The sequence below is a fragment of the Ricinus communis genome, chromosome 2, assembly GCF_019578655.1.
Source record: "Ricinus communis isolate WT05 ecotype wild-type chromosome 2, ASM1957865v1, whole genome shotgun sequence".
Classification (NCBI taxonomy): Eukaryota; Viridiplantae; Streptophyta; class Magnoliopsida; order Malpighiales; family Euphorbiaceae; genus Ricinus; species Ricinus communis.
The window spans coordinates 12,650,294-12,722,382 of record NC_063257.1 but is presented as its reverse complement, the minus strand read 5'-3'; the positions used below and the strand labels follow the sequence as shown (position 1 = coordinate 12,722,382).

The 72,089-nt window shown below is 33.3% G+C and overlaps 5 protein-coding genes across 6 annotated transcripts; 1 reads left to right on the top strand and 4 right to left on the bottom strand.

Annotated features, from left to right (window-relative positions):
• Window positions 1–8,415: 8,415 nt before the first annotated feature.
• Window positions 8,416–10,427, bottom strand: LOC112536870. The gene is made up of 2 exons (XM_025159757.2): window positions 10,126–10,427; window positions 8,416–9,378 (listed from the first exon to the last, which is right to left on the bottom strand). Exons 1-2 carry the CDS (start codon window positions 10,247–10,249, stop codon window positions 9,146–9,148), a joined length of 357 nt encoding a protein of 118 aa, XP_025015525.1. The 5' UTR covers window positions 10,250–10,427; the 3' UTR covers window positions 8,416–9,145.
• Window positions 10,428–16,352: 5,925 nt separating this feature from the next.
• LOC8281300 lies at window positions 16,353–22,641 on the bottom strand. The gene is made up of 10 exons (XM_015727664.2): window positions 22,437–22,641; window positions 20,787–21,022; window positions 19,769–19,811; window positions 19,600–19,678; window positions 19,436–19,481; window positions 19,233–19,331; window positions 18,964–19,032; window positions 18,609–18,882; window positions 17,904–18,037; window positions 16,353–17,636 (listed from the first exon to the last, which is right to left on the bottom strand). Exons 2-10 carry the CDS (start codon window positions 20,994–20,996, stop codon window positions 16,569–16,571), a joined length of 2,022 nt encoding a protein of 673 aa, XP_015583150.1. The 5' UTR covers window positions 20,997–21,022; window positions 22,437–22,641; the 3' UTR covers window positions 16,353–16,568.
• Window positions 22,642–23,205: 564 nt separating this feature from the next.
• LOC8281298 (ABC transporter B family member 25, mitochondrial) lies at window positions 23,206–46,694 on the bottom strand. 2 transcript variants are annotated; one of them, XM_025159756.2, is made up of 20 exons: window positions 46,164–46,694; window positions 45,673–46,081; window positions 45,528–45,589; window positions 45,389–45,432; window positions 45,157–45,259; window positions 44,847–44,954; window positions 44,212–44,295; window positions 43,944–44,004; window positions 35,923–36,068; window positions 35,712–35,828; window positions 35,349–35,434; window positions 34,178–34,233; window positions 32,870–32,974; window positions 30,485–30,540; window positions 30,181–30,261; window positions 29,984–30,049; window positions 29,805–29,897; window positions 29,553–29,617; window positions 26,269–26,404; window positions 23,206–23,879 (listed from the first exon to the last, which is right to left on the bottom strand). In XM_025159756.2, the coding sequence occupies exons 1-20, from the start codon at window positions 46,374–46,376 to the stop codon at window positions 23,736–23,738; spliced, it is 2,235 nt and encodes a 744-aa protein (XP_025015524.1). In that variant the 5' UTR covers window positions 46,377–46,694; the 3' UTR covers window positions 23,206–23,735. The 2 variants fall into 2 exon arrangements, with proteins under 2 accessions (XP_025015524.1, XP_002532928.1); XM_002532882.4 differs by lacking the exon at window positions 34,178–34,233 and having other exon boundaries at window positions 32,870–32,958; window positions 46,164–46,692.
• Window positions 46,695–48,728: 2,034 nt separating this feature from the next.
• On the top strand, window positions 48,729–52,247 carry LOC125369261. Its single transcript, XM_048371271.1, has 6 exons — window positions 48,729–48,937; window positions 49,407–49,471; window positions 50,328–50,607; window positions 50,714–50,906; window positions 50,966–51,181; window positions 51,474–52,247. Exons 1-6 carry the CDS (start codon window positions 48,729–48,731, stop codon window positions 52,245–52,247), a joined length of 1,737 nt encoding a protein of 578 aa, XP_048227228.1.
• A 12,455-nt stretch (window positions 52,248–64,702) lies between these two features.
• On the bottom strand, window positions 64,703–65,667 carry LOC8281299 (cyclin-dependent kinase F-4). Its single transcript, XM_025159758.2, is given in 2 exon segments — window positions 64,703–65,310; window positions 65,313–65,667. Coding segments are annotated over 2 exon segments (963 nt in total).
• Window positions 65,668–72,089: the final 6,422 nt, after the last annotated feature.

The window sequence follows — 72,089 nt, the reverse complement described above, 5'->3', positions numbered from 1 at the left end:
AAACTTTATTATAAAAATCAATTATCAAACAGACAAACTAAAAGTTAATCTAAACATTTTAAACCAATTTGAAAAAAATAAAACTTATAAAATAAATAAATTAAAAAATAAAATAAATATAAAATACGAATGCTTAAGATGTAGATCTATATGATATAATGTCGCCTAATATTTAGTGTTACTCTTGTTAAAATAATAAGAACCAATTAATAAATAAGAGATGATGTACCTTTTTCCTTTAATTACTCAAGCTAATAAAATACCTAAAGTTTTTTATATCAAAATAAATGAAGCAAAGATTATGTTTCTAATGCCACAAACTAAAAATTTTTAGAAGTATAACCATTGATTTGATATAATGGTCAAACAATAATTATAATTCAAACTAATAAAATATATTAAATAATAAATCATTCATTAAATAGAAAAGTAATAAAGCTCGTACAAAATAGAAAAGTTTAATTAAATACTAAAAGAAAACATATCCTAACATCTCTAATCCTATGATTATGATTATTAAATAGTTAAACATGACAACATAAAAAGAAAGTAAACCTCCTTCAAGATCGAGAATATAAAAATAATTAATCCTCATTTTTCAATTCCCGAAAGTTTTCTTAATCTTAAAGAAAGAACTGATAACAAGATTAACTAAAGTATTTGTAAAAAAGTATAGAGAATCGTAGAGAAAAGAATGGTGAATAAATACAAATGGAAGATATAACAAAGAGTATATTCCTTTCCACACCAGATATAGATCATGATAATTAAATAGTTGAACATAACAAAATAAAAAAGAAAGTAAAATCAACATAAAGAATAACTTAAAAGCAAGAAGATGATTGATATAATTTTTTCATCAATAATAAAAAAAAAGTATAAAAATTGAATATGTCGTTTAACCTTTCTATAAAAAAGTCTTTTTTAATGACACTTTATACATATATGTTGTTAGTAATTTTCTTTTTCTCTCTCAATTTTGATAGTCTATATCAACTTTTGGTTTGAATTATTATTTTTTATTTTAAAATATACCGATATAAGTATAGGTAACCGTAAAATAAACTAAAAAATTAAAATCATTTTTATTAGTAATCCCACTGTATATCACTTACTAAAGACATAGAGAGCTTGATTTTAGATAAGTCATATTTCATATGTTAGTTAAGCTATTGTAATTGTTAAGTCCAACTTTTATCATATGCATCAAATATTGTATTATTTATTAATAGTATGATTGATACGAACCAAACTAGCACAACGAATCCTACTTCAACAAGAAGTCTTGATGATACAAATTCTGCTAACTCAAGGAATCCTAATCCAATAAGGAGTCCTGATTCAACTAGAAATTCTAATCCAGCAAGAAGTCCTGATGATATTCGGAGTTCAAGCAATGAGGTTTAAGGAACTTAGTTTTCCTTAGGTTCTAATTCTTGATAATCTTTTTAAGAAATCTGTCTTCTAACTTTTTTTAGGGGTTGAACCGAATTAGTTCTTGAGATTTGGGATTCCGTAATTCAAAAAGGATTTTTAAACTTATTCGTGGTGGTTTCATATCAATGACTTAATTAAACAATTTCATATATGAAATAGACTGTAACGGTGTTACAAAATCTAAATATAAGTTTTTAACATTTTAATTTTTAAAATATTAAAATATTACAAAAAATTATAACATCTTTTATATTAAAAAGGTTAAACTATAAAGTTAAATTTTATATTTTTCTTAAAGTGAAGAGAATGAACAACGAAAAACATGCAATAAAGGAAATAAAATCACTTCAATATTCAAAGAATCAGAGTGATAGTAAAAAAATATTTACCCATTTGTCAACTTACCTTCTTTCAATAATATCCGGCAGTCATAACTTGTGATAATCCAATATTTTCTTTATATTTTTTCCTAGGAATAATATATGTATTAACTTTGTGGCTAATATAGATATATTAAAGAAGAAGAATTAACAAAGATATTTGTGTAATCCTCTTAAAGTAATATTTTTTTTTTACTTTATTCCCCAATATTAAGTGACATTATTGTTTAATTTTCAGTTCTATTTCAATATCTTATTGATATTTTTAAGCAAAAGGCTAATTGAAAATATTATAATTTATTAATAATGACATTTCATTTTTTATATGGAATAGTTGTTGATATGTTTAAAGTTAGCAAGTGAATGAACCGAAATATAATAAAGCGGTATTGAATATTTTAAGGTTGATTTTTCAAAAAACTTATAATAAATTTTATTATAAAAATCAATTATCAAACAGACAAACTAAAAATTTAATCTAACCATTTTAAACCAATTTAAAAAAAATAAAACTTATAAAATAAATAAACTAAACAATAAAAATAAATATAAAATACGAATGCTTAAGATGTAGATCTATATGATAAATACAATATTTAAATGTCGCCTACTATTTAGTGTTACTTTAGTTAAAACAACAAGAACAAATTAATACATAAGAGGTGATGTTTCTTTTTTCTTTAATTACTCAAGCTAATAAAATACCTAAAATATTTTGGATCAAAATAAATGAAGTAAAGATTATGTTTCTAATACCCCAAACTAAAGATTTTCATAGCTATAATCATTAAATAGATATAATGGTCAAACAATAATTATAATTCAAACTAATAAAATATATTAAATAATAAATCATTCATCTATTCAAATTAATAAAATATTTTAATTAAAATAAATCATTCATTAAATATAAAAGTAACAATGTTCATACAAAATAGAAAAGTCTAACTAAATACTAAAAGAAAACGTAGCCTGACATCTCTAATCCACGATTATGCTGATTAAATAGTTAAATATAATATAATAAAAGGAAAGTAAAATTTCCTCAAAATTCAAAATATGAAAATGATTGATCCTCACGTTTCAATCTCCAAAAGCTTTCTTGATCTTAAAGAAAGAACTGATAACAAGATTAACTAAAGTGTTTATAAAGAACTATAGAGAATTGTAGAGACAAAAATGGTGAATAAATACAGATCGAAGATGTAACAAAGAGCATATTCCTCTCGACACTAAATCTAAATCATGATAATTAAATAGTTGAACATAACAAAATAAAAAAGAAAGTAAAACTCCCTCAACATAGAGAATATCTTAAAAGCAAGAAGATGATTGATCCTCACTCTTTAATCTCCAAAAGCTTTCTTGATCTTAAATGAAGAACTAAAAATAAAATAAACTAAAGTGTATAAAGAATTATAGAGAATTATAAAGATAAGAATGGTGGGCAAATACATATGAGAGATGTAACAAAGAGCATATTCCCCTCCGCACCAGATTTAGATCATGATGATTAAATAGTTGAACATAGTAAAATAAAAAATAAAGTAAAACTTCTTAAAGATCCATAATATCTTTAAGTCAAGAAGATGATTGATCCTCACTCTTGATCTTAAAAAAAGAACTAAGAACAAAAATTAAATAAAGTGTTTATAAAAAACTATAGAGAAGAAACAAGAATGATGGACAAATACAGATGAGAGATGTAATAAAGAGTAGATTTCTCTCAGCATTAGATCTAGATCTGGAGAAATATATATATAGAAGAATTTTCCACCAAAATAAGTCTATAAAGGTAAGTATATCCAAAATAAGTATGTTTAAAGATAAATCTATATATGTCCTTATCTCCACCAAATATTTATCATATGATAATTCTTAATACAAATTCTAATAAAAATACAAATGAGTCGATGGTTATTCATAGCTATTACCTTGACACCAAAGAAGAGTTCGACCCAATGCTTTATTTCTGTCCTAGTTGATCCTGATTCGACATTAAAAGTATATTGATTTTTCCCCAACCAAAAACGAAAGGAATCTCAGGTCTTATCCTGTTCATGGAAGTTTAAGGCAAATAACGTACACTACACTACAGAGGCACGGGCCAAGAGATCATAACAGTCAAATCCTCCACTTTTTTTTTTCAATAAAATAATTCTCATCAGGTTCAAAAAATGTTGAGTCAAATCATCACAAAAGTAAAATAAAATTCGGCTAGCACAGTAAATAAATGCTTATTCATCCATACCATTTATAAGGGTGGAGGCTGGTTTTTAGTAGGCATAGGCTGGATCATAAAGGATAGAATTCCTGCTAGTTCATGTGTATCGGTCTCCGGTCTTGTCAGTAAAATGTCCAATTAAGCCATTAATTATGTATTTTGCGCCATAAATTATTTTCTTAGCTAATATGATATGCAATTGGATAATTAAGCTCAAGTGTGGTATTAAATATATATATTCATCAAATTATCATAGAAGATATATTAATAAAGCTTTAAAATATCATAAATAACTATGCATAATTTGGACCTATCAAAAACCCTCATACTTATATCTTTACTTGTCATCAAGTAAATACCAACTGAAAATTAATATTTGCGAAAATCATGAAGAACAATTATATTCATCTTTAAGATATTACTCAAAATAATTTCATTAATGCACTAATCATATGCCAATCCAAAAATAACCTGAGTCATAATTTTTTTTAAAAAGGTAAACTCAATCATTGTTAATCAAAAGATTCAAGCATCGAATCCCCTATACATTTTTTTTTATAATAAATAGCCTAACTCATCTTCAAATGATACAACTATAATATATAATCTAAATCATCATAACCCTATTCAAAAGATAAACCATCATTCAACAAAAGAAATCAATAGACATTATTCATAACACTTGCTTTCAAGCTCTTTTTATTATTTTTTAAATCTTTCTTAAGCCCCTTTAAATTAAACTTTATGCTTAGGGACTTTCTTTCTTGAGATGTTAAATGTCTTTTAATGAAAATACAAGCATGTGTAATGAATACTCCTGATTACTTAATATAATATAAAATCAAGATATTTTACATGGTCATCATCTCAATTATCTTTTTATGTGAAAATTGGTATTGGTTGTATAGATCCTTATTTACTAAGCAACTAAAATTAGCAGAGTAGACTTATTATATTTAGAGCTTATTGTGTACCTAAATCATACTTCATAAAACTTAGGTGTGCCAATTTAATAACAAGCAGATAACAATCTAAATCATACACTTCTGACTATACTTAATTCAAACTTGCCAAACTACTCATCATGTCCATATGCAAAGAATGTATACTTAATCAAATAAGGTACATCTAAATTGTTGTCCCTTAGAACTAAAAAGGGGGGATTGAATTGCTGACCTCAAATGGTAGAAGTTAATGATTTTTGGTAAAAATAAAAGAGATTAAAGATAATATAAAAAGAGTAATGGTTAGAGAAAATGACACAAGGGTTTATAGTAGTTTTGAGAACAGTCCTCTCTCTATATCCATTCTCAAGATTACATTTGAGTATTCCACTATAATCACTAAGATTACAATCTTTAGATTTTACAGGTTCATCTAACAACTTGGTATTTTCAAGGCTCACACTAAACCTCTTCCTTTAGTGAATCAATCTCTCACTAAGTCTCTTAACCTTTGAGTATTAATGGTTACTCAACAACTAATTATTTATGTTTTTAATACCTAGGCTCACACAACTACCCTTTAGAGTTTTAGTTGAATAAAGAGTTTCAACTTAATAACTTTACAAAGAAATAAATTGAGTGTAGAAAGTTGAAAAATAAATTTGTAGGAGTTCTAGTACATCTAATTCACACACTTAGTTATAGAGTCTTTAAGAGGAGCATTTATACACATACCAACCCCTTGGAGATGTTATAATAAGGCCAAGACTCTTTAATTGCAAGATTTGATGGCTTGGTAAGAATTTTCTGAAGTCATGAAAAGCACCCCCGCGCTTTCTGAAGAAAAGAGACGTTAGGGCTCTAACGGCTCCAGCCATGTGGCACTGATAGGGTGGCTGATATCTCAACGGTTACCGACATCACATTAATTGCAAAAACTTTTCCCTTGCCACAATAGCACCCCGCGCTTTCCTTGTCCGCGTCCAGAAGCACCCTCGCACTATCTTCGGCCAGTTTTTGTCTCAAGTCCTGATGTGAGGCGCCCTCGTGCTATCTTCTCGCCCTTGCACTTCTTGAAGCTTTGACACTTTGACTGCCAGGTTTCATGAGGCAATCAGCTTGTTGTCAAGTGGACCTTTCAATGTCTTGAAAGCTTTTATTCATGTGAAAAGTGCCCCCGCTCCTTGGAAGCACGCTTGCACTTTTAAGGTCTTTTTACAAGACTTGCTTCAAGGCTCAAGAATGTTTAGTCTAAGCTTGGCTCCTTTGATGCTCTATCACATAAACAATCAGTCATGATGTTAGTGATGTTCTATTTAGTTGTTAGGATCAAAATAGAGATCAATTGCAGCTTAGATCACCAATCTTCTCCTTTTTGATTTTGACAATCAAATTGATTAGAAATCCAAAATTGGTCAAGTATATATGCAATTGAATAGTTAGGAACTAACATTCAAGAGTCAAAGGAAAAATTTACTTAAGGATTTAACAATTTGTTACTCCCTCTCGATATTTGTATTTCCTTCCCCTTAGCTTTTGTAACTAAGTCATGTAAGCATATTTTTTATTTTGATTGTAAGCATATACTTATCAATTTAAGAACTTCTTCCCCTTTATCATGTACTTAGGTGTTTAAGAATTTCTCCCCCTTTTAGCCAAGTTAGGTCTCTCTCCCCCTTTGTCATTATCACGTATTAATTAATTTAGGTCTTTCTCCCTCTTTGTCAAAATTTTAGAAAAAGACAGGAAAGTAAAATGCAAGGAGAAAGAAAATAAAAAAAGATTTCATTCATAAAGAAAATGCTTTACATATGTGTGATCAATAAGAGAGATGCATGCATGAGAAAAGAAAAAAAGGAAAGAAAAATAGAAATGAAAATAAGAGCTTAATCTTCTACTTATTCATCCTCTTCTTTTTCTTCATCTTGAAAAACCATAAGCTCCTTTCCTTTCCCACTAGAGCTTGCTTGAGGAGGTGGAATTGGAGCTTCTTCTTTCTCTTCTTCCTTCCATATAAGACTTTAGAAAGTTTGAAAACATGATTGAGAGACTTATGATTTTCGAAACTGGGAGGTTGCTGAACATAGACTTCCTCCTCAATGAAACAATTTAAAAAAGTACTTTTCACATCCATTTGAATTAACTTAAAGTTCATGTGATATATATATGCTAAAAGCATCCTAATAGCTTCTAATCTAGCAACTGGAGCAAGGGTCTCATCATAATCAATGAATTCCTCTTGGTTATAACCTTTTGCAGCCAATCTAGTTTTGTTTCTAGTGATAGAGCCTTGCTCATCTAGCTTGTTTCTTGGTTATAACCTTTTGCAGCCAATCTAGTTTTGTTTCTAGTGATAGAGCCTTGCTCATCTAGCTTGTTTCTAAACATCCATTTACAATCTATAATTTGGTTATTCTTGGATCTAGAAACAAGTTCCCACACTTTATTTCTCTCAAATTAGTTGAGTTTATCTTGCATAGCAATCACCCAACTCTCATCATTTAGAGCCTAATCAATGCTTCTTGGCTCAATTTGAGAAACAAAAGCTAGATTATTTAAAGCTACTAGTTTAGAACGAGTACTTACACCTTTTGATAAGTCTCCAATGACTTGAGTAAGACGATAATCCTTTTGAAGTTCTAAGCCTTGGAAAGATTTTAGGAGGTTTCCATCTCTTAGAAGTCTTGAGTTGCATCTTGATTATGTTGATCTTTTTGAATTTCCTCTATAAATTCGTTCACTCCTTTTGAGGAGCCATCAACATTTACTTTGAGTTCCTCAATTGCACCTACAAGATCATTCACCCAAATACCTTTTTCAAGATCAAGCTTGTTTGATTCATCAAAAACTACATTCATAGATTCTTCAACTACTAAAGTACGTTTATTAAAGATTCTATAAGCTTTACTTGAGGTGGAATAACCTAGAAAAATTCCTATGTCGGTTTTGGAAAATTTTCCAAATTTATCCTTAGTATTTAAAATGTAGCATTTGCAACTAAGAACTCTAAAATATGAGACCTTAGGTTTTCTTTCTTTCCAAAGCTCATAATAAGTTTTGTTTAGTAAAGATCTTTTGAAAACTCTATTTGCAACATAATAACTAGTGTTAACGGCTAACATCGCATTTATTGAGAAAATTGCCCTTGCGCCACACTAGCACCCCTGTGCTTGCCTTGTCCTCTTCTAGAAACGCCCTCGTGATTCTCATTGCGCTATCTTTTGCCAGTTTCTATCTCAAGTCCTGATGTGAGGCACCCTCGCGTTTCTTGAAGCTTTGACACTTTGACAGCCACGTGTCATGAGGCAATTGGCTTACTGTCAGGTGGACTTTTCAACATCTTGAAAGCTTTTAGTCATGTGAAAAGCGCTCCCGCACCTTAGAAGCGCACTCATACTTTTAGGGTCTTTTTACAAGACTTGCTTCAAGGCTTAAGAATGTATAGTCAAAGCTTGGCTGCTCTGTCACGTAGGTACTCAATCTTGATGTTAGTGATGTTCTTTTGGTTATTAGGATTAAAATGGAGATCAATTACACCTTAGATCAACATAAATTCATGGGTTCCCATACATGTTAAAAACACTAATTCCAGAATTCAAAAAAATTGAGATAATAACATTCCTTCATTGATTTAAAAAAGCTAAGTAGAAAAATGAAAAATTTATAAAAATTAATCAAAGTTGCTAACTAAATGACATATTAATTAAATAAATTTTAAAAAGAAATTTTTCTAATTTCTCTCTCCATACTTAGTTTTGACATTATCCTCAATATCATAGGTATATATATGCAAAAAAAAAAAAAGAGAAAAAAGATAGAATGCTTTCTTAAAATTTTACAATGCTAATAGTTGCCTTGAAGTCCAATCTCCATCTATTCAACCTTATAAAGCTATTTAATACATATAATTGATTAAGAGAAATACATTAGATAACAAAAACTCAAATACTAAAATTAAAAATAATCATAAAGTATGATTACATCACAAATAATAATAAAATAAAATTTCTAAAGTAATGAGAAAAATAAAACTCCTAAGATAGCTAGGTAGCTAAGTCCTAAAAAACAAACATAATAAATGGGAAATCTTAAAGAAAAACTCCCAAAATCAATATATCTACCATGAGAAGGTGATGGAGGTGGTGATGGTGCCTCGAAGTTCACTGACTCAGTGTAGCAATCAAGCTTGTAGGCTTGCCGACATTGAATCCTTTCCACATTAGCCAAGCATGCATCAAAAGCATCAAGCCTACATCCAAGTTAGTGTTCATGGACTGAGACAAGACTGGTTGCCATCCTTGACTACCACCCTCTTCATTGTTTTCATGTGCCTCCCTTTCTTCCTCTATTGGCTCTTCATTAATCTCACTGCTACTTGCTCCACTACTAGAGCCTTTCTTTCCCATAAAGCAAATAGGGCCACCCAAAAAAATACTAAATTAGCTCTCATTATGGCATGAACATCAAAGCTTACCGTGAATGGTATTTGTTCAAATGGAGATTTATTTGGATCAAAGCCAACAAGATAACAAGCTAGACCCGTAATAATATGACCCAAACCAATATAATTTTTAGGCCTAGCAGGAGTTTTGAGTAAACTTTGCATTATAAAGTAAACCAAAGAAATCAATTTGTTGTTGTCCAAACACCACAAAAAATTCAACTCTTTTTTAGCAGCTTTACTTATTTCCTTTTTATGAAAAATGTCACCACACATAAATTTAGAAATAAGCATGTAGCAATTATTATTAAAGATGGCATTAGGCATATTATTTACATCATGCCTATCCTTTCCCGTAAAATTTTTCCAAGAACTTCCTATATGAAATTTATGGTGTTGCTCACAAATTTGCCCTTTATTTCAAACCAAAAATTTGCATAATTGTATCACATGTGATTTTTGTACAAAAATCCTAACTCTGAATTTTTTATCATTTGATGGGTTGTATTGCAAGGTTACGAAAAATTTCAAGTTTAACTCATTATAAGAAGAATAAACCTTGAAAGCAAAATCTGTCTATCCCAGCCTATCTAAGAGAGACATTGTTTTATCATAAATCCTTAACTTTATCAAGGAAGGAATATCTAAAAATTTTGCAAGCTACTTGCTCTCTACAAGCAAGGCTTAGAAATCTATTACCTTCTTCATGAGACTTGATTTCAAAAGGGGCTCCATACATGGTCAACATATTAACTTCATCTTCGTTAGAATTTAAAGTAACATTCTTACTTTTCTCCTTCCTTGCTCTTGTTTTTGGTGCCATTTGATGTTATAGAAAGAGTTTAAAAGAAGAATGGAAACTTAAATCTTTAAAAATATGAAGAAGATGACTATTTTTCAGAGAGAAAAAAGTGGTGATAGAGAGAGAAAGCTTGAGTTGCTAGAGATGGAGAGAAGTAAAGAGATATGGAGAGGAAGAGAAAGAGATATTTGTATAGGGAGGAGGCTTTAGAGTTTTTAAATGAGTGTTTAAGACTCGTTAGGAGTTAATTTTGGACCTAAACCTAATTACCCTTTATTTTTAACTTAATTAAATCATTTTTTTGTAAAAAAAAAAAAATCAGAAGAGGGCATGTGGATCACTAGGTCTGGGACCTAGTAGCATTGCCGCAAGCTAACGACTCGCATTGGTGGTATGAAGGTTTTCCTCCTTACGAAGGATGTGTGTGCTCGCAGATGCAGCTACTGTGTCTAGCCCGCAACCTTCTAGAACCAGCTACTACACTTGGCCGCAACCTCATGGATGGCTTGCTGCTCTCCTTGCTTTTCTCGCTTGCGGACGTTCTACGAGCCTGTTGCTAGCGATATGCGACGCACTTCGCGACCTCGCGGATGCTCTGCACCTAAGAGGCTCGCGCGATATGCTCTTGCATTGACGTTGTTGGCCTTTATGCTAGGCAGCTGCTGGGTGCTATGGGCCCGCGACTAAGAGGCAACCTTACTCGTTAGTGGATGCTATATAACTTTGTTAGCGAAAAACTTTTTCGTGTAAAATTGTTTTATACCTAGGTTAGAAATTCGTATAAACTAAGAGCAAATAATTAATGAAAATTATAAACTTTTGAAAGAAAATTAAAAGTTAAAAATTAAAAATACTCAAATAACCCAAATAAAAAATGACAATTTTAACTTAAAATCAAACTTTATTAATAATTTAAACAAAATAAAAATTAAACTAAAGAAAACTAAGACTAAATCAATAAAATCTAACTAATTCCTAACTAGTGACAAGCAAATCAAAAGATCATTAAATCCTAATTCTTGCCTGATTGTTCTTGTTCTACTTCCTTAGGCTTAGTTTCCCCCTCTTAGGCATTGCCATGGAAGGTGTAACATCCTTTCTAGGGTATCCACATCCTCTTTTAGGATTTATTGGCTTAGGAATAATATAGGACTAAACTTTGAGGGCATGGCCAAATAGGCCATTTTGATTTTCTTGGCCATTTTATCCAAAATTTACCATTTTTAGTTAAATTTAACCCTTTTTTAGGAGAGTGAATTACACTCTATATATTAAGAGAGTAAATTCAATAAAAATAGTAAAAATTAATTTTTAAAATTAAATTAAACAAATAAATTAGCTATTAATAATAACATTAAAAAAAATTATGAATCGTTAATAAATATTAACTATTTGTTATTTTACTTTAACTTATTTTTTCCTCAAAAGAAGAGTGGTTCACACTTTCTCATCTAGGGATGAATTGAGCTAAAAAATCAAAATGTTGATCCCCTTCTTCTTCTTCATCATTCTTATAGTCATTCTTCACTCATATTTTTCTTCGGGGTCTTCCTTAGGATCTGCTTTAAAATCCTTTTTAGAAGATAATATCTTAATAGGATGCTTTGCTAGAAAAGCTTTCTTCTCACGCTCCATTCTTACTGTAAGCATAGAAAGCTATGGCTTCTTTAGGCCTATAAACTCCTTTCATCCTAATTTTGTTTCTTAGATGACAACGTGTGTGTGTTGGTGCTAAAGATTGGTGCTAAAGATGGAAACACCATTCTTCTATATGAGAGTGTCCCCTAGAAGGTTGTCTAGGCAAGTTGGACTAAGAAATGAGGATTTTGGATGAAGAGGTGATGGAGGTGAGGAAGAGATGACTTCTTTCTTCGCTGTATTTTGCCTAGAATCCATAAAGACTAAAGATCTAAGAAAAATAAAAATTTGCGTAAGATGACTCTTTAGAGGGAGTGTAGGTGCCAATATATAAAGGATTTTTTTAAATCCTAATCTATATAAAAAAGGAAAAACTAAGTTAAAATTAATTAGAATTCCTAGTTTTTTCTTAATTGCTTGTTCTAATCCTACAAGAAAACAAATATCTTATATCTTAGTAATTCTCTATGATTATATGCCGCATAATTAATAATTATTTAATATATAATATAATAAATACATAATCATGATAACAAAAAATTAATTAATTACCAAAGCTCAATATTAATAATAAAATTTTATGTTACCACATGGAACACTTCTTATGCTTGAGAATCCACATAGATGATATGACACTAGAATTTCCTACACGAACCTACAAATAAAAATAAAGACATTAATTCATTAAAATTGAAAACTAAAATAAATAATAAAAAGTAATAAAAATCAAAGATACACATGCTAAATTTATTGTCTCTAGCTAGACATTGTTGAATGAGCTCAATTTGGTTGTGCATCAATGCACTCCATATCTTGGCCATAAGTCATTTCTTCCAAATATGGCTTCAACTGACGACTATTCACTTTAAATTACTCTTCTGTCTTGGTATTATGTAATTCCACCACACCTTGTGGAAATACTCTCACTACTCCGAAGCGTCCATTCCATCTTGACCTAAGTTTTTCCTAGAAAAAGCTTAAAGCACAAGCTAAATAATAGAAGTTTTATTCCATGGATAAAGGACTTATGAAGTAAATTTTTATCATGTTGTCTATTGGTCCTTTATTTATATAGTTTGGCATTCTCATATGCCTCACTGAGCATTTCCTTAAGCTCATTCAAGTCTAATATAAGTTCTTCATTTACTTTACTCAAATCCATATTTAGCTCTTTAATAGCCTAGTATGCTTTGTGTTCAGTGTTCTAGTCCATAAGCAGATGTCAAGCTTTGCCAAATGCTAGTCTATACGGACTCATACCAATTAATGTTTTGTATGATGTGCAATATATCCAAAGAGTATTATTTAGATGCATTGCCCAATCTTTTCTAGGTGGGCGAACTGATTTCTCAAGCATAAACTTGATTTGTCTATTACTCATTGTTAGCACCTATTTTCTCAAAATCGCCGCTCACACTCACTTGCACTTGTCTTGATGTTTGTGGGTGATAAAGAGTTGTCACTCCATGTGTTACTGCTTACTTTCTAAGCAAACCAACAAATGCTTTGTTGCTAAAATAGGTTCTTCCATCACTAATGATTGCTCAATGCATTTCAAACTGCTAACAATATTATCCTTCACAAATCCATAAACTACATTGGCATCATAAGTCCGGGTAGTAACTGCTTCTATCTATTTAGACACATAATCAACAACAACAAGAATATATCCATAACCATAAAAAAGTGGAAAGGATCTCAAAAATTCAATACCCCACACATTAAAAATTCAACTAAAAAATTAAAAGTTTGAGGCATTTCTTTTCTTTTACCAATATTTTCACTTCTTTGATATCATTACATTTTGCACAAATATATAAGCATCTTTAAATAAAGAAGGCCAAAAAGAAACCTAATTGGTGTTGTGTGTAATTTTACACATGTCTTTGAGTTGAGTTTTAGTGAATTTTGAATTATTAATTACAATTAAAGACGGTGAAAGTGACACATATTTGCTATCTTTAAGCGATTCCGAATATGAAGAGGTCAAAGTTAAAGATGTGGCAAAGATTGAGTTGGAGAAAAGCGAAGAAGCTTGCTAGATATCATTGAATCTATTAAAGATGTTGATTTTATTGGTATTGAAAATATTATTTATTCTAAAATTTTTCTAACCACTTTTGTAAAAGAATCATAGGTTAATAATGAGTTTTTAGTAATCCTAATTATATGTTTGCTTTTTTTACAATATTCTAACAAAATTTAAAGACTAATTTTTTAAAGAAATAAAAAAAATGATGCGGTCAAGAATCAAAGTCAAGTCATGAACCAACTTCAGATCTATAATGGGCCAAATTTTTCAAGAGAAGCAAGCCCATATATGAAGCGTTCTTATTGACTAGGGTTTTTCACTTATTTCTTTGGCGATTGACTAGTCAAATCCTTCTCTACACCAATAAAAACATGTGGGGCACGACTTCCTATTTAGTTACTTGGGAAATTTGTTCTATTCCTTATATGTTTAGGAAGTAACCTTTTTAGACTTTTATCCCTTATATGTTTAGGATGTAATCTTTTTTTAGACTTTCACTCCATTGTCTGTTTATGAAGTTATGGTCTGTTTCCAATTAGACTTTTATTCCTTAATTAGATTAGAAATTAGGGTTTTAGGAGACCTAAATGGTTTATCAATTAAAGTGAGAATGCATTATTCTCTTTCTTTCGTTCTGGTTAGAACTAGTGAAGGTAAAACTTGTGGCCTTTATGAATTAGTATTATAAAATCTAATTAGAATAGGGGTTTAGATTGTGGCGACACCCCTTTGATAACTCAGGTTCTTGTTTTGTTAAGCAGCAGGCCTAAGTTCTTTAAACACCTAATTTGATAGTCTTGGTTCCTGCCCTGTTAGGTAACGAGTCTAAATCTGTTTGAATGTTACAAAGGCAATTACATTGAATTGGTATACAAGTTTAATCTCCTTTTATTATTTCATATTTTAGATTAAAATAGTTATTTATTTAAATACTGATATTAATATTTATTTATTTAAATATATTTATGCATTATAATTTTATTATAATTAAGAATTATTAAATTTAGTATTTGATATCTGTTTCTTCTTGAATAAAGGTATTTGATAACTGTTAAAATTTATCATTATTATTATTATTATTATTATTATTATTATTATTATTCTAAAAAATAATTCTATTATAATATATAATATTTAATTTCTAAAATTTAAAAATTACTATCAATTATAAGCATTAAAATAATGAAACGATAAGTACTTAAAGTACTATGTAGTTTCACAATTTGATAATTTTTAATATGTGATATGTGATTACAAATTGTGATAAAAAATTTATCTCACCGTTAAGAAATTTCAATTGGTAAGGATTTAACTATCTTTACTCCAATCAGCTATAATTATTATATTTTTTGTGTTCCATAATATGGGTTTAGAATTTAACAACTCAAAATGTATTTAATTGTTAAGTCGATATTATCAAATCAATAACTTCTTAAATTGTGATTTAACAGTCAAATATTAGAATTAAGAATTGTTAAGCTTCAAAATTATGTTATCAAACATAGATAACATGATAATGATGTCTGATTGGCGTAAAACTAGTTAGATCCTTATAAATTGAGAATTTTTAATGATGAGATATTTTTTTTTATCGGGATTTGTAATTATATGCCTTTTTTTATCTGAAAAAAAAACATATTAAAAATTGTAAAATAATGAAAACACATGGTACTTTTATGTACTTGTCCCAATTTATTGGAAATATATACATATATATATATATATATATATATATATATAGACATTTAGCATATTTTCTAAGAAAAACCTCTAATGATTTATAATTAAAAATATTTTTTCCAAGGATTTATTAACTATTGAACATAATAATTTCCTCGAGAAATAAAATTAGTTCTTTAAATTTATTAATCAATAAAATTATTAATTTATTAAATATTAATTGTAAGTGAGCCGACCAAATTTTTTAATCTGAAATATACTTGGTGAGTTTCTAAGTTTTTTTCTTTACAAAATAAACATTACTTTATCCATTACTATCTTTATCTAGTTCTGATATAAACAAACTACAAATTACAAACTAAATGCAATAACAATGTGACCATTGAGAGCACCATTTTCACTTCTTAGAAGAACGAGAGGTTATGATATCAATTTGCACAAACAGCTACAGTCATGCTTTATATGAATTAAGATTGCATCAAAAGATTTATTTAAGGATTTTCTCAATAAGTATAGGATTATTTCATGCATGTAAAATGTTTCTTGTTAGAAACCATATCAATTTCCATATATATATATATATAGTGTTCTAACACATTTTTATAATATTCTTTCAATGCTATATTGTCAAAAATAAATCTAAATTTTAAAAGTAATTTTCAGAATAAAAATAAAATTTATATTACCGAAAAGAAAAAGAAAAAATCAGAGGCCAATGTTAGGTGATCAGTCATGCAATTTATCCCACTACGCCAACTTATTAATGCATGTAAATATTAATAATTTAATGTCTAGGACTTGAACTACTTAAAAGCTTAAACCAAACCATGATGTTTTGATTTTGAAACCTGCAGAAGGTAAACAGATCAACCTTCCTAGGTTACAGAATCCAGGATTCTATAATAATTCTTAGTAAAAATAAGCTAAGGAAGAAGTTTATAGTTCATACTTCATGTCTTATTCAGGGAAGTAACTGAGAGAGAAAGCAGCTCAAAGCTGAAGATCCAAATCAGGCTGCTTGTTACTCATCAAGGATGATTGATGAGTGTTCCAAAAGCATTGAGCATTAGATGACTCTGCTCGATGATAACCTTGCGGATTTGCTCCTCCAAGAAAGTTCATCGTATTGAACGAAGGTATATCCTGAGCCAATGGGACTTGTGGTGATTGTTGTTGCTGCATCAATGGTATCTGCTGATCATTAAAATTTGTTTGCAAGACTGGAAGATCACATATCGGTGGCAGACCCCATAATGCCGATTGCTTCCATTCCTCTGGTTGAACAGACTGGATAGTTTGAGCCATATAATTCTGGTTTAGTGCAGCTGGAGCAGCAGCACTTGTCCCTTCCCCACTCGGATATAAAGAGGTGGTGGCTCTACTATCACTTGAATAAGGCAAGCAGGATGACTCAGAAGGTTTATTTAGCAGCCATGGCTGAGCCATGTTGTTGATCTGAGATGAAGCAGGAGGCAAATCTGCATACCCGGTAAGAGGGTAATAAGTTCCTGATGGAGTATGGTTATTTCGGTTTTGAATAGCACCAATCTGATTAAGGGTTGCGATAAGAAGGTCCATGCTATCACCAGTTCCTGTTGCTTTCTCGGTTGGAAAAACACAACCTCCTGTATTTCTGCTTGTATTAGCACCCTCTTGCCCCAGCAAATTATAATCAGTAAGACCACCATTAGTAGTGTAAGGCCTTGTTCCCAAGCTATTGTAATTGGGGATCGATTCTCCTCCATAAGTACTAGTTCCTCCATTGGTGCAGACCATCTTCCCTTTATAAGAAGCAGAAGTATTAGGAATAAAATTATAAGGCATTTGACCTTCATTACCTCTCCCATTCAGATTTGCAGGACTTGGGAAGGCAGGTGGTTTAGGAAACAGACAATCAGCAGTCCTGCCAAAAGATGATGGATTCCAGGAAGCACTATTTGCAGCTGCTTCTATTGGATACATTCCTAGTTTCTTGTTCGCCACATTTTGTGCTGTTGGTCCTAAATCTTTAGCAAATCGCGTCAGACTATCCACATAAGGGATACCTGATTGTGTAACCTGAAGCATCCACTCATATAAATGAGGATAAAGTCAAATGCAAATGGAGAGAAACACAAGTAACTGAAAACGCCAGAAACGAAGGCAATTAACAAGCTCTGCACAATTTATTTTTCTTTTGGTGCTGATTTCTTTTGCATACAGTATGAAAATCTTTTGACAGATAATTTGATGCAGGTTATGCAAGTAAGCGGTATGCAAAGGCATGCTGGGGCTGTGGCCATGCAGGATGTTTGTTACATGCTTATCTTTGCATGATAAACTTACATTGGCAAGTGATTTTGGAGCATTATAAACTGCTGAAACTATCTTCTCATTCTCATTGCGGAACAGAGCCGGTGACGAATATGACATACGTCTTTCAGTTGTGGGCAAACTTGAAGTCCTACCATCTCTTGACACTGTTCACAGCAAGCAAGAATGAATTGCAGAAAATCATCCGGAAAAAGAAAAAAGAAAAGAAAAGAAGTTCAGTCTCCAAGAGAACAAGTTTAAAACATAAATGCATTTCTGTGCAATCCCTTCGATGACAATTCAATGTAGACTACAGGATTCTTCAGTTTCCTGTTGCTACTTAACTGACAGTATATTAGGACTTCGTTTCAAGAATTGGTTCTTCTGTCATTGATGCAATGCGCTAATGAACAAAAAATCCTACTCTGTTGAGAATCACTAATGGATACCCTATTATTCTTCACTATGAACTGTTGTAAGGAAAGAAAATAAATGTGTGCTTCGCTTAATAAATAGTTTATCTAAGAGAAATTCCTTTCATGTTTAGAGGGTAGTTAAGATTTTCCAAGTAGAAACCTGTGAAACTATTTTTCTCCATTTCCAAAATATTTAAATAATCACCTATAGTAGCTCCTAAAATATGTGAAACATTAGTATCCTCTATAGGAATATTTCTACACTGTTACTATTCAAGAATGTATACAAGAATTTAATTATAAGAAGTTGCCCATTTTTTACCAGAAAGCATTCCATTATGCAATTGGCCAGCAAAAGGTTTCGGATAGGGTGGACCAAGGAATGCTGGGGTAGGTCTCCTCAGAGTTGGATCATTTAAGGAGACACCATCGTTGGAACTACCAGGTTTAGCAGGCTTGGTGTGTGAACCTCCAGCTTCACTTTGTGCTTTCCTGCCAGGGCGTCTTCTCGTCCGGGAATACTCCAGTTGAAAGTTTTCAGGTTCAGTTCTCAATGAATGGAAAAGGCGTTGAGCCAATTCACTTATAGCTCGAGCCTGGAGAGAATGATGCTTCTATTATTGAACGTACAGTAATATCTTGTTCATCCCACACTGATATGAACTAAATAAGCATACCTCTGTGTAATACACTGTAGTTGAAGAATTGAACTTCATTGCATTGCTGGATATCAGAAACACATCGCGCTGCAGGGATTATTAAAAGAACTCAAAGATCATTTAGTAGAATATGTGATGCTCTTGACAGAATATTTAACTTGGTTGATATGAGTCTATAATCTGCATAATAATAAATTTATTATCTATGTGGCAAGCAACTTATATATTAAAGTAGCAGATAAACTAAATGATATAGTTATTCTTATTTTTCTGATTTTGGAGCAAACCTCAAATTGTTCCAAACTTGTATACAGTCCTTCCTGAAGTTTAGCCCTCATCGTGCCGAAATCCATTGGCTCTTTAATGATATTGTAATATCCAATCACCTTCCAAAGAAGCACAAAATATTTTTATTGTGTGGATAATAGAAGAGCGATTTATTTCAGAGTCTTGAGGCTGCACAATCAATGAAGGAAAATGAACTACCAACCTCTTCAGGGTCAACTGGCTGCGCGAATATCTCTTCTGTGTCTCTCCTATATTAGGAAGCATGGTTAAGATATGAAAACATTTCCTATTCATAGGATACTCAAGCAGTGGAAATAAATTTCTTCCTTTTCTAAGCAGAACAGTGAGAAAATAGAAAGTAATAACCTCTGCAGTATGTCAAGTACAAATTCAAGTGTCTGTTTCTTAGGCAGCCGTTGCGGAGATGATGATTTCTCCAATAGTTCTTCCACAAGAAAGTAAGAAATAATCAGAACTAGGAACTTGATAAACAGGAACATACATAATGTTTCAAACTGTCCTTTAGAGGGCTCACCAGCTTTTCCCGCATTGTCTTCATGTTTCGAGTCTTCTCCTTCCTGTTCACAACTAAATGTAAGGAACCAGAAGGCTGGAATATAACCTTAAACAAAAATTATTACAAAAGAAATAGAAATCCATTAAAAGAAACTAATATGTCAATCAGGTTCCCATACCACAATTGGAAGAACTACTTGTACAGGAAAAGTATAATAGACTATTCATCAATTTCCAAAACCAAATTGTGATCCAATCTTCTTCAGGAAACTCTAATATATATATGACAATGTCAAACTATCACCATCAATAAGAATATCCCATCTCTAGGATAAGAGGGTTGCTACTAATCTGATTATAAACTATGATAGTCAATCCTAAGATTTATTCAGGAGAGATCTCACAAAGGGAGAGTGAACTTTCTTTGGCATCAACCGTAAAAGATTTTTGATAAGTGAACTACCAATACATGATAGCACATAAACAAGAGACGTAAAAGGTCATTTTTCCAGCAAGCTTAACATAGGATCAGATGAATAGATTACCTGATATATTGCAAGTAAAACTTGATAAGCTGACGGTCATTACTAATGGAAAGTATATAATCGCCTTTAAATGCAAGTCGAATAGGCTTTGCATTTTCTAAAGTAATAGAAGTAAGCAGCAACTCAGAACCTCAGTAAATGAAGGACTGGTGTATCAAGTAATTACATTAAATGATCAAAATTACAAGATAAATCCATACAGAGTCTTATGGGAAACCAGCATTCTTTGGACTTAATTCTGTACATCTATTAGCAGCTAACATTTCCAAATAAATGAATACCATGCAGATGAAAAAGCATGCATAAATGGCACATGTAAAGTCATCGCATGACAGACAAAAAAAAGAAGAAGAATAAAGATAAAACAATTGCTGAAATTAAGTCAGCAAGTAAACAAAAACACTTGTGTGACAGGGAGCCCTGATGAGAAACAAACAGACAAACAAACAAACAAACAGATAAAGAAACAAAAAGCAGGGAAAGGAGAGAGACCTGATGAGGAGAGGTAGTAACAGAATTAACGACCACTGCTTGAAGACTTTTGCATTTGCGTCCCCTTTTTCTAGAACCTGGTGGCGGCGGTGATGAACTAATGCTGGCATTGCTCCTTGCGAGCTTCTCTAGAGCTAGAATACGTGCCTTTTCCTCCAATGCTGATATTCTAGCGCTCCTCCTGTGTCCTGTTGTTCTGTCCTTCCTCATCTTTACAACTTGTAAAGCCCCTATTCCTATCCAAATTCAAATGCATTGAGGCACCCATTATCATGCTTCTTAATTGGTTTTGGTTTTGGTTTTGGTTTAGTAAGTAGCAGATATTAATGGCTGAAGAATACTTCCAATGAAGAAGCATCAGAATCATAAATAGCCACAGAGTGTTTTATTTGATATTCAGGAGATGTGAACATAAAAGCCTACAAAAGAACGCAATTGTTGACATTCAAGCTCAAGCATATCGCTTGGAAAATTGGAAGGTCTTACTGCTACTGTTATTTCTTTAAAAGTACTATGCACCCGTTTGGGACTGCTTTTACAAAACCTGAAGCTTAAGTTCAGAAAACTGCTTCCAGGAAAAAGAAAGAAAAAGAAAAAGAAAAAGTAACACTGATTTTCTTTTTCGTAAGAAAAAAATGGGTTTTTTTTTTAAGAAAAAGAAAGTTTTTTTAAAAATAATTATAAAAAACAAAACCCATATTTTTAACATACAGCCACAATTTAAAAAATGTTCTGAAATTGTGAAGAATCACCATGTTTAAGAGGAACCAAGAAATAATGTAAAAAAAAAATAAAAAATAAAATAAAATCATTTCAAGACAGTGAGCCACACAACCATTGGGGTGGGGCCCAACTAATATTTTTTCGCCTTTGCTACCCAGGTGCTGCTGGAGTTCAGGGTGGGCCCCACTCCAAACTCAAATGATGGGGACCACCCAGAATCTGAAGTCGATATCTAAGAGGTGAAAATAAATAAATAAATCCTTTCTCTTTGACGCCAGTGGACCCCACACGATGGCGTCATGAGAATCTGTGAGGAAAACTGGCGGCTGTCTGTGACTGATACAATCTAATGCCAAATTCTGAAAAGATGAAACTCCTCAAATATATTAAAACACAAATCACAATTCTCACTGATTTCATTCTTTTTTTTTTTTTGCCTTTTTTCCAAAGAAAAAGAAGATTGTTTAATTGTTCTACTGCTTATTCAGATATCCTTTGATGTCTTTAAAAATCTTTTAATCCCCAGTTTTGTGTTTGTCTTTTCAGTTCAACCCAAGCTCAAAACTTTAAAAAAGAAAGGAAAAAAGAAGAAGAGATGGCAATCATTTCTGTACACAAACATAAGCATGATAGCTTCAGAAAGAGTAAAGGAAGACAGTGTTCAATCACCAAATCAAAACATAAATATTTACAACAGACAAGAAATACAGAGCATACAGAGGCCAAACTTTAATATAGTTGATAAAACATACAAAACAAGTAACCAGGGAAGATAATCCAGGCAAGTACAAGATCAGAGGAACAAAGCACCACCAAGATTTAAAAAAAAAAAAATCAAAACAAAAAATACTGTGCAATAAACTGACAATCCACAATATTATGATCAAAGAAATCACATGAGGCTAATTACCACTATGACTCTCTTACCAATAACAAGAAGAATGCAACTAACACTCTCAACACAATAGGATAGGATTATCTTCCAAAATTGACAAAATCTGCATTCCTTCTGCCTGTATTATATGCAGCCCTTTTACCTAAAATGAACCCCTAGAAAGATATTTAGACTGCATCAGGATACTCAAAAGAGTGATCTTCTACATTTATATTGAGATGCTGCGCACCCGTGTCGGTGATATGGTAAGTGTTATGTGGAATGATCAATTCGACAACTGTACGGTGATTCAAGTGCCAGTAACTTCCTATTTGGTTCGACGTGAAATTGTCGATACATTTGGCATAGTGCCAACGCATTAGGTGATGTCTTTATCGACAGGACAAAATTACCAAGTTAAGCCTGAAAGTTTTTCCAAAAACGGCTACGTTGAATCACTAATCCAGATAATGTTGTAACAAAGTGCAATATATAGATAACGCGGTGTAATAGTGCAATGTATGTGTATAGATAGTGTGGTATAAAAGTGCAATATGCAGACAATATGGTAGAGAAGTGCAATATGTAGACAATGTGGTATACAAGTGCAATATATATGTGTGCATATGTTTTCTAAATATTAAGCAGCAAATAGAAAGCACAGAGAATGCCAGCAATGCACATTGACCGCTAAACCTACAGCCTATCATTCTTGCATCCGCAAAAGAGCAAATATTATCCAACTATGGCAGCGCCTTTTCTTTCTCCCCGTCTGATGCATAGAAGATAAATATGGAATGTAAAACCAAACATTATTTGATATAAGGTTAAAGCATTTTGATCTTACTAACTGTCAATAAATAGAATCACACAAAAACGGCACCGTTTCATGAATTACACAAACTTCATAACGCCGGCCTAAATATCATGTGATGATATGAAATTGTATATTATTTGGTATATAGTTACTATACAACAATGATGAGAACAGTTCATCTCACTATATTCAAACTCATCGAATCTAAGATCTCAAAAAAGGCATGGAAGAAAATCAGTTTTACAGTTTTTTCCAAGGCTTTTGATGTATGCGATTGACCAAGTTGTGGAGGCTTATGGCATCCCATCATTATTTCAATGTCTTCGTATGGAGGGTGCCATTGCTTCTTTTCTTTTAAGATATGATGAACTTTGCATACTCATTCAGAGGATGCAACCTGCCTATGATGCACGGGTCCTAAAAAAGAAATTGCATTTCATGGGCTTGCTCAACAAAATAGAAAGCTGAGCCAACAATTCTCTTCATATGGTACCAGGAAGAAGGTGGAAGGACTGTTAGAGGAATTTATCAACAGTTACCCCTCTAGTTTAATAGCTGCATCAATGACATCCACAGTACTGTTTTGCTGTGCCCATAACTGTGCATATCTTCCTGCCTTAGTCAAGAGAACTTCATGGGGCCCCTGTTCAACCACCTTCCCATTCTCCAGAACTATTATCTGAAACCATATTTGACAGGATGGAAGAATGTATAACTATATAGTGTAGGTAATAGAACAAAAACAGTGCACAGATAGCAATAAAACCAATCTTGAATAGAGCATTTTGCATTGGACAATCAACTAAACAGTTGCAACTTGTAAGCAGGGGTGCTCATGGTTCGGTTAACCGAACCATCAGGCATTCTTTGGAACCCACCAATAAGCAGTTAATCATTTTTTCCCATTCTTTTGGTCAGGTTAGCTTTTAGTTTTTATTTTCAAAAAATCGGTAACTGGTAGCTTTTGGTTTCTAGTTTAAAAAACCAATGGTTAACCGAAAACAGATTAAACTTTTACCATTAATTTTTTATAATTCTTTTAATGTAAAGTGCAGATAAATATAATTTTTTTTATAATCTTTCAAACATATTCTATTAAATATAATATTTATACATATGTTAAAAAAAATTGTAATAAATTTTAAAGTTTTTAGCGGTCAACTAAAAAACCCATATTTTCCCTTCTCTTTCATTTTTTTTTTTTTTTTGTCGTTTTTCAGTAGCTGAAAAATGATGATCAAAAAGCCAGTTTTCAGTTAACCAGACCAATGATTACCAAATATCTGGTTCGGTTTTAGGTTCCAAGAAAAAACCAGAATTGAATGGTCAGTTTTTTTTAGCACAGTTCGGTTAACCAACTTGAGTAGTAATTGACTCGCTTCACTCAATTATATCTCTCGATTTAATTTTGAACTATTATAGAATTTCTTTTTGTGGGTAGCTTGTACAAAATAGATAAAACAATTAACCTCACCCTGATAATAGTATGGTTTTAGGACTCCTATCAAGAAAGGCATAGACTAGCATTAGAGTTGCATCACAGCTCAATAACATGATTCTAGGACCTTATTCATTCAATGAGACTTACATTGCATACAGGAACAGACAAATATAACCTAAAGAGAACTAAATACTCATGTTGTATCATGAATAGAAACTATTTAAAATCATTTACCTGATTCCCACATCAAATTGTTGCAGTCGAGGAAAAACAGAGCTAGGGATTAATTTGATCTTTAATTAAACTTCGTATTTTTCTTATAAGTTTTCTGCTTTTAAAGTTTAGGGTTTAGAACTATTCAGAAATTCCATTGTTGTCAGGAATATATAGTTATTCCTTCCCATCTTAATTAACATATTATTAATGAATTTATTCTTTTCCTAATAAGCACTAGTTTAAAATTTTTCTAGCTTAGGACAAGTAATGGTAGATTTAGCTTTTAGTCTATGAAACTTATATAGGAACTTGGTTAATTTAGAGCAAGAACGCTATAGATGACTATTAAGTTAAAGCAAATTATAGTTTTGTGCTTTTTCAGTTTGCTCAAGATTTCTTGATCTCCTACAAGATAGCATGGTAATTACATTCATGGTTTTCTTTTCTACAAACACAATTCGGCTCAAGCATTTAGCTGATGGTGCTTCCCCAAATACTAATTGAAGAAAAAAGCAAGCAACGTGTTTTAACTAATAAACTATTTAAAATCAAGGATAAACTTCCTTCTGACAATTTTAAATAAGATTATAGCAAGATTTAGAGAGCTTAAAGTTGTTTTAGTTGAAGAATATGCGATTCGATTAAAAAAATGCTAGCAAGGACTTCATCACAATGTTAAAGAATCAAAAGTTTTGAATGTTGAGACATCAAAAAATGTCTATAATTTAAGTCCAAGATGACAAGACCAAAGCAGGAAAAACATTTGAGCAATTTAATTCTAGAGAAGAAGACACAGAGACCATAAAGAAGAATAAAAGATTGCAAAACAGCTAATTTTCTCATACATAATGATACAAAACCACTTCAACATTGAAAACTACATATTATTTTATACGTGCTAAACAAACTTGATAATATGAAGGATAAGGCGATGTTCATTTTCATTTCTATTGCTGTCATTGAAGAAGAGAGGGATATATCTTCTTCAAGTGTTGATTCTTTAGCCTTCTAACATTCAAAAATAAGTTTTTTTCTAACTGGGAGAGAATGGTGCAGTCAAGAAAATGAAAACGAGTGATAATTTTGATTTAATTACTAATTATGAAATTCAGATTTTTCTTGCAAAATTTTAGTTTCGGCAGTTTAGGATTTAGTAATATTTAGGAATTTTATTTAATAATTAACAAGTTATTTTCTTCCTATCCAAGTATTGGTTTAGGATTTTCCTAATTGGGGTTGGTTTTAAATTTTCCAGTTTGGCATTTCTAATCCTAGTATTGGAAAATTAACTTTAGTCCACAAACACCTAAGTGAAATTTAATTTAGCTAGACAGTTAGGAAATTATTATTGGAATGATCATAAGCTGAAACTTCCGCACCTAAAGAAATTGACATGATTATGAATGCCTACCTCATCACACTGCATTGCAGTTGTAAGCCTATGAGCAACAAAAACCGAAGTTCGATCATTGGCTAATGACTTCAAGGCACTTAATATCTCTGCTTCTGTTGTACTGTCCAGTGCACTTGTGGCTTCATCACACAGCCTGAGGAAATCAAAACCAGCCAATTTATAAAACTATAAAGAAAGAAGAGAACTAATATTTATTTGCTTTCACTGTATACATCATGCATAATCCAGTTCATCAAGCTGAAAAGTTGGTCGGACAAAGTAGATAAAGGATGCATAGAACATACCTTTGTTTAAATTATTAAATCACATCGTCAATGGACCATAAGAAACAATGATGATCATTATTATTACTAAAATGTTAGAAGAGAGACTCAGGGGAAAGATTTCAAACACAAACTTCAAAGTAAAATAACTGCTATCAAGAAAAGAGATATTACAACTAAAAAAAATATATTCAGAGAGATTTCCTATATAACAACACCATACCTACTATGAAACAAAAATGAAATAATTGGTTGAAAGTGGGAAGCATAGAATGTGTTGACTATAGATTAAGTAAGGATGTCCATTTTGTAGAGTTACTACATGAAAATAGTTCAATCAAAACTAGGAAAACGGATAAAAATTATTAGCATCATTTTTGAAGAATCACAAAGACTACTCCTCTTAAAGATGCATCATTAAAGAGTATTTAAATTTATTGATTAGATTTAAGGCTCAAAAAGGATTAAATCGATTAACTGAATCAGAGAAAGGTGTTCTAATCTGATTAGCTTATCGATCAAAAAGAACCTGAACTTTAGGCGTTTTTCAAATTTAGTTAGTTTTCGTTTTCATTTCAGTTGCACATGTTACTATGAGGTTTCTGTCAATCTAGCCTCCAGTCAAAATCTGACCAACTGATCAGATTATTGTGTCGAGTGGCAATAGAGCTAATAAAAACATATGCTGATCCAATCATGACTTTACAATAAGAAAAAGAGATCTTTCTCGATCAATCCCTTTGTCCCTTCGTTCTTTGATAATCAGAAATATTTTTTTTTAAGTTTGAATTTGTTCATTTGGAATCTGGACTCTTCTTCATTTTTATTTATTTATCTGATTTTATTGTCCTATGGAGTCACTTGAAGATTCACAAGGAACTTATTTCTTTATCTTGTTATAAATTAGTATTTGAAACTAAAAATAATTCATACAATAAAACATGGGATTAATTTGAATTTTTTCTGACACTTCTTTGGAAACTACCAAATAGAAGTTCAAATTTTGGATTTGACCCCATTGAAGGCTGGACTATTTGTTGAAAATAAAATTACATCGAACCTATATGAAGTTTTACTGTGAGCAGATTGTATCCATTGGGAAAATAAGGGTTCAAGATTTGTTTCTCCAGAGTACCAAAAGCAAGCATGACAACATTATGAACAAAAAGTCCCAAAGTATGGAATCCCATAAAGAGGCTAGCCAACTTAAATCTTCTTTATGGTCTAACATTCTTTGTCAATACATTATTCTCATTCTGTTATGGATTGTAATCTCTAGTAAGAATTTAGCTTCATGAGAAAAAGCTCCTTTTCAGTTCAAAATTTTGCTGCCTCAGAGTAGTAGGCTAAAACAAGTTGTTTTGGACTATCCCTAACCCACCTGCAAATCCTGCAAAAGATCCATTTTTCCTTTCCACCCTCACTAGTCTGAGAATCCGGAAAAGTCCTGAGGAAACTCAATCCTTAACATTAAACGAGGTCCTTTAGGGTCCCCTAATTCTTGTTCCACACACTGTCTCCACAAGATATTCTCCTTTTCTTTCTTTGTGCACCATCCCGAGGAAATAACGAGGACCTCTTTGTTTCACCCAGTACTTCCCTTAAGAACCTATCACTCTTTTTTTCCACCTTTCAAATTTACTTTCCTAAGAAATTGCAGTTTTACTTTTAATACCCTTGCAGTTTTGCTTGGATTTCTAAGTTACTGTGTTTTTAATAAAAAAAGAGTTTTAGGTCTGGTCCATTAATTACCTTAGTTAAATTCAAGTTGTACTATACAAACCAAGGACATGTACAAAGCATAATTACATCAGCACCTAGATTGCTTAGAATAGGATATGGCTGTCAAATATATATTTGTAGAACTTTAAAACATAGGAATTCAAGCAAAAAAAAATTCTGAAGGCTGGTACAATAATACTAGGAACGTACTAAGTATAAACAAGAATTAAGATGAGCGAAGCAAGTTTTCATAGACCAAATAATTGTGAAGCAATTTACATAAAGTTCAAAGGGAACTTACTTATCCAAAACATGGGATCAAACCAAGAGAAGTTCCAAATGTTGAATGCATTACATGAATATATAATGTATTAGGATAAGTGGATCAATTTACCAAAACTCCAAAGGAGACTGTCTCAGCCAAAACATGGTACCCAACCAAAAAAACCTCTCATTTATTGAGTGTGATCTCATAATTACTCATTAATGTTGTCATAACTATTTGTACTTTACATATATGTTTTTATATCTGAAAAGGAAAATATCAGTTCACAAAGATAGCAGTTTTGCACTTATATTAAACAGACTTGAATTTAAGCCCATCAATAACATTAAAACTGCTAGAGAAATCCACAATATCTTGAAAGGGCTTATAAGCAGTGAAGGCCAGCCATCCAAATGGCTCTAGTTGAACCAGAGCCCCACAAATTCAGTTCATATAAAAGGCTCTATACTCACCCATTTCCTGAGTCATCTCCCTCTTTCAAACAAGTTGCAAGAACATGCTAATTCTAGATTTTCATAACCCTTTCATTTGAAAACAAATTTAAATGGTAAAATAATATGGTTTATCAGAAACACTGGATAGCCATATGGGAGATAAGAACCTACAAAATTGTTGCCCTAAAAACAAAGCCATGACCAAAAACTTGATACTACTAAATTTCCATTGACCTATCACTTACATTCTTGACAACAAAATAATTTGGTAAAAACAGTTAAGTTCTTGTTAGCAACTTCTTTTCATTTCCATCCAAAAGAATTAACATAATTTTGAGAAGTATAATATATATGCAGTTCTTGAAGGGACTGACTTTGGAGATACATACTAAGGAGGGAACTTAGGGAACTAAAAGAGACAAGATTGATCTTGATTAAACTGTCAATATCGTTAACTTCAATCTTTGTCATAAGAGACAAGAAGAAAACAAAAAAAAGAAAGAAAAAGGGGCAAAACAAAGAAAACAAAAACTCAACACAACATAGATACAAGCATAAATCTAATGCAACTCTTACAGAATAGGAGGTGCTTTCAGAAATGCACGTGCCAACGCCACACGCTGCTTCTCACCGCCACTCAACTGGAAAGAAAGGATGATTGATTGTAAAAAGTTCAAGAGTCAACTGAAAACAAAATTATCCAAATAGTTGTCTGCTCTTCATGAAGAATTCTTGCAAAAAGCCACTCTTTTAATGTATTTACAAGCAGATTCCAAGAATAATAAACATACACTTCCCATGCAGTTAGTTAAGATGTACACCTCTCACCTTGAGCCCTCTTTCCCCAACAACAGTAGAATATTTCTCAGGGAAGTTCATGATGGTATCATGAATTGCTGCATGTCGAGCAGCATCATAGACCTGAGTGTAAATAAGTGTTAAGCAAAACACAGCCAAGTACAATTAATAGTTCATAACAAGCAAAGTGAAAAGCCAAAAAAACACACTTCCTCTTCTGTTGCAGAAAGGCGGCCATAATGAATGTTGTGAAATATTGTGTCATTGAAAAGCACCTAAGCATCGAGAAAAGTGTAGTTCAGCTCTTCAAGATGAAAAATTTGCAAGATCTCACAAGGGGCCTGTAAACTTACATGAAACTCTATGAAATTAAATGAAAACCCTTGAATCACTAGAATGAACTTACCGTATCTTGTGGGACAACACCAATAGACCTTCGCAAACTATTCAATGTTATATCCCGTATATCTTGACCATCAATCCGTATCTGTCAAGAAGCAAATTCCAGTTCCTAATCCCAGTATGAGAACAGCTCAAGAGGAAAAATAACACTAGTATAGATTAAAGAAATAAGTCCCGTTCTAGGAACGAGGGGAAAAAATCAAAGACAGTTTTTTGGAAATCTTCCACCAGATACTATTAAAAGTTTTGCTGAAATAAAGTGTTGAAATCAATTGGATCAATATAGCAGAAATTGAAGGTATTCTTACATTTCCAGAATGTGTATCAAAAAACCTGAAGACCAATCGGAGAATAGTTGACTTGCCTGCAAGCATATAACGATTCGCTTAATAATAGTGCAGAGGTAAATGATTATCAGACATTTTAATGCAAGTGCTAGAATATCATTCAACATAAGTTCATACAGGCAGCAAAGGTCTCGAAATAATCGATACCGTATGCCCGTCTAGTTAATGGGTGAATCCCTTTGCAACAAGACGGGCTTTATATCTTTCAGTCGATCCATCAGAAAACTATTTGAGAGTATACACCCCCCTCCAACTATAGGTCAGGCTGATGACTCCCAAGAGCTCTTATCGACAGAGTCGTTTGGCACCTTGATGTCGACTCATCACATCCTGGGGTTGAAGAAGATCCCAAAGGTTCGGTTGTTCGCTGATTCAAGTGGTACGTGAGTTGGGTTTAGAAAGTCATGAGACAGTTCGGCTCCTATCTACCATTGGTGTTAAAGGGAGAACTGCGAGGAGCCAACCCTAGAACGAGAGGACTGTGTTGAGCATCAATTTTAACACTTGCAAATAGAACAGGAATATGCCTCTAATCTTTTTCCTTTTTAATTCTTTTTCCCTTTTTAAAATTGTCTATTGCTCTTTACTAGCAGCATGCTGTTCAAACTACAAGCAATAAAAAGGCAGTCTCATTGATAATAACTATGTTTAATAATAGCATGTCTTGACCTATGAGTATTGCACATGTTTAGGTAAATGTTTACGAAATAGGAGTTATAAAACAGCTGAAAAACCAAAACAATAAATGATAATAGAAAAGCTGGATCATTAAACCCAATGATTATGGCTGGACATGTTAAGATCTATAAAATATGTCACTACATGTAGGTAGAATTTGAAATAGATTACAACACAAGCTTGTGCTATAAAAAGCCATATTCTTATTGGAATTCAGAAAATGAGTCAGAGTGTAACCCAACATCAAATGTTTCAAAATTTTCAAATCAAGGTCCACTGTTTAAAAATTAAAGGCCTAACAAAAGATTTATTAAAAAAAAAATGAAGAATTTTATTGGTATTTTAAATCTCTCATGAATTCAAAAATGAATCAATAAAATGAACACCCTAAGCTTTGCAACAATTTAATATGTGGCCCATAACCATTCATATGTACTTGGTAACCAGCTGGCGACTAAATTCATGACATGGCAGTTAAGAACATAAAAACGTCATAACTAAGTCACCATCTCCAATCACTTCCAGTTACAAATAACTCTTCATTTCAAGAAAAACCAAACCCCTCTCCCCCTCCCTCCCATTCCTTTCAAGCAGAACAATGGTTTTTCAAAAACCCCAATCTCAAACTATCCCTATGTCTAGAAGCAAAAAAGAAAAAGAAAAAAAAAACTCTTTCTCGCTTTGGTATAGAGGAACAACAGCAATGCTACATAAGAGAAAGGAGGCGAAAGGATATGAAAATGAGACGGGCTAACCTTCTCACATGGGAGGAAGGATCCTTAACTGCTACTACTTGTCGCGATAAGAGGTGGAACAGCAGACATATAGAGAACACTATCTTGAACTTGGGGCATGAACCTGGGGCTTTGATCAATTTTAAGAGAAGAGAGAATATAGTGGGTTCTGGCGGTCAAATGAGAAGATACTAAGACTGTTTCCTAAAATTTGGAGAGAAAGAGGAAAGGAGAAAAAGGAGAAGATGATTGGTGGCTGTGTGAAGAAAGAGAACTCATTAATTATGTATTTATCAGTGTGTGTATTTGAAAAATTGGATGATTTCCATCATTAGAAGTAATAAGTGTTAGAGCAGCCTAGCCAGTCACCATATTCAATTTTTATGATTCCCAGTCATGCTAAAATGGTTACAAATTTCATAAATCAATAGCTTAGACTGCACTTAAAGGTAGGGTATTTCCTGTTTTTATAAGAACTTTTACAGCATCTCCACTTATAAGCCCTCTGGCATGTAATATATATCTCTCTTGCTATCCCCATAGAAAGCTAGTTCAAATGATATCCATATACATTTTAAATGTCATAATATAATTGAAAAAACCTCTTATTTATCCTTTGTCATTAGGCTAAAACTAAAAGAGTATTGGAAAGCCATTTCCATTGTTACAAACAAGTGTCATTTCAACTCAGAAAATTACAGAAAGGTCATATTAAACAAACTTAGAGCACCTCTATAGCTAAACAGTAAGAAAATATTTGAAGGGGTGAAACTAATTTAGCTACACAAATGCTTAAGCCACCTCAGCATATATGAGCAGAGCATTATTTCCAAATGACAAGAAAGATACATGAATTTTCTTGTGGAGAATCATTCTGTAGAAAAAATTACACAGATACATATACAGGGTTATAGGAACCAAACTAAAGCCTTACCGCTGCCACTGGTTCCAACAATAGCGACACTTTTTCCAGCTGGAACAACAAAAGATATGCCATCAAGAATCTTTCTTTCTGAAAGGTAACTGTCACAAGTTGCAACTACAGTGCATGAGCAATTAATAAACATTAGAGTTATCAGAGAGTTTACCAATATATAAAAATATTAAAAATATAGCAACATTTCAAACAAATCAGTGACTAATCATTAATCAGTTGACATGAGATCTTCTAGAGAACTTTCAGGACTCCATAGGCTGCTAATTGGCAATATAATGATATGATAGTTGATGGATGTTGTTTTGAAGAGAGAGTGAACAAAAAATCAAAAATTTGAAAATGCAACAGAATCTGACCAGCACTGTAACAACTAGTTTTGGGTTTTATGCAGGGTTTTAAATATCAGACAGCGAGTACGTAGCAGAATTTAAGGCGGGCAGAAACAATAAACTAAAGCAAATTAAAAATTGTTGATATACCTTGAACTCTTAAGGATATAAAGGAGGAAAATAAAGTTTTTAATGTACTAATTTGATATGTCCAATAACAAGTTATCCAAAATCTATTGTTTGATTAGATAAGAGATACCTTATTTGGGAATATAGCGTTAGAGTTAGTAACCCCATATCAATAGGGAAGCATTTTGATTGAAGAAAAAGCATTTGTGGCAATATTTAGATCTTTATTGGGAGTTGTCTTGGTTCTGCTTATGTCTTCACACTTTGTGCTGGCAACTGCCAAACCTATTCTAATCTTTTGTTATTGCAAGACTATATTATATTTATGGTTCAATGGATCTTGCTTTATCTTATGTCAGTAGATTGACATTAAATTGAAATTCTTCATCGATAAGACTTCCAAAATATAAGCGCATAATAATTGATTAAAGAGAGACTAATCTTCTATAAATTTAATGGCTAATGACCAAGAAATACCAAACCCCACTCACTTTTTTGATTGCACCCGTTTTTACGGATCACAAATAGTAGCTAAGAACTTTAACATTGGTATTACATTGAGCCAACCTCTAGTTACTCTTTCCAAACCATGAGCAGTTAATGAAATGACAGACTAATAAATTAGCATTAAGATTTTTAACTTAAGATAAATACTAAAACTAAGAAGGTTATTTCTTTAGAAGAAAATTGCTATAATTTAATAACCTATATTTGATATTGGTATTCATCTTCTTCTTCTTTTCCTGGTTTTTCAATTTAATCGAGTTCTTTTCTCTTTTTCTTCTTTTCCACAAAAGAAAATAAGAAAACTGGAAATCTTATCATAAAGAATAAGAGTTCAACTCACCTTTCATTAAATAACACATCATAGCCACTTGCATGAGGCAGAGAAACGAATCAAGGCTACAATTGTTACAAATAATTAAGTTTATATTAATAATTTTAAAATGGTTAGAATTGAAAAGAAGCTTTAAATTTTGGCTTTTTTGGTTATCATGTAAATAATCATCAAACATCTTATTTATAGCTGATCCTTAGAAGCATTTGGAGTTAAGTCTCATGCGAGAATGCTTGTTGGGGCATGTAACTTGTTCCTCTTTTCTTCCATCTCTATTTTTTCCTATTTCTATTAGTTTCTTTCTCCCAAGGCTGCCTACCTTTTTGGCATTCTGAAACCAAAATTCTCGTGCAAAGCAACATTCAATTCACTGACTAGACAATCCATATAAGGGAAAGCTAATTTTGCTGCTAAATGGAATTTCCTGCAGCTGCACATTTCATTTTAAGCCAAATGTTTTTTTCTTTTTACTCCTTAAACTCCTGCAGAGTTGATTACAACATTCTTGCTAACAAGCTGAAGACTAAAGGTTGTTTTGTTTTCAAGCCTTGTTCATCAAAATGAACATATGGGTGGAATTCTCAGAAAATGTACTGCATCAATATGATCTATTAACTAACATGAATTACCACTCTCAAATTATCAGCATATTTTAGGCATAATTCATCTAAGCTTAGTTTCATTTCACATCCTGCATCCAAAATAGCATGTACAAGGTTCACTGCTGTTAGATCTCAACAAGCCCAACAACTTTCTCAACAGATTTTCTAAAGCTTCAACGAGGGAAACAAGCAAAAAGATAATGGGAAACCAAATTATCTCAATTGCCAGTTTGCCAAGATTCAAATATTCAAGGTGCCTAGGTAAGAGATATTCAACATTTACTAGTTCAGGTGTGGGATTGATTTTTCCTGGATTGCATACTAATAGTAGTAATATAATTATATCAAGTAAGCATCGAACTTAAGTGAAAGTTTTACTAGAAGAGGCAGAACATAATTTCATATTTTAGTATGGGAGCCCAACTTGCTAAATGCAAGAGACAAACATATTAAAAAACTACGATTTTGCCTGCAAGAAAACCTTAAACTTAAATATGGAGCAGTAAGAGTACTACATAGCAATTATTTAATACTACTACATAGTTAAACTATTTGAAGGAAGGAAAGCACCAGTATACCTGAAGTGCACATTGTCAAACTGAATGCTGCCTCCATTAAACTTAAGAGGCTTTGCGTCATCTTTATCTCTAATCTCAGCCTTCTCCTGGTAAAAGCATTAAATGAGAAGTCATCTAATACATATACAGAAAATTCTAGATCATCAACTTTTGCATCTAACAAGATGTACTTTTGTGATTACTAGACACAACAAGAAGAAGAAAAGCAAGCAAATACTTTAAAAAATAAAATAAAAGAATAAAGAGGAAATTAGTTCAGAATATAAGGTTATATTCTCAACATGACAAAAGGGAGAAAGAAAACAAACAGATAAATTATTTCAAGGATTGCAAGAAAATTATAGTAGGTTCCTTGACAAATACCTCAAGTAGTTGAAACATAGACTTCATGTCAACAAGACTCTGTATAGTCTCCCGATAAACACTGCCAAGAAAATTGAGTGGAAGGGAGAGCTGGAAGAGAAGTCCATTTACCATAACCTGCATATTCACATTACATGTTGGACTTCTCCGCTCAACTTTTAGTCACTTCAACAGAATGCAAGTTCAATTGATTGTATGAAGAAGCTTTTACCAAATCACCCACTGTCATCTGGCCATTCATAATCCCATTGGAACACAACACCATAGCTGTTGATAAAGCTGTGCTAAATATCACATTTTGGCCAAAGTTCAGAAAAGCAAGACTGCGTTGTGTTTTTAAGGCCGCATGTTCATACCCTGAAAAGAATCACTAACAAGTTAAAGAAGGAGAAAAAAAGGTAAACATAAAACTACATAAAATTGCAGGAACACCAAACTATATGGACCTAAGATTTTGACCAACTAACCGCCTTTAAGAATATATAGACTTTTCACTTATAATTTTTTTCAGGGGGAAGCTGGACTTGTTGGGCAGGCCTCAAAGAAACATCCAAGCCAGCCCAAAAAATAATCAGGATTTTTCTGGTTCCAGCTCCTAAAGTAAAAATGACGTGTCCAAGCCCAAAAATTTTCAAGGGAGCTTGGGCAAGCACCCAATCCCATGAACAAGTCTAATTGCACTATGTTTTGGGGAGAGAAAATATGCGAGGAAAAAATATGAGAAAGAAAAATAAGTGCAGAAAGGATCTTTTCATGTCAGGAAAGAGGGAGAAAAATAAGAAACGAAAATAACCCCCAAACTTTCCTCTACAACCAATCTCTCCAATACAGGGAGAAAATAGAAAGAGAATAGAAAGGAAAGTGTACTAATAAGTAAGGTCACTTATATGCCCTTGAATATTTGAAAATCAAATATACCTTATAAATTGTAAAAGGGAAAAGGTTAACTTAATGTAAAAAAAAGAAAAAAAGAAATTCTTATTTCCTATTATATTTAGACAAGGAAATAAGTTTTTCCCCTTCTACCAAAACAAGAAATGAGAAAATAAACAAATTTCACAATTAATTTACCTATGACATCTTTTGTTCCCAGACAAAAAGAGGACAGGAAATGAGATAACATAAATTCTTTTATTTCATATCTTAACTAGGAAAATAGGTTTCTTTTTTTCTTCCATCCAGACAAAAAGTAAAAGGATAAATGAAGAAAATATCTAAAATACCTTCCCTTCTTATTTTGACCCCTATTTTTTTACCGAACAAAATGTTAAAGGTAATAGAATTCAGTCTGACACATAGTTATTGCAACACCACAAGTCTTTACTTTGAGGTAGGCGATAGATCCTTTTCCTAAAATGCTAGTTGAGAGGAGTTTAGAAGGAGAGAGGAAAGAAGAAAAAGAACATCCACTTATGCAAGAATAGTATTATAACTCATTTTGCAAGTTGAGGTGCAAAAGATCATAAGAAAAAATTTAAAAAAGCTGAAAAAAAATAGGGAAAAAGAGAAGAGATAGACGGGCAACAAGTTCCATTAAATTCTTATCTCAAAAGATTCAGCTAAGAATATAGTTTGTTGGGTTGGACTATAATGCCTATAAGAATCATAATATCATACTATATATATAGTGTAGAATTTTAGAGAAAGGAAAAAAGAGAAATGTTCTCTTATACTTTTTCTATATATCAAACATAGGAGAAACACAACTTATATATACTAGCTAAAGGATAGAAAAAGAACTTAGATAGAAACTAATTTATCTTATCACTAAACCTTAGAATGTTTATCCATATCTCTAACAAACAAAAACTAATTAGTTATTCTAACTTATCAACACTCCCCCTCAAGTTGGAGCAAATATATCTGTCATGCCCAACTTGCTAACTTAAAATTCAAATTGTTATCTAAATAACCCTTTAGTTAAAATATCTGCCACCTGCTGTGTAGTTGGTACAAATGGAGTACAAATAATTCCTTCTTCAAGTTTTTCTTTTATGAAGTGCCTATCAATTTCAACATGTTTTGTCCTGTCATATAAAACAGGATTATGAGCAATATTGATAGCTGCCTTGTTGCCACAATACAACTTCATAGGTAAACTCACAGATCTTTTAAGCTCTTGTAGAACCCTTTTCAGCCAAAGAATCTCACACACTCCCTGTGCCATTGATCTGAATTCTGCCTCAGCACTACTTCTAGCAACTACATTCTGCTTTTTACTTCTCTATGTGACTAAATTACCCCAAACAAATGTGCAGTATCCAAAAGTTGACCTTCTATCAGTGATTGAACCTGCCCAATCAGCATCCGTGTACACCTCAACTCCTCTTTTTTCATTTTTCTTGAAAAAAAGTCCTTTTCCTGGTGTACTTTTCAAATAACGAAGAATTCGACATACAGCTTCAAGATGTTCTTCATATGGGGAATGCATAAACTGACTTACCAAGCTTACAGCGAAAGCAATGTCCGGACGAGTATGTGATAAGTAAATCAGTTTTCCAACCAACCTCTGATATCTTCCTATGTCTACTGGAACACCATTCTTTACCTCCCCAAGTCTAGAATTAGCTTCAATTGGAGTTTCAAAAGGTTTACAACCACTCATTCCAGTTTCTTTCAAGAGATCTAGAATATACTTCCGTTGTGAGACAACAATGCCTTTCTTTGACCTTGCCACTTCCATTCCAAGAAAGTATCTTAGCTGGCCTAAATCTTTCATTTCAAACTCCTTGGCTAGGTTTTGTTTCAATCTGCTTATTTCAATTATGTCATCTCCAGTCAAAATTATATCATCTACATAGACAATTAAAACAGAAATTTTGTCTTCAATAGAACTCTTTATGAAAAGAGTATGATCAGATTGACTTTGATTATAACCTTGACCTTTAACAAACTTTGTGAGCCTCTCGAACCATGCTCTAGGAGATTGTTTAAGGCCATATAAAGATCGCTTTAGCTTACATACCTTGGTTCCAAATTTCTGAGCAAAACCAGGTGGAGGTTCCATGTATACTTCCTCTTTTAAGTCACCATTCAAAAAGGCATTCTTCACATCTAGATGATTCAAGGACCAATCTAGATTAGCTGCAACAGACAAGAGCACTCGAATAGTATTGAGTTTCGCCACAAGAGAAAAAGTTTCATAGTAGTCCACTCCATATATTTGAGTAAATCCTTTGGCTACTAGACGAGCTTTATATCTTTCCAAGGATCCATCTGAATTATACTTCACAGTAAACACCCATTTACATCCGACAACTGTCTTCCCATCTGGCAGATCCACTTCTTCCCAGGTAGCATTCTTCTCCAAGGCTCTCATCTCCTCCAAAATAGCTTCTTTCCACTCAGGAACATTTAGAGCCTCCTGAACACTATTTGGAATAACCATACTAGACATTTGTGAGATAAAAGCACAATATGGTGATGAAATATTTTTGTAAGATACAAAATTTGACAAAGGATGTTTAGTACATGACCTAACACCTTTCCTAAGAGCAATGGGAAGACCAAGTTGACTAGATGGATTATTTGTAGGAAGTTTTGGAGACTTACCATAAATTTCATGATCCAACCTCTGATTAGATTCTTGATGGTGCTGTGGGATGGTGGCTCTTTTTTGTGCTTGATGTTCCTTTGAATATACAAGACCTTTAAACTTTTCCGCATAGATATCAGTTGTTTCAATATTTTGATTTTGAGATGATCTTATCAAAGGCTGCTCAGTATTTTCAATATTTAAATCATTTGTTTCCACACTTTCTTTATTTTTCGACCCATTTTCTTTTGAAACATGATCAGACTCCCAAGAAATACCATTACTTGAAAAAAACTCAAAAGTTAAATCAGAATTTAAATCATAACTAGAATCAGTTGAGACATCTTCACTAGTGTTCTCCCCCTGAAGATGAAATTTGTCAAAGTATGATTGTCCTTCAAAAAAAGTGACATCCATAGAAATAAACATTTTTTTCAAAACTGGATCAAAACATTTATAACCTTTTTGATTTGCAGGATAGCCTACAAAAATACATTTATGTGCTTTTGGATCAAGTTTTGAACGTTTGGGATCATGATTATGGACAAAAGCCACACTTCCAAAAATTTTTAAAGGAATGTTGCTAGTTAGCCGAGTTATGGGAAAACATTCACTAAAAACTTTAATTGGTGTTTTAAAATTCAAAATTCTTGTAGGCATTCTATTAATCAAATATATGGCTGTTAAAACTGCTTCTCCCCAATGATACTTTGGAATTTTAGTTGTAAAACTAAGAGCTTTAACAACCTCTAGGATATATTTATTTTTTCTCTCAGCCACCCCATTTTGCTGAGGCGTGTTACTATAAGAACTTTGGTAAATAATCCATTTTTCAGCAAAAAATTGTCCTAACACATTGTTAAAGAACTCCTTTCCATTATCACTTCGAAAAATCTTAATTTGAGTATGAAATTGTGTTTGAACCATATTATAAAAATTTTCGAACACACTTTCAACATCAGATTTCTCTTTTAAAAGAAAGACCCAAGTAACTCTAGTATGATCATCAATAAAAAGGATAAACCAGCGTTTTCCAGAAAATGTTGGCGCTCTAGAAGGACCCCAAACATCACTGTGAATCATGGTAAATGGCTTGGACTGTTTATAAGGTTGCGATTAGTAAACAGTTCGGTGATGTTTAGCTAATTCACAAAATTCACATCGGAAAAACAAAGGATTTTTATTCATGAATAACTTTGGGAACAAATACTTTAAATATTGAAAATTTGGATGTCCTAGCCGATAATGCCATAACATAATCTTAGTGTCACTTGAAACAGAAATAGAATTGAAACAAGTTTGCAGGTCTTGCCTTCCAAAGATTGACTCATCATTGAAGAAGTAAAGTCCACCATCCAATTTAGCACCCCCAATCATCTTCCCCGAGGTTAAATCCTGAAATTTACAATAGGAAGACTTAAAAATCACTTGACAATTTTACTGACAGACAAAAGATTATATGACAAATGTGGAACATGTAAGACATTCTTAAGAACTAGAGAAGAGAAAATAGGAATTGTTCCTTTCCCAGCAACAGTGGCTAAGGAACCATCTGCAATTTTAACCTTTTGATTTCCTGCACAAGGTATATAAGAGGAAAAAATTTGCGAATTGCCAGACATGTGATCAGTAGCACCTGAATCTAATATCCAAGTGCTATGGGATTTGGAACAAGCTATGGCTACAATGAAAGAATTACCTGATTGTGCAAAAGAACAAGACAAGTCAGATTTTTCTAAAGTTTGGAACTTAAACATTTTATACAGGTGCTCTATTTGTTCCTTGGTAAAAGGAAGAGATTCAAAAGAAGACTGCTGCCCAGATTAGTATTGCTAGCTTGAAAAGCTCATACATCTCCTCCTAACTTGGTGTTATCGCTGCCTGTTTTCTTCTTCGGTTTTCCATGCAATTTCCAGTAAGTATCTCAAGTATGCCATGGTTTTCGACAATGATCACACCAGGGTTTCTGCTTTCCCCCTAAGTTTGTACCTCGAGTTATAAGAGCAGATCCGTCAGCATCTATTTTTGGTTCATCATTTTTCAGCATCACTTTTCGTCGTGCTTCTTCTCTACGCACTTCTGAAAAAACTTCTCTAATAGTTGGTAAAGGATTTTTTCCTAATATACGTCCACGAACCTCATCAAGATCTTTGTTTAAACCAGCCAAGAAAACAAATACTCGTCCTCTTTCAATTTTCTTTTTGTACCGAGCACTGTCATTAGGATTTTCCCATTGTTCATCTTCAAACATGTCCAATTCCTGCCAAATAGCCATCATATCATTATAGTAAGCTGTTACCTCTCGATTACCTTGTTGCATTTTCCACATATGGGTGTTTAATTTGAATAACTGCGAATGGTTGTCCAAATCTAAATAGGTTTCTCGAACTGCTTCCCAAACATCCCGAGCAGTCTGCAAACACATGAATGGTTTTCCAATAACCGGATCCATTGAGTTAATCAACCAGGCAGTAACCATTGAATTTTCTAAGCGCCACTACCTATATTTCGAATCATCGGTTGTTGGTGGTTTTATCTCACCATTCAAGTATCCAAGTTTCCCTTTTCCATCAATCACCAACCTCATGGACTGAGACCATTCAAGATAATTCTTGCCATTCAGTTTGTGAATGGTGATTTGAAGAGAATTTTCAGGAGGAACAGGTGAAAGTAGCTGAGAAACTCCCCCTGATGGTGTCACGCCACTGCTAGCTTCTGAAGTGGCTGAACTAGAGCCAACCATGGCAGCCTTAAAATTCATGATCAAGCCCTAAGCTCTGATACCATGTAGAATTTTAGAGGAAGGAAAAAAGAAAAATGTTCTCTTATACTTTTTCTATATATCAAACATAGCAGAAACACAACTTATATATACTAGCTAAAGGATAGAAAAAGAACTTAGATAGGAACTAATTTATCTTATCCCTAAACCTTAGAATGTTTATCCATATCTCTAACAAACAAAAACTAATTAGTTATTCTAACTTATCAACATATAGAAGCAGATATCAAGGGAAAGAATTTTTGGACAATACAAATTCTACTTATTAATGAAAATAGCCTTTACTTATTCTTAGGAAATCTAACTTTTAAAATGGAAAAATTCAAATTGGTTTTCAGGATTTATGTAGTTTAAGATAGAATATTTAATTTGATTCAAAATTTTAAAATATTACCTAATCTAAACTTTAAATTTAGTTTACATATTTAAATTAACTTTACACTATTTACCAAAATAAAACATAGATTTATATTTGACAATTGTTTCTAAATTTTTAAAATGATATTTCTTATATTCTATAGCTATTCGTTTTTAATTTAAAAGCTTGCAATCAACCCTACTTTGAAAGAGATACTTATTTTTTAAATTTATAGCAAGATCTTCATAAATATTTGTTATGATATTAACTATAAAGAAACATCAAGATTCATTAGACAAGTATAGAATTTTATTTTCAAAGCATGGGATATAGCAAGTATTGATATACTCTAGATTTCTAAAGAACAACTAAACTTAGGAGCTTCAAATTTGAGAGGAATTTTGGATAAGATGACGATAGAGACCTCGAAGTTATGGGAATACTAATAAATTGCATGCAAATAATATCATTCTCCAATAAATTTAAATGCAAGTGGAGTCTTTTTCGTTGATGGTGGAACTGAAAAAATTTAAAAATGAATTGAATCATGTTTTCAATAATAATTTTAATCACATGCAATGCATAGAGAAAAAAGTTAGTATACTACAATATAAATTATGGAAAACCCATTATAACTAGCATGAACATAATTTCTAAGCTATTATGGTAGGATAGCAATTCCGCCATAGGGATATTACCATTTTGGCAAGTAGCCTAGCAGTGAGCTCAATGCCACTGCATTCATTCATAACAAGCATATAAAAGCATATGTGTCAAATCACGATGGCCTTGTTTAGTTCTGGAAAATATTTTCTACTTTCATTTTCTAGTTTCCCCATTTCTTAATTTTCCACCTTTTTATTTCCAAACTGAAAATAATTTTTTAAAGAAGGAAAAAGGAAAAGAAAAATGAGTTTGACTTCAATCCTTAGGTTTGTATCTAGTAATTGCAAAGTATTAATGCTAAAGTAGAAAGGCGTATTTTCCACTTTGTTCCATTGCTTTGTAATTTAAAATGAGTTTTGAAGAACTAATAAAGATAGTTTTCTATTAGCTAATGTAAAGAATTTGAAAAATACTTTCCCAATTTTCCTTTTAAGAAAATTATTCAACTAGACACTAAACTCTATTTTCTAATTTTCTTGGAGTAATTTTCTAGAAAACAGGGTAAATTTCTAAACTAAACAACCCCTATGCATCTCCATCAAATCTTCACTCCAAATGATATATGAGATGACTGATCTAATAATAGAATAACGTCAAAAAGGAACTGCTTAATGGAACTTCACTCTGATTTTCACTGATATGTAGCTATTCCACACCAAGCTTCATGCCATGGGCCAAGAAATGCTTATTTCTAAGGCCACCTTGGCCTTCCACTTTTGAGGTGGGACATAAGCATTTCATTAGTTTTGTGAACCATCAACAAGTTTGTTCGAGAAAACCAAATTAAATCTCAATTTAATGGCTGGTACAATCAAGTTTGACATCTATGAAGCAGATAAAATAAGAAGAAATAAAACAGATACAATAAACTAGAATATTTAAACTACTTACTCTTCAAAAACTCGTCGTATTTGTCAGCCTCAAAAGCTTCGTTGTTGAAATATTTGACAGTCTAGGAAAAGATAGAAGAGGGAGAAAGGAAGGAAGGAAGAGAGGCAAAGAACTGAAGACTTAATAAGGGGCTAAACAAATGTACTCCACATAAATGGTAAGCATAAAAATGGAGAAATGATTTTTTTTTTTTTTTAAGAAAATAATCAAAAAGGAATTGAGAAAAAATAACCAAAAGAAATTCAGGAAGGAAAGATATAAAACTCACCTCATAATTTATTAGAGAATCGATTGCCCTAGTGCTGGCGTCATTATCAGCTTTATTCATGGCCTTCCTAAATTTCGTCCGCCACTGGAAATGACAAGGAAAAGTCACATAATTGTGATCAACACAGAAAGTTTCACAAACTTAAGAAAAAGAAGGAGGGAACAAATGAACCACATCCTGATCCCTCCTACATTCTAACTCCCTCCAAAAGATTAAGTATTTGAGAAAAATACAGAGACTTGGGCACAAGCTTTTAGCCCCAAAGAAATGTGATATGAATGATACGTACTTGAGGCATATTTGTGTTTATTCTAGAGAAAAGGGCACATAAATCCTAAAATAGGATTCAGATTCATTGTTTGGAAAATCAGAAAGCCAGAATTATTTGACCCACTTTCGTTTAGCTATCAAGGAAATCTATTTACAAGTATCATTCATCAAATTATGATTGGGATGACATCCATTTACATTATCTTTTCTTTCCTATAGATTATCCTAATAGGCACTTGGAGCATCAAAAAATAAATGAAGATAATTTGCAGTGCATAGATTGTAAAGAAAACCAAAACGAACCTGTACCCAATTATTCTTAAGAACATTTATGCATAAGAAAGAATTGGCAGAAGAAAGGTTACCTGTGTTACAGACAATGTGAAAGCAACATATGCAGCAACGGAAATCGAAGTGATCCAAGCAAAAGGGGCTCCAAATTTGTATGCCAAAATACCCGATACCATAGATATCTGAAAGGATGCACAATAAAAATCCATCAAATATTTTCAGAAGCAAGGAAACAATTGCACATATACAGACATGTCATTTTAGTAGGTTTTGGCCAAGAAATTGAAGTGTCCAACAGAGACAGATAAACCTATTACAAACAGCAGGAAAAAAAACTAATGCTAGCATGAAAAGTTGCTCAAAAAGTGAAAGGAATAGTCATACCTCTAAAATAGTTGGTACGACATTGAACACCATTGAAGATAGAATAAAATTAATGGCGCGGCTACCACGATCAATTATTCTATTTAATGCACCAGTTTCTCGACTAGGAAAAAAAGTGTGATCAAGTGCAAGCAGAAAGGATATGTTAATAAGTCCATTGTTAAAAGCAGCTTATACTCGTAAAAAAGGCAATAAATGTCATGCACACTATAGGTTTTCAGAAGGAAAATACCTAAGATGATAACGTAGGTCCAAGTCATGCAAATGTGAAAAAACCTGCACTTTTAAGTACAATTATAACAAATAAGAAAGAGACAAAGAATCAGAAGATATTAAACAAACATATAAAGCATTTGTGAAACTAATATTACCTTCCTAGATACTTGGCGGATTGTTCTTAGAGCTACATTAGAGAAAACAGCAGTCCTCAATTCTGCAAAATAGAGTTTCACACATATCTGAAAAAAAAAAATCAATAAAAGAAGTAAACTTTAAATCAATTATATGTACATATACCATTGAAAGCAGAAGCCCCGGTGCGGGCAATGCCATATCCGATAAGAACAGAAGCAGGGGTTGCAAAAAGAGCAAGGAGAGTAGAATTGGCAGAAGTAAAAGAGGCAAGGGCAGTAGCATTGCCACTAGCTGTAGTCAACCAGTCAACAGCAAGCTTAAAAAGGAAAGGGACTTGAACATTCAACACTTTAGCACCAACAAGAAAAGCAAGAGCAGTAATAACCCTTAACCGAAACTCCAAATTATCTTTCATCCATAAATAGCTCGCAAGAGTTCGAAGAATCTTCATATCAGCAACTTGCTTATCCTCAGATAATTTAGCAGTGCCAACTAATGGTTTAGCATTTTTGAGGTCACTATTACTAGAACTAGAGCTTGAGAACAAAACCCGGCCGTTTAGCATTGCACTCTGTTAAACAATAGACAACTAATTCAGGCCAATTGAGTTCAATTAAAAGTAAAGAAAGAAATAAAGAGAGTGAGTTACAAACCGGTGGCCTTGAATTGGAGAGCAAAGCATTGATATTGAGATTCTTTTTCCATGGAAAACTGGTGGAGTATGATTTATAACTGCAACTGCTACTATGAAGATTCGGATTGAGATTATAAGTACTGGTTAAGGAGATTGGTTTGGTCTGAGAGTGATTGCGGAGAATAATGAGCTCTCGAGCCCTAAACCTAAACCATTTCGCTGCTCCTAACATTTTTCTTTGTTGCTGTTGATGTTGCGGAATTCACTTCATTAAGAGAATACTAAGTATCACTGGTAGAGAGAGAGAGTGTTTGGCTGAGTATAATTTTATTTTCAGCTACTGGACGGCCGGCGCCGGCAATGAGGGTGAGGTTCTAAGGTTGGGGTTTTTGGGGCACGGTGGAGTTCGTATGCATCGACCTCCGTACAGGGTGCGCGTTTCACTGTATTGTCCAATTAATAAATCAATAAACTTTTGGGGCTTTTATTTGCATCTAATCGTCAATATCGTATACATTCAGGTTTTGCTTTGTTTCAGTTGAACGTAAAAACCAAGAAATATATTGTTACCATAATATTAAAATATAATCGGTGTTTTAAAATAAAGTCGTTTTATTTAAGTGGGAGAGTTTTATTTCAAATATAATGTCTATATATTATTATTGATTTAAAATAAAATCGTAAGCCTTTTTTTAATAATTTGGTTGGATTTTATCTTCTCTATCATTTAAAGCTTCAAATTAGATTTTATAAGTTCTATTCTTTTTTTTTTTATTCTCATAGGTTATGCATATTTATAGATTTTAAAAACTTATTTTCAACAAGTTGAAATTTTTTATTTTCTTTTTATTTTTCAGACCTTTAAATCAGATTCTACAAGTTTTAATCATTTTATTTTCAAAACATTATAACAGAAAAATAATATATTTATTATATAGAATATTGAGGTTCATTATATATGAATTACATATTCATTATGTTGTTCATAATTTTAAAAATAAATTTATTTTTAAAATGGTTGTGTATTATGTATCGGTGTCTAAAATACAATCGTTTCATTTAAATGAGGGAGTTAAATTTTAAAACACACGTGTAAGATATTTCAAATATAACATCTACCTATTATTGCCGATTTAAAATAAAATCACAAATCTTTTTTTAATAGTTTGGTTTGATTTTGTCTTCTCCATCATTTAAAGCTTCAAATTAGATTTTATAAGCTGTAGTTTTTTATTTTTTTCTTTTTTTATTCTCATACATAGATTATGTATATTTGTAGGATTTAAAAACTTATTTTCAACAAGCTGAAATTCTTCATTTTCTTTCTATTTTTCAGACCTTCAAATCAGATTCTACAAGCTTTAATCATTCTGTTCAAAATATGATAACGATTTCATTGCTGAAAAATAATATATTTATTATATAGAATATTGAGATTCATTATATATGAACTCCAAATTTATTATATATGAATTATAGATTTATTATGTTGTTCATAATTTTAAAAATAAATTTATTTTTGAAATGGAACAGGTTTATTTTGTAATACATGATCTTATATTACTAATAAATGAATATAAAAGTTTTACGTGATGAACATGTCATATGTGCATAAAAATAAATCAGTATTCATGAGTTATAATGAACGGATTCATTATTTAGAAATAGCAGGTTCATTAAAGTATTAATTGAGGTTCATTATATATGAACTACAGGTTTATTATGTTATTCATAATCTTGAAAAAAAAATATTTTTGAAATGAAATAGGTTCATTTTGTAATGCAATGAACCTTATATCAATAATAGATGAATACACAAGTTTTATACTATGAACATGCTATATGTGCAAATAAATCAGTGTTCATGAGTTATAATGGACGGGTTCATTATCTACAAACAACAGGTTCATTAAAGTATTACTTGAGGTTCATTATATATGAACTACAGGTTTATCATGTTGTTTATAATTTAAAAAAAAATATTTTTTAAATAGAATAGATTCATTTTGTAGTACAATGAATATTATATTATTAACAGATGAATATAAAATTTTTACATACATAAATCAGTATTTATAAGTTATTATGAATGAATTCATTATCTACAAACAACAGGTTTATCAAAGTATTACTTGAAGATTATTATATATGAACTACAAATTCATCATGTTATTCATAATTTTAAAAATAAATTTATTTTTGAAATAGAATAGGTTTATTTTGTAGTATAATGAACTTTATATCACTAATAGATGAATATAAAAGTTTTACTTAATGAACATATCATATATGCATAAAAATAAATCAGCATTCATGAGTTATATTGAATGAGTTTATTATCTACAAACAACAGATTCATTAAAGTATCACTACAAGTTCATTTTATATGAACTACAAGTTCATTATGTTTGATAACACAATAATATATGCATTTTATATGCTCTATATATACGTTGTTCTTCATGTTATCTTCGCATTTTTAATATTTTAGAGCTCTTATTCGTTATTTTCGATATTTTTCTCATCGGGTTCATTTTGTTTTATTTTTGTAGGAATTGGCTCGAGTTGCTAGGCGTTGGCGAGAATGTTTGTAGAGTCGTTCATAGTCCAGCACGATGTCAAAGAGATACTCATGCCTAGGAGGATCTTATATCGCGAAACGAGCAAGGGAAGCTATCCCGCAGCACTCCACGACTTGGCTTTCAAGGCCAATGATAAAGCAAAGAAACAGTTCACTCTGCCCGCTGCTCGCGGCCTACAATGCCACGATGTGGCCCGCCCATGGCTGGATCTGTAAAACTGCATTTTGGACACCTGTCTAGTCGAATTTTTAGGGTGAAAACCTAGTCAAACTCCTCGATATCCTATGATATAAATAGATGGTGAAAAGAACCTGAAAGAGGAGCCCCCTTCCTTCTTTTCTCCTTAGTTTGTTTTCTTTCTCTATTATGTTATTTTTCTTTATGCTTTAAGATTTATCAAAGACCTCATCATTCATTTATCAATCCAAGTATTTTTTATTTCCTTTTTAAGCTGTTATTAATTATGTTTTCTTTTATAATCTATTTTGTTTATTTAACTATCATGAGTAAGTAGTTTTCTAATCTAGGGTTAAGTGAACCCTAGCCATGATTGATGTATGATTTGTTCCTTTAATTCCCCAAATTAATTATTTAATTGCTCTTGCTTAATTGATTGTGCATATTCCAATACTAGATTAGGGATAATTAGTATTGTTATGATTCCATTGTCTTTATCACAGTGAGAGTTGGGTTTTGACGGATTTGAATATTTCAATTAAGGACATGAAATTCTGCACAGGAGTAGGTAGAATGAGTTGTTAGAAAGTCAAGGTATTAAGTTTAATGTCTTTAATTTGCATAATTCCACGGGAGTAGGTTTTGATTGCATATTAGGGAAGCCATTTATACTCGGGAGAGATTTATAGTATTTTATAGGGTTTACCTTTCCTTATGAACATTTATTTAATTAATTTGGAGTAGGAACTTATCTTTGCGTTAATTGTGCTAGTGGGGATACTTAACTCTAGGTGCTTTTTATCCTTCAATTTATTCTCATTATTATTATTTGCATTATAGATTAATTCATCCTCAATCGTTGATTTGGTTACTTACTTAGCATTAATTAAAGTCAAGATTAGCTAGTTTTTACTACTTCAGTCTCTAAGGATTCGACCCTTGCTTGCCCGACTATATAGTTAGGAGGTCTAGTTAGGTTATTTTTGATAGGCAAGCGACAGCCTTGTCAAATTTTGGCGCTGTTGCCGGGGACTGGCGGTATTAAAGTAGTTAATTTTGATTTATTTTTGCTAAGCTTTGGGTTTAGTAGTGCTTCGACTATTATTCCTTGTGCTCTTGATCTTTTGTTTCTAGTTTTCTTTCTTATTGCATGCAAACTCGATGAACAGGTTCAAGAGATTTAATCCCTATTGATCTTAAAATCGAGGCTACTGTACGTAAGCAAGGAAGTAAAAGAAGAAAGAATAAAAACAAGCAACAGGAAACAATGGCTGAACCACCGGCTGCTAAACCTCTTTGAGAGTATGGTGTATCGGATGCAACTACCGGTGCGATATCCATCATTCTTAAACCTGCAGTTACTGCAACACACTTCAAACTGAAACCTCAGTTTATTCAGTTCATCTCCAATGATTCCTTTTCAGGGGGAGTCAATGATTGTCCTGTTAATCATATTGATAACTTTTTTGAGAACTGTGACACTTTTAAGATTAATAATGTCAGTGATGATGCAATTAGACTTCGCCTTTTTCCTTTTTCTCTGAGGGATAAGGCAAAGGAGTGGTTAAAAGATGAAGGCATTAGTACTTTTGATTCATGGGATAAGCTAGTAAAGGCCTTTTTGGCCAAGTTCTTGGGTCAAGAGAAAACTGCAAGGCTAAGGACCGAGTTAAGCACTCTTTGTCAACTAGATGATGAGTCATTGTATGAGTATTGGAGAAGCTTCAAGCGTCTGCAGAGAAAGTGCCCTCATTATAGAATTCAAGAGCGGCTATTGATTCAGACCTTCTACAATGGGTTGATGCAACAGGATTTACATTGACACTGCGTCGGGTGGTAATTTTGTTGAAAAGGTCCCTACTGAGGCTAAGGCATTACTTGAGAAGATGGCTGCTAATGATAAGTTTCACTCAAGTGGGAGAAACAGTGCAAAGAAAGGGGGTAAACATGACGTTGATGCAATGACTCTCTTGACTAGTACTGTGCAGGCTTTGTCACTTAAGGTTGATCAACTTCGAGCGGGCCATTTGTGATAGCATCTTGTGGGACATGTGGAGTACAGGGACATACTGCAAGTGAGTGTCAATATGTTAAGATGTTAATGGAGCAAGCTAACGCTCTCTATAACAACAACCAGCAAAGGAGACCCTATTATCCCTACTCCAACACTTACAATGAAGGTTGGAAACAAAACCCAACATTCTCTTACAAGAACACTCAAAATCAGTTGAACCCACCTTACCACCACCACCTCGCAACAACTTCAATCATCCTCCAGGTTTTCAAAATAAACCACCCTTCAATCATCAAAACTACAACCAACAACCTCCTCACCACAACCCAAGTCCAATCTAGAAGCTTTGGTTGAAACTTTTGCAGCCTCACAGGCTAAGCAAGACAAGTATTGGGAAGAGCAGTTAAAACATAATAGTCTTCCTACTGCTACAGTTCAACAGATTCAAGCTCAAACCAAGCTCATGGATTATCAGATAAGCTAACTTGCTCAACAAGTGGATCAATCTTTAAAGGTTCCGGGTCACTTTCCTGGTAACACCGAGTAACCACCTAAGGGTCAAGTTAATGTTGTAACTTTGAGGAATAGTAGAGAGCTAGAAGACCTTCCACCGAAGGTAGTTCAAAAGAAAGCAGTTGCAGTAGAGAAAGAGATGGTTGAAGCTGAGAAGATGATAAAAAAAGAGAAAATTGAAGAGAAGAAAGAGCCTATTGTCATTAAACCTTACAAGCCACATTTACCTTTCCCACAACGATTGGCACAGGCAAAGCTAGAAAAGAAGTATGGAAAATTTCTAGACATCCTAAAGAAGTTGCAAATCAACATCCTATTCTTGGACGCAATCTCAAAGATGCCCTCCGATGCTAAATTCCTAAAGGACATGCTCTCTAACAAGAGGAAAATCGAAGAGAATGCAACGGTCTCACTGGCAGCTGAATGCAGTGCTATATTGCAAAACAAGCTTCTAAAGAAGCTAGGAGATCTAGGGAGCTATTCCATTCCAGTCAAGCTAGGTGACATCGAAATAAAGAAGGCTTTATGTGATCTAGGGGCAAGTGTCAGTCTTATGCCCCTATCAATTTGCAAGAAACTTCAGATGGGTGAATTAAAACCCACGCGCATCTCCCTACAGTTGGCAGACATATCGGTGAAATTTCCTTTGGGTATTCTTGAGGATGTGCCATTTAGAGTTAGAAAATTCTTCATCCCTTGTGATTTTGTGGTTATGGAGATGGAAGAAGATGCGCAAGTCCCTATCATTCTAGGGAGACCCTTCTTGGCCATTGCTGAGGCCATCATTGACATGAAGAATGGGAAAAATCACCTTTGAAGTGAGTGATGAGAAGGTGGAGTATTCACTCACAAGTTCTATGGGTTCTCCTTCTAAGGAGGAAACAATTTATAGCGTGGATGCTCTAGATGAAGTAGTGGAAGCTAAGGCCACGGATTTACAACTCGATGATTCATTGCTGACGATCTTAATAGGGAGTGCAGATAAAGAGGATTGGGGAACAAGGGAGTACAAGAGGCTCTTGAAGGAGACACAAGCGCTAGCAGCTGATGAGCCTATTAAGGAAGTGGTCAAACCAAAGGAGTCTAAGGAGAGCACTACGCCTCCTGAGGTAGAATTAACACCCCTTCCCTCTAACTTGAAATATGTGTTTATGGGTCCTAATAAGACATACCCTATTATTGTTAATGCTAAACTTAATGACATACAAATTGAGCAATTGCTTGTGATTTTGAGGAAATATAGGAATGTCATTGGGTACACTATTGATGATATTAAGGGTATTAACCCATCTTTCTGCATGCATAAGATCAATCTTGAGGACGACCATACCTCTTCTATAGAATCTCAAAGAAGGCTTAATCCAAATATGATGGAAGTAGTCAAAAAGGAAGTTCTTAAATTGCTTGATGCAGGGATAATCTATCCTATCTCGGATAGTAAGTGGATTAGTCCTGTACAAGTGGTTCCAAAGAAAGGAGGTATGACTGTTGTCAAGAATGACAAGGGTGCACAAAGACCACTTTCCTCTCCCGTTTATTGATCAAATGTTAGAAAGATTGGCAAAGCATTCCTTTTTCTGTTGGCTAGATGGATACTCAGGGTTTTGCCAAATTCTTATTCATCCTGACGATCAGTAAAAAACTACTTTTACCTGCCCTTATGGCACCTTCACTTATCAAAGAATGCCATTTGGATTATGTAATGCTCCTGCTACTTTTCAACGATGCATGATGGCAATTTTCTCAAGTCTTATTGAGAATTCTATGGAAGTTTTTATGGATGACTTCTCAGTCTATGGAACATCTTTTGATGTTTGCCTTAATAATTTGGAAGGGGTGCTCCATAGATGTAAAGAAGTCAACCTAATTCTCAATTGGGAAAAATGCCATTTCATGGTACAACAGGGTGTCGTTTTGGGTCATGTTGTTTCTCATAGGGGCATCGAAGTTGACAGGGCTAAGATAGAAGTCACTAAGTGTTTACCACCGCCTAATTTTGTAAAAGGAGTAAGGAGTTTCCTTGGTCATGTGGGGTTTTATCGCCGTTTTATCAAGGACTTTTCAAAAATTGCTCGACCTCTAACTAAGCTCTTAGGCAAGGATGTTCCCTTTGTTTTTACTGATGTTTGTATTGAGGCTTTTGACAGGTTAAAGCAAGCTCTTATATCTGCCCTAGTCATGTAATCGCCGGACTGGAATCTTCCATTTGAAATCATGTGCAATGCCAGTGACTATGCAGTTGGGGGAGTGTTGGGCCAGAGGAAAGATGGCAGGCTCCACGCCATCCACTACACAAGCAAAACTCTTGATTCAGCCCAAATGAACTATGCCACAACCGAGAAGGAATTGTTGGCAGTGGTGTATGCAATGGAGAAGTTTCGGTCCTATCTGGTTGGATCGAAGGTGATAGTTCACACAGATCACGCAGCATTGGGGTATTTGATGAGTAAGAAAGATGCTAAACCTCGCTTGATTCGGTGGATTTTGTTGTTACAAGAACTTGACTTGAAAATTAAGGATAAGAAAGGAGACGAAAATGTTGTTGCTGATCATCTCTCCCAACTTGTCATTAATGGTGAAGGTGATGAGGATTCCCCCATCGATGATTCATTTCTTGATGAGCAACTTCTAGCTCTAGCTATTAAGGAGATCCTATGGTATGCTGATATAGAAAACTACTTGGCCAGTGGTACTATTCCTCACGGCTATTCATCACAACAAAAGAAGAAATTCTTTAAAGAGGTGAGGAGACATTTTTGGGACGATCCTTTTCTTTACAAATCTTGTGCTGATGGGATGATTAGAAGGTGTATTCCAGAAAGTGAGGTGCCATTCATTATTTTATATTGTCACGATTTGCCATATGGAGGACATGCTGGCACTCGTAAGACTGCAGCAAAGATTCTTCAGTGTGGTTTTTATTGGCCAAGTCTTTTCAAGGATGTTCATCAACATGTTAAGTCTTGTGATCGATGTCAACGAACTGTTAACATCTCTAAGAGGAATGAAATGCCTCTTAATAACATCCTCGAGGTGGAATCATTCGATGTGTGGGGAATAAATTTCATGGGATCGTTCCCTTCTTTTTGTGAGAATAGGTATATCTTAGTCGCTGTGAATTATGTCTTAAAGTGGGTTGAAGCTATAATTACTCTAACCAATGATGCTCGCGTGGTAAGCAAGTTCTTTAAAAAGAATATTTTTCCTCGAATTGGTGTACCACGAGCGTTGATTAGTGATGGAGGCAAGCATTTCTTAGAGAATCGATTTGAGGCGATGCTTAAAAAGTATGGAGTACATCATTAAGTGGGGCTTTCATATCACCCACAAAGTAGTGGTCAAGTAGAGATTTCTAACCGAAAGATCAGAACCATCTTGGAGAAGACGGTTGCGAATTCAAGGAAAGATTAGTCCGTGAAACTCAACAATGCACTATGGGCTTATAGGACAGCATTTAAGACCCTTATTGGCACTACTCCATATCGACTAGTTTATGGGAGAGCATGTCATCTTCCTGTTGAATTAGAGCATCATGCATTTTGGGCTATCAAGAGCCTAAATTTCGACTCTCAAATGGCGGGTGAGAAGAGACTCATGCAACTTAATAAGCTAGAAGAGATTCGACTTGATGCTTATAAAAGTTCAAGGTTGTACAAGGAGAAGACTAAAAGATGGCATGACAAAGGGATTTTGAGAAAAGAGTTTAAGGAAGGCGACTTAGTTCTCCTTTTTAACTTTAGATTGAAACTCTTTTCTGGAAAACTTCGCTCTCGATGGTCAGGACCATTCCGAATTAGTAAGGTTTTCCCTTATGGTTCAATAGAGCTTTAGAACAAACAAAATGGTACTTTCAAGGTGAATGGTCAAAGAGTGAAACATTACAGAGTCGGTGACCTCATTAACGAGAGTGTGGATATCACACTTTCCGACCCTTCATCAGAATGAATCGCAAAGGAGGTCGAGCTTATGACCTTATAAACAAGCGTTTTTGGGAGGCACCTCAAACTCATTCCTAATTTTTATTTTTATTTTTAATTTTCTTTTTACTCATACTTTACTTTATTTATTTACATTTTGCATTTATAAAATAATAATTAAAAAATTAAATTAGAAAAATAAAATCATAAAAATAATTTTTCATTTTATGCAAGCATTTTGGTACAAAATCAATTTTCTTAAGACTTAGAACTTTGACTTTTTGTCTTCTTTTATTTTGCTTTATTTTGTGTGTTGTGTTTTTATTTCTTTTACTTAATTTGTTTTAGCTTAAGCTTTATTCTTGTTTTATCTCTTTCATTTCATTTTTTTAATAGGTATTCATGCCCTCACCAAATTAGGCAAGAAAGAAAAAAGAGAAAAAAGGGAGAAACGAGAGAATGAAGGCAGTCTAGTCCACAACCACAAGTAACCCGCAGCTCTCAAAATAAAAGCACGAGGCGGTCGCTCCACGAAGGTCGCGACCGATATCTCGAGCCCTACCGTGACCTCGCGCGAAAGAAAGGAGACAACCAATCCACTCCACGGGATGGATGCGATGCACCCATAATCATCGTAGCCTGGTCGCGATCCGTCTCATTGCAATTAAAGGTGACAGCCCGAGCCCTATGTTCGGTGCCGCACTTTCTCCAGCCTCTTCATTAACCCACAGCTGCAAAATTTTTAGCTCAAATCTTCAGCATTTATTGAAATTGCACAATACCTTGATTGAATTTACTCTTCATTAGTCGGGGATTTTGTAACCAACAACGAAATGCCCTAATTAATTCGAAACCTAGGTTTTGAATTGCTTGATTTTTGGAGGAAAGTCGGGAACAATCTGCTGGATTTTTTTATGCCCGATTCAACCAGATGTCAACCAAACTCGCTTTGGAGAATCTAAATACTTGGATGCAGTCATAAGGGTTTTCGAGCCCTCCTCTTCTTTAGTGAGATTTTGTGAGTACCTCTCCCTTTTACTTATGTTTATATTTTGCTTTTGCACTATGGACACTGCAACATTTAAGTGTGTGAAGGGTATTAATGTATGTTTTAGTTTTTTCTTTGGTGTTGCTAAAAGAAAAAATTTAAAAAAAAAAAAGAGAGAAAAATTTTGAACATTGCAAGCCAATTTAAGAAGCAAGTAATTTCAAAAGAAAAAAATATTTTTTTATAGTTCTTATCATGAGTTGATTGACACTAGATTGAATAATTCGGTAATAATGTGTAAACCCTTTCTTGGCAATGGGTTGTGGCTAGAATTATCTTCCAGGCCCCGACTCGACTAATGCATGTATCTTGAGTAACTTGTGAGGAATTTGAGCCATATAGACTGACACATCTGAATCAGTCTTCATTTTTCATGTGTGATTAGATATTTTCCTCTTATGTAGTATGATTCTTGGACTTGCCTTGGTTCTATTCGAGACTTTGTGACATATATGTGGAGGGATGACTGAAGATTCCTTTAGATAGTTAGAGCCTCAAATTTTAGGATTAGGATTATTCGCTCATTTTTCTTTTTATTTTACATTCCCCTCTAGGTTGAACCATGTTGAGCTTCGATCCCATTTCTTGACGCCCTACATTACATGCCTTAGAGCCCTTTTGTAGGTTTTGTTTGGATTTTGTAGAGTATGCTACTACAATGTATGCTTTATATGTTAATATAGAGATTGTGATACGAAAGAAAAGTTGTAAAGTTTGTTACTCAAACAAAGTGTTAGTTTATTTTTTAAAAAAAAGTGAAAAGTTCGGGAAAGAAGCACATAATTTCCCGATAAAAAAAAAAGAGAAAAGAAGAAGTGAAAAAGTTCAGGAAAGAAGCACATAATTTCCCGATATACAAAAAAGAAGAAAAGGAGAATGAACCTTACATTTGGAAATAGTTGTGTTGGTCGGAGTAGATTTTATTTTCTTTTATTAGGATTTGAGCACCACATCCCCAAATAACGTTGTCTTACACTATTTTAACCAAGCCTACCCTATTACAAGGAACTCATGACCCCCGTGTTTGTGCCACCCCAAAATAAGTGGAGAAAGACGAGAGGCAAGTCTAAAGAGGAAGACTACAAAAGTGTCGACGTGAAATAGGTTGAGTGATGATGCTGCTACCTTTTTAAACACATGAGAGACTCAATTTGTTTTCTTTTACAGAACTAAAGTGAGAAGCTACATGCATATGACTGAGTTAAGGGAAGGAAGCCGTAAGATTAGTTGGCCATTGAAGGGTGTTATCGACTTACTGTTTCATTCCATGTTCATTGATTTGTGATATTAACACAGTTCCTAAAATGATTTTAAGTTTTCATAATTGTTACTTGATTGAATTTATTAGTTGGATGTTCATTATTCGACTTTGTAGGTATGCCATTCTGAAAACATTCACGAAACCTTACTCGTCCGCTAGGGTAACCTAGGGGTTTAAAGGGCTTGTTGCACATGCTAAGTGGAACCGTGATTCCTACAACAGTGAGTTAGGATTTTATTACTTTATTAGTATAGTTTTTCTTATTTTTGCTTTATTTCCTCGAGGACGAGTAAAGGATAAGTGTAGGGAAATTTGATAGCGCAATAATATATGCATTTTATATGCTATATATATATATATATATGTATATATATATATATATATACGTTGTTCTTCATGTTATCTTAGCATTTTTAATATTTTAGAGCTATTATTCGTTATTTTTGATATTTCTCTCATCAGGTTCGTTTTGTTTTGTTTTTGTAGGAATTGGCTTGAGTTGCTAAGCATTGGCGAGGATGTTTATAGAGTCGTTCATGGTCAAGCATGAAATCAAAGAGATACTCATGCCTAGGAGGATCTGATATCGTGAAATGAGCATGGGAAGCTATCCCATGGCCACTCCACGACTTGGCTTTCAAGGCCAATAATAAAGCAAAGAAACAGTCCACTTCGCCCACTGTTCGCGGCCTACAATGCCACGCCGCGGCCTGCCCGTGGCTGGATCTGCAAAACTGCATTTTGGACACCTGTCTAGTCAAATTTTAGGGTGAAAACCTAGCCAAACTCCTGGATATCCTATGATATAAATAGATAGTGAAAAGAACCTGAAAGAGGAGCTCCCTTCCTTCTTTTCTCCTTAGTTTGTTTTCTTTCTCTATTATGTTACTTTTCTTTATGCTTTGAAGATTTATCAAAGACCTCATCATTTATTTATCAATCCAAGTATTTTCTTTTCCCTTTTTAAGCTATTATTAATTATGTTTTCTTTTATAATCTATTTTATTTATTTAACTATCATGAGTGACTAGTTTTCTAATCTAGGGTTAAGTGAACCCTAGCCATGATTGATGTATGATTTGTTCCTTTAATTCTCCAAATTAATTATTTAATTGCTCTTACTTAATTGATTGTGCATATTTCAATACTAGATTAGGGATAATTAGTATTGTTATGATTCCATTGTCTTTATTACAACGAGAGTTGGGTTTTGACGGATTTGAATATTTCAATTAAGGACATGAAATTCTACATGGGAGTAGGTAGAATGGATTGTTAGGAAGTCAGGGTATTGAGTTTAATGTCTTTAATTTGCATAATTCCACGGGAGTAGGTCTTGATTGCATATTAGGGAAGCCATTTATACTCGGGAGAGATCTATGGTATTTTATAGGGCTTATCTTTCCTTATGAACATTTATTTAATTAGTTTAGGGTAGGAACTTATCTTTGCGTTAATTGTGCTAGTGGGGATGCTTAACTCTAGGTGCTTTTTATCTTTGAATTTATTCTCATTATTATTATTTATATTATAGATTAATTCATCCTTAATCGTTGAGTTGGTTACCTACTTAGCATTAATTAAAGTCAAGATTAGCTAGTTTTTACTACTTCAGTCTCTAGGGATTCGACCCTTGCTTGCCCGACTACATAGTTAGGAGGTCTAGTTAGGTTATTTTTTATAGGCACACGATAGCTTTGTCAATGTTGTTCATAATTTTTAAAACAAATTTATTTTTGAAATGGAATAGGTTCATTTTGTAGTACAATAAACCTTATATCATTAATAAAGGAATATAAAAATTCTATGTAATGAACATTACAATATGTGCATACAAATAAATCAATATTTATGGGTTAATAATGAACTGATCCATTATCTACAAACAACAGGTTCATTAAAATATCACATGAAATTCATTAAATTGATAACATATAGACTTATTATTTGTAAATATATTTCTAATTAAACACCAATTCTAATCTTAAAAAATAGCATATTAATTATATTCTAATATTATACTTACTAATAAATTAGTTGTCTAATTAGATAATGATTCTAATTCTAGTATATTAATTATATTTTAATATTATATTAATTAATAAAATAGTTTTCTAATTATATAATGATTAGTTGTTTTATAATTTTTATACGATCGAGTTTTCTTTTTCCTTCATTTTCTGGCTCAATTCCTAAATAAAAAAGGTATAAAATAAAATAAAGATACTTTTTTTGGTTTGCTTAATTTTTTATTGAAAGTATATAATTTTTTTGCTTAATTGCTATTAGGAAAATGCAGTATATTAATATAACAACATTATAATAAACCGCGCATATTAATTTGTCAAGAAAATATTCAGTACTTACAAGTTGAAAACAATTAAACCATGAGCTTGCTGTCACGACTCCATCTGTGGGTCCGTGACCGGCACTAGGGAATGGGTAGGCGGAAGGCCACCGAATCTCGTAGTAAGCCTGACACTCACTGATTTAAATAAATCTTATCTCATTTAGTACTATTAATTCTACAATTTTGTAACCATTAAATTTACAATTAATTCGGTTTGCTAGAAGAATTAGGCTAGACCCGAAACTACAAAGCATTACAACTGATATATCTACTATTTCTACTGCGGAGAATCTAAGATTTTACAAATTAACATACCAAATCAAATACACTACCCGATGATGAAGGAGTCGGGTTAGTAGATAAGGGTCGCGGGAAGACTAACAGTCAGGGATCTGAAAAACAGTAAAATTAAGACTGTTAGTCTCGAGAGTGAGTAAAAATCATATATCTAAAAATATTTACATATACTTCAATTATACATTTATTTAATTTAAAATTAGCATTAAGTCATGTAAAAAAAAGCATTAAGTCATGTAAAAACATATGTGTCATGCCATGCTTAAATTAAATAAAATAATTTTCACATGCTATGGGACGGAGTACTCTAGTAGAACCCTAATCCCAACACAACATCTCGACCAATCTCCATACTGACATCTCGACTAATTTCAACTCTAACATCTTGACTAATATCATTCCAATAGGACCGGCGCCTAGAGAGTAAAGCTCGACCAGGGTCCTTAACTCCAGTCCGGTCACTTGTTCACAATCAGCCTTAGCCTTTCGGCTCTCTTCTTCCAATAAGACTGGCGCCCAGAGAGCAATGCTCGACCAAGGACCTTACCTCCAGTCTGGTCACTTAGGTATCCAAATAAGTTGACGCCCAGAGAGCAATGCTCGACCAGGGACCTTTACTCCGGCAACCACACTCTACTAAGCCCAGAGAGCGATGCTCGACCAGGGCAAATCCTAAATCTTCCTTCTTATTTATCATTTTCCATCACTCTCGGATTTATACCGGGACACTCATTAAACTCTTATATTCTATTGTCGTCCCATCCCGAGTCATTACAAAATCAATAAAAAATCGCAATGCGGAAAATGAAATATGTATAAACAGTACATAACAGATTAGTCAAATATTAATCATTAAATTAGAGATATCATATAAAATATTAGCATGACACACGTAAGCAGATATATGATTTTAACTTACAGCTTTCGCGACCTCCTAGCTCTGCTCTGGTGTCTCGGTTGGAGCAAGCCAAACAGACGGATTATCTAGTCACGGAAAACAATTCATCAAAACGCTGAAACAATTGGCCATTAATCCTAGGTCTAGATTCCTAGGACTGCCTGTCTAAGAATCATGACTCGAGTAAATTGTACCGAAAATTCGGTAGAACCTCCCCTTAAACACGGACATTTACCCCCCAGGACCTGCCAGAAAAACACTTCAAATAGTCAACAATTTAACACAACGGGAGTCGGATTTCCAAGATTTTACTAATTTCCCGACTCTGCCACACAGCACAAAAATCACGACTACGGCAGGCAGTCCGACAAACTATTATTTTTGACTCACAAATATCATCTAATACTCAACATAAATCAATAAGCATAAATTAAATCAAAGAATTCTTAAATCAACGGCCAGAGAAAATTATCGAGACGTTTGATCGCTCGGTCGACTTCCCATCGGACTCGAAACGACGCGCTGATGACGATCCCCACTTCCGATTTTTCGATTCGACCCTCGATCATCCGAAGCGATTTGCGGACGATCTCGCGATTTATAGTGATCCGGCCGTGACATTGTGAAGCTTGAGCTGAGGAGAGTCTGGATACGCCCTCCGATCGTCCATAGCTCGTCGAAGCTCGTCGAAAACATCCAAAATCGCCGGCTGCCCCTATATTCTCTCTCCATCGCGAACTTCCATTTTCGGCCACCACAGTCGACACCGTCGCCGCCAAAACAAAGCCAAGACCGAGGGGAGTTGATCGCCACCAAGATTAGCGAACCGAAAGCGCGGAAGCTTCGATTGCCTTCCTCGCCGCCGCCCTTGCCGACGCATACCGTCGACGCTTGCCTTCCTCCTTCTTCTTCTTCGGCCATTTCCTTCTCTCTCTCTCTCCCTGATCTTCTTCTCTTTTCTTTCTTTCAATATTGACATTTAGCCCCTGAAGTTTTCTTTTTTACCTTTTGGTCCCTCAACTTGTTTAATTACTGCAATCTCGCCCTGTAAAAATTCTAATTAACCCCTAAATTTTTTTTAGCTTTTCAATTAAGCTCCTGACTTATTAATTTAGGCCAAATTAGAATTATTAAAAATATATAATTACATATATACCCCTGGCCGACATATTTATTTACAACAATACCAAACATACAAATTTTCATTAAAATCCCATAATAATAAAATTATACTTTTAATCCTCATCCCAAAATAAATTTCTAATTTAGTCCTTACACACAATTAATTTAAATAATCAATTTGCTAAATATTTTCCAACTTAAAATTTAATACTATTAGCTAATTAAAATACCAATTTTCCCAAGAAATTTCTTTTATAAAAACATCCTTTATAAATTCTTCCAATATATAATTTTATTTATATTTATATATACATTTGGGGAGAATTTGGAATGACCAAAAATATAATTTATTTCTTAAGTAATTTACTTAATTAACTCCTTAAAAATCAAACTAATTGGGTATAGAAATAACTCCTTTATTTGTCAAATATTAAAATTCAAAATTGCATTTAAATCATTCAAATTAAACCGAATAAAAATATAAAGCTAAAATTAATTTAAATAAAAATTAATTTATTAATTATTATTAATATTACTATTATTAAATGAAAATTTCAGATATTACACTTGCCTTTCTTTTTTTTTTGATAATTCCTAATGTTTTATATTTTTAATTAAATTTGTGGCGAGTAAAGTCAACTAATGATTAGGAGGCAAGCTGATAAGGGATAATAATATAAACAGCCACTAAATTTTATATTTTTAATTTTATTTTAGTCACAAAATTTTAATTTATTTCATTTCAATTATTCAATTTTAGTTTTGATTGCAATTTAGTCGCCTTGCCAATAAAAAATTGACATATCACCTTTTTTTTACTTAATTATAGTTTTTTTTATTGGTTGTTTTTGCCACGTGTTAATTTTTTATTTGCGAAGTGACTAAATTGAAACAAAATTGAAGTTAGATATCTAAAATAAAATAAATTATTTTATGACTAAAATGAAACTAAACACAAAATTCAGTGACCATTTATATTATTCTCATGAAATTCCCTCATTATTATATAGTGTGACAGCTTTCAAAAGTCGACTAAAATCGGAATCCAAAAATACCAGTAAAAAAATGGCAGGAGAATACCTCGAACTGGCTTGCACAGATGAAGGACGAAATTGTAAAAGCAGAAGCTGAAGCTGAAATTGAAGTTATTCCCCCAAAAAATTGTAGCAGCGGGGGAATATAGATATATGTTGTTACTCTAATTTATATAGATTTAGTTAGTGTCCATGGTTACTGTTTGTGAGCTTTCTGAAAGCTGAGGTAGGCAATTACATAAGCAGGTTGCTTTGTTATCTTTGGTCTCTTTCAGGTTACAATAATCATTGGTCATACAAATTTTTGACTGCCAATTAACTTGCTCATTCCCATATGTATGTAGCTTTATCGATTAGTGTTGCAGGTGTATTTGGTTAAGTTTAAACCGGTTCGGGGGCTCTCTTTCGTTATGCCTGATTTTGTTGCATTTTTCTTTTCTTCAATCAATGTTTATGAAAGTTTAAAAGAAGAAAGCTTTGGACGATCCTATTGTTTGCTATTACCTGGACCTTATGGGCTAATATGGCTGCACTAGAATGACATTACTTTTAATGGTGCTTCTCTGTCTGCTGCCCGTTATAATAAACTGATATTCTTGAGGTTTTCATGTTGGTTAAAAGCAGCATTTCCTTTCTTTTCTTATGATGTTGCTTCATTGTTGCTCAGCCCCCTTGGTATATCAAATTGTAGTTTTTGCTCCTAGTCCCTTTTCTTCTCTGTGGTGTCTGTTTTTCTGCTGTCTACTTATGCTTGCTGTCGAATAATTCATCTGCTTCTTCTTCTGTTTACTGCTGCTATGCTTGCATAATTTCTGCTAGCTCATGCTGGTTCTTTAGTTCTTTTTTTTTTTTGCTCTATATTTTGCAGGGCTGCTGTTTTGCTTTTTGCAGTTTGTGGTTTTTTTTTTCCTTTCTCTATGTTTAGTTTTGCACTTTCAATTTTGTTCTTCTCATTCTTGTTCTTGTAATTATTTTGATTTCTTGAGGCTAGAGTTGTGTTAGCTCTTTCTTGTCTTGCTTAGAATAAGGAGGAGTTTTCTTCAACTTGTTTCCATTGAACAATTCAGTTATCCAGAAAAACAAGAACAACAAAAAACATGTACATAATTGATCTGTTGCTAAATAATTGATATATCATTCTATGATGGTCTTATCTATACATATAATGGATGATTCAAGTATTTGATCTCTCTTTTGTTTTCCTTGTAATTTGATAACTTGCATTGGTTGATTATATGCTAAATCTTAGAGGTCAGGAACTTTTCCTCAAATCTGATATGGAAAGCAAGCATAAGGATTGTCCAACACTGGCTTGGAAACTGATTTGAAATCGATCTCTATGACTTTAGATATTAGCAGGCACATAATTCAAGTCGATCTCTATGCCTTGTAGATAATAGCTTGCTAAAGCTTTAAGGAGCTCTTTCTCCTGGCGGATGGAACTGACTGGAGTCTTTCTAATGATTCCAGGTGCTTCATAAGGAATAGCTGGTGGAATAGAGTAGCAACTATGGAAGAATGGATGTTGAAGTGCTTCTTCAGCAGTAGGCCTCTTGCATGGATCCCAAGAACAAAGTGATTTGAAAAGACTAAGTGCATCTTTACTTGCTGTTGGCATGAGTAGAGACAGGTGCATACCGCCAGATTCTGGAAATTGATAGTGGATATTCCTTGCAAGATCAAGTCCATAAGGATAAGACATCTTTGTTGGACTACCAATTATCTTGCAAATCTTGTACATATGATCAGCTTCACTTTTACCACAAAAAAGAGGAGTAAAAGTGAATAACTCAGCCATAACAACACCTAATGACCACATATCAACCTTCGAACCATACAAGCTTGAACGGAGCAGCAGCTCCGGCGCGCGATAGCAACACGTCACGACATAGTCAGTGTAAGGTGGTTTTGAATTGATCTCCCGAGCAAGACCCAGATCACCAATCTTGACTTGTGCATGTCGGCAACACCTTGAAAGATTTGGAAACACCAGTCCCTGACTTTGGATTCAGAGAAAGTCCGATCTCCACGGGCTCTCATAACCTGGAGAAGACTGCATTCCATGCACTCAAAAACTAAGTAGAGTACGTTATTTTCTAGGGCTAGTTCCTTGAGCTGAACAATATAGGGATGATTGGCCATTCTTCTCAAGGATTTTACCTCACGCAAGTTAAGACCCTCATCCCACGAAGAATAATTCTTCTTTAGAATCTTGATGGGAACCATTTCCCTAGATACATTATTGATCGCTTTCCAAACACTCCCATATGAACCATGACCAACTTTTTCTATGAACTCGTATTTCTCCATTCTCAGAATCGTTAAAACCCTCGAAGCAATAAAATCTAAGGTAAAATCTTGATACTGCTAAAAGTATATATATATATATATATATATATATATACATATATGTCTAATCTCCCATTAGATAGTCGAGATAATAAAACTTAGACAACACAAAAAGACAGGTTAAATACCCCGCTGGTACCAAACCTTAGTCACTTATATCCAATTAGTACTAAATCTTCAATTTGTTTGTTTTTGGTACCCTCCTATTATTTATGTTTCTTCAGCCAGTACCAATAAGGAATCCGACAGTTATTTGCTGATATGGCTGCTGGATTTATAAAGGACCACACACCAGTTGCCACATCTGTTGCTAAGTCATTTACTTTATCCATGTGAGCAATTAACAAATTACCTTTACCTTGAGCTAAACAATTGAGACAAATTATTTTCCTCCTCTAAGCCAACCCAACAGTAACCGCTTTACCTCACAAATCAACGTAAACCGTTCTACTTCCACCTCCATTGTCAACACTCTCTGAACCTCTAGTCTCTGACCTTCTGCTTTATAGTTTCTTTATAGAACTGTAACTGCACATTGCGAGATTGGGGAGCAATGATACTTGACTGGTGAGTAAGGGAGAAAACTGAAGACCCACCAGTATATTGTAAGTACAAGCGCCTGTAGTTATTGTGTGGTTATTGAAAGAAGTGAAGTTCTATCTAACTTAAATTTGCATCTTTGAATGCATGCTGCATTTCTTTGGAAGTTAACAATACAAAGGGCTAGGGTTTTTTCTAAATCCTTTTTATTGGTTGAATATTGATGATGTTTATTAATACTGCTTTTTTTAAAGTAATTAATGTTTGTTTAATTAATTTAGGGTAATTGTATTTTGCAGTGCCTAATTTCGAGTACTTTAGTTTGTATTTGCATGATTATGGAGTTGATGGTAGAGGTCACCCTAAGCTATGGGATATAGGAGCTATTGATTTTTGTAGTTTAGATAAGATGTCTAGGATAGAAATAGATTCAATGGCTAGAGAGCTAGGAATAAAACCTGAAACAAAGATTATTATGTGGAAGGATCCTACAAAGAGTATGAATGATGGATTGAGAAGCCTTGAAACTGATAGTGATACTTTAGAAATGGCAATGTCTGTGGAGGATTGTAAATTGATGCATATATTTAGTGGGGATAAGTTTGAAAGAATAGAAGAAGCTGGGGAAGAAGTTGAGGAACCACATGCTAGTGAAGAGGCTATGAAAAATATGTTTGAGATGGAAGGAGAGGAAGCACAAAATGAACAAAATATGGATAATGACAGCTGTAAGGATAGTGAGAATAGTGATGCAGATTCAGAGGACAGTGAGTTTGTGGACTCTGATTATGACTTGAGGGATGAAGATGTTGATGATGATGTCACGTTTGATAAGTTTGTTGATAAGGAGCTTAAGAGGGACAGACCATCTGGATCTAGAACTGCTAGGCAACCTGCTGAGGAGTTGTCTGAAGAAACATATGCCACAGTATATGCTACATCAGATGAGCTGTTGTCATGCTCCTTATCTGAAGACAATGATGCAGATTCAAGGAAGCATAGGTGGCCTGTGTTTAATGAGGAGACTGACATGACAAATCCCAACTTCAAGATTGGAATGCTATTTAATTCCTTCAAACAATTCAAGGATGTTGTTAAGAGTTCATCAATCAAAACTAGAAACCATGTAATATTTGGTCCAAATACAAGGCAAAAATGTAAGGCTAAATACAAGAAAAGATGCCAGTTCTTCATTTAGGCTTACCTGATAAACACAGATAAACAAACAGTGCAAATCAAGTCAGCTTCTTTCACTCACAACTGTTCAAGAGAGGCATACAATAGGCATGTTAATGCTAAATGGATAGCTCAACATTATGTTGAAAGGTTCAGAGCTGATCCTAGTTGGGCAATTCAAGGGACCATACAAGCTGTGAAAGAAGACTGTGGTGTTGATGTGTCCAGACTTAAAGCATGGAGAGTAAGAAATACTGCTTTAAGATTTATCAATGGTGATGAGACAAAACAACTTTCTAGACTTCATGATTACAAGCTAGAACTGTTGAGAAGTAATTTAGGAAGCACTATAGTTTTTGATTTGAATGAAGGTGTTTTTAACAGTATATATCTGTGCTTTGCTGCATTGAGGGAAGGATTTAAGTTTTGCAGGCCTTTTATATATTTGGATGGTGTGGGCTGAAAGGAGTATTTGTAGGATAGCTTCTCACAACTGTTGCTTTAGATGCAAATGACTACATCTATCTAGTGGCATGGTGTGTTGTGCAAAAAGAAAACAAGCAATACTTGAAATGGTTTTTGGAGCTACTAGCTAAAGATTTGGGGATAATAAACAATTATCATTGGGTGTTTATGACTGACAGGTAGAAGGTAAATACTCTTCACAATTTCCTTTTTTATTCCTTCATATATTTTCATGACTGATTGTCAAAATGGTATTAATTGTGTGTTGTTATTTTGGAATAGGGTCTTATTCCTGCCATTAAAGGACTATTCCCTAATTCTGTATATAGGTTTTGTGTTGGACATGTGCATAATAATTTTTTAAAAAAATTTAATAGTCTAAGGTTAAAAGAACTTGTAGGGTGCTGCTAGGGCAAGTTATGTCCAGATATTTCAAAGGATAATGAAGAAATTTTTATCAGCATCACATCAAGGACATAACTACATGAATAACATCCCCCCTCATCACTGGTCTAGATCTCATTTTAGGATGATGCTAAGTGTGACATGTTGTTAAACAACTTATGCGAGTGTTTTAACAATTTTATCTTAGATACTATAACCAAGGGTGTGATAGCTATGAATGAGGTTATAAGAACAAAATTAATGAAGAGGATACATAAGAACATAGATGCTATGAAAAGAGTGGCATTTGCTTACTGCCCTAAGATCTTGAAAAAACTAGAAAAGTCCAAAGAATTTTACTGGATGTTTACAACAAAGTGGTCTGGAGGTGAGAGGTTTCAAGTGGTTGGCCTAGGGGGACAATTTGTAGTTGACAAACAAGAAATGACATGCACATGTAGGAGGTAGAATCTAACTGGAATACCTTATTGTCATGTTGTATATGCAATTTGGTATAACAATGAAAACCTTGAATTTTATATACATGACTACTACAAGGTTGAAACATACATAAAATGCTATAGCCATTTGCTTAACCCAACTACTAGTAAAGAATTTTGGCCCAAGGCAACTGCCCCACCAGTCTTACTCCCAGCCAGTCAAACCTAGAAAAGGCAGACTTGCTAGAAAGAAAAGGTTAGAGGAAGATGAGATGGAGGCTCTAATTAAAAATGGCAAGGTCACCAAGAAGGGCTTTGTGATGACATGCACAATTTGTGGTGTTAAGGGCCACAACAAGAGGTATCACGGTGTTGGTGCCTCTACAAGGCAACAACAGAGGAGGAAAAAAATGCCTATAAGTATGCCATTCCTCTGATTTACTTCTGCCTACAATGACATATATGAACTAATAAGGAGTTTTTATACTAGGTGATGAGGAAGACAAAAAAAAAACAAAAGAAAAAGGAATCAAATGGTGAAAATAGTGCACATAATGTGTTTGAAACACATAAAGATGATCACAGAGCTTCAAATGTGTTTGATATTGACCAACCTGATCATGAAGATGACCATGGAGCTCCTATAGGCACAACTCCTTTAGGGACAACTCCTTTAGGGACAACTTCAATATTTGATAATTTGTCACCACTAATACCATTGTCACAGGTAAGTAATCTGTCATCTATAATATTTACTGAGTAATGTCAACTAGTAGTATGCTAACTTAAGACTTTATTGTACAGTTATTCAATGTAACACCATCAGCAAAACAAGCACAAAAACCTGCAGTTTAGCTTGGCATACCAACTCATTTAGTTGATTGTGGTGATTATGCTTCACAGTAGAAATCACATTTAACTCTACCACATCACCTTCAAAAGCTACCACCAAGAAGACTAAGAGCATTAATGATTTGTTGAGTGAGCTACTACCAGATATGGGCATTGGAAGACTTTAACAAACACGGAAAGGAGGAAGTGCAAAAAAGCCAGCAATTGAAGCTAAGGAAAAAAAGACTTTCAAACCCCTAAGGTTATTGAGCAAAGATGTTGGGGCTGAAGGAGTTAGCACAATAACAAAGCTTCAAGACAAAGGAAAACAGAAGATTGATGGAAGTGTTTCAACAAAGAAGAGAGCTCAGATGCCTCTAGGAAATGCAAAGAACAAAGGAATTAGAATTGGAAAGAATTAAAATTATTTTATGTTTTTGAAACCCTAAATAATAATGTTTGTTTTAGTTGTTGTGTTGATAATATATGTGTGGACCTAACATGTGGTCATTTGACAGATTTTTTTGTAATGGCTTTTGACAGTCTTGGGTGTAGGGTTCATGTGGACAGAATTTTCACATCCATTCACTTTTTGTTCAAAGATTTGAGTATTTAAAGTAATTAACAGCCTCACTTATTTATTAAATTGTCACTCAATTTGTCTGTTTCGAGACTTGCTCTATATGACAATTTGCTGTGTATATTTATCATAACAGTAACAATCAAATGAAGCAGTAGTAAGTAAAAACTATTATGTTTATCATTTCATTCATTCATCATCAACTACTGTAAAAACCAAATACTCATTTATCAATTCATTCATTCATCATTAAAATACATAAGTAATAGTAGTTGTAAATACTACTGTATCCAAAGTACATCTTAATAAAAGTACATCTTCTAAATAACAATCCCAGCCACAGCATAATAACCAAGCTTAGACAGGTCCCTTCTGCGCTTCATGCTCCTTTTTGCTTCTTTCATTTTCTGCAGCTTTGAATTTAGCAAACTAATCCATTCTTGTACTCATTCAGCAGCTCAGTTGTAAGGTCAGATTCACCATTGTTCATTCTTAACTTAATAAAATGACAGATGAAGAACCTGTACAAGAAGAAACCTTCACTACAACTAAAAACATATCAATGTAAACTAAGAGAGCATCCCCAAAACTTACTATAAGAGAGCATCCCCAAAACTTGCACCCGGGTTTCCTTTCAGTTCGAGAGATGAAGCTTCACTTTCAATTATTTTTGGCAAAGCTTCACTTGCTATTCCACATGCACATATAGATCAGTGGCTCAGCTCCAACACTAAACACACTTTTAGTTGTTTCTTGCTCTATTTATTCGACAAGATAAAGAATAAGGAAGCTTCAAAATCGATTATTAGAGAAAGTAAATCGATCCAAATACTAAAACTAGGTTTCAAAATTGGAAATTTTTCTGATTTAGAGTTATTTATTTGGGGTTGAGATTTTGTTAATTGCTGACTTTGATAAAGTAAATGACTCAGCAACAGATGTGGCAAGTGGTGTATGGTCCTTTATAAATCTGGCAGCCACATCAGCAAATAACTGCCGAATTCCTCATTGGTACTGACAGAAGAAATAAAAATAATAAAAGAGGTACTAAAAAGAAAAAAATTGAAGGTTTGGTACTAATTGGATATAAGTGCTAAAATTTGGTACTACCGGGGCATTTAACCCACAAAAAGACATTAAAAAATCATTGGGTCTTGACTATGGAAAGCAGCAAAGATCAGAATCTCCAGCGATATCAATACTCTCTCTGTCAGCAATCAAAGGAGAAAGAGAAGTGAGAAGTGGAGCGAGAAGAGAGGGTGTATTTATAGGAGGGGAAATTTAGGAAAGTCCTATTTATGTTCGGTTTTTGAATTTTACTTGGTTTTGGTTTTCTGTTGGTTTATCCTATCATACATTTCGGCCCTTACCTGAGTTATTTAGTGAGGTTTAATTACACGATTTTTTTCCCTTATATTAATGATACTGTCTGAATTATGAATTATTTAAATTTCTATTATGTTGGCAAGGATCTCAACTGCGAAATGGCCGCCCTCCCGGTTGGGTGCGGATTCTCAGATGATCGGAGCTTGGCCATGCACCCTTCCTTGCTTGTTGTCTCCTGACACGCTCTTTTTTTGTTCTCTTCTTTTTTATGAGTAGAATTTTTATAAAAAGTATAATAAATTATGATAGAATTAGATGCTATTATACTTCTTCAACTTCAACAAAATTAGTTATTATGAAGGAAAAATTTTTTTTAGATTCGGTGTATATTCTCATCTATATACCAAACCGATAGATGATTGACATATATTCATTAGTTTTAAATAATAGAATATGTATAAATCATCCACTGTCAAAGTATTGAACGCTCATAATACTTGTCATTTTACACCAAGCATAGATAATAATTTCCCCATAAAGAGAAGCACACTCAATACTAGAATTGTTTTTGTTACTATTAGATTTAAAGTTGGAATTAAGGGCAAACAAAAAAATTTATAATAAAAATTTCAAAACACATT

What these genes read in the sequence shown, in the direction of transcription:
- LOC112536870 (XM_025159757.2), bottom strand. Translation starts at nt 10,249, where the DNA reads ATGGCACCAAAAACAAGAGCAAGGAAGGAGAAAAGTAAGAATGTTACT. An exon ending in AATCAAGTCTCATGAAGAAG is followed by an intron (nt 9,379 to 10,125) that starts GTAATAGATTTC and finishes TGGGAAAGAAAG; the next exon opens with GCTCTAGTAGTGGAGCAAGT.
- LOC8281300 (XM_015727664.2), bottom strand. Translation starts at nt 20,996, where the DNA reads ATGAGGAAGGACAGAACAACAGGACACAGGAGGAGCGCTAGAATATCA. An exon ending in AGACAATGCGGGAAAAGCTG is followed by an intron (nt 19,679 to 19,768) that starts GTGAGCCCTCTA and finishes TTCTTGTGGAAG; the next exon opens with AACTATTGGAGAAATCATCA. An exon ending in CAAGTTTGGAACAATTTGAG is followed by an intron (nt 19,033 to 19,232) that starts GTTTGCTCCAAA and finishes TAATCCCTGCAG; the next exon opens with CGCGATGTGTTTCTGATATC.
- LOC8281298 (XM_025159756.2), bottom strand. Translation starts at nt 46,376, where the DNA reads ATGTTAGGAGCAGCGAAATGGTTTAGGTTTAGGGCTCGAGAGCTCATT. An exon ending in ATACGACGAGTTTTTGAAGA is followed by an intron (nt 36,069 to 43,943) that starts GTAAGTAGTTTA and finishes GATTCTTTTCAG; the next exon opens with GGTATGAACATGCGGCCTTA. An exon ending in TTTGACAATGTGCACTTCAG is followed by an intron (nt 34,234 to 35,348) that starts GTATACTGGTGC and finishes TAACAATTGTAG; the next exon opens with CCTTGATTCGTTTCTCTGCC.
- LOC125369261 (XM_048371271.1), top strand. Translation starts at nt 48,729, where the DNA reads ATGTTTGTAGAGTCGTTCATAGTCCAGCACGATGTCAAAGAGATACTC. An exon ending in TGCAGGCTTTGTCACTTAAG is followed by an intron (nt 50,907 to 50,965) that starts GTTGATCAACTT and finishes TGTGGAGTACAG; the next exon opens with GGACATACTGCAAGTGAGTG. An exon ending in CAACTTCAATCATCCTCCAG is followed by an intron (nt 51,182 to 51,473) that starts GTTTTCAAAATA and finishes TAACCACCTAAG; the next exon opens with GGTCAAGTTAATGTTGTAAC.